The sequence below is a fragment of the Vombatus ursinus genome, unplaced genomic scaffold, assembly GCF_900497805.2.
Source record: "Vombatus ursinus unplaced genomic scaffold, bare-nosed wombat genome assembly UNPS02004704.1, whole genome shotgun sequence".
Classification (NCBI taxonomy): domain Eukaryota; kingdom Metazoa; phylum Chordata; class Mammalia; order Diprotodontia; family Vombatidae; genus Vombatus; species Vombatus ursinus.
This window is the reverse complement of record NW_020944482.1, coordinates 1,501,529-1,573,617: the sequence shown is the minus strand read 5'-3', so window position 1 is coordinate 1,573,617 and position 72,089 is coordinate 1,501,529. Positions and strand designations below refer to the sequence as shown.

Below are 72,089 nucleotides of genomic sequence, written 5' to 3'. Positions count from 1 at the left end.
ATTTCCAAGTTCTGTCTATATTTAAGAGGAAATTTCATCTAGAATTCTTATCAACCCTGTGCAAGAGTTTTCTGTGCTGTGGATGTGGACTTCCTACTGAGTAATGGGAAACCTTGCACAAAATAGGAGTGTGATTTTCAAGCCTGCTTCATCTAAGGACACACATACATACATACATGTGTATATGTGTGTGTATACAAATACATATATACACGTGTGTTAATTTGGAGGTTTGTGAACTACCACATTCACTATCTATATGAGATTCCATAATATAATTATTTTCTTAATTTCTAGTGATACATTTAAAGACAAAGGGAAGAAAAGATAATGAGAAAATTTTTATGGCATGGTAAACTTTGTTGTTGTATAAGACTCATTTAACTGGATATGTTCTTCTTGGCATATAAATATTGAATCCCCTCCGCCATTACAAACACCTTTTTGAGTAGAGGGAGGTGGTAACTAGGAATTTTGTGATAACTAGGAAATTAGTCTGTTATAATATTGTGGGGATTTATTTGTGTTACTTAAAGACATTTTATACAACTTAGTTTTGATAAATTCCAATTTTAAAGATTTATTTTTGCTTTCAGATTGAAAAGAGAAATATCTATCATTTGAGAGGTTTTCAATTAATTTACTTCATAAAAGCTTAGTGATTATTTCTTTTAACAACAGGATAAATTTTAAGTTGCTTTTAAGAAAGAAAATTCTTTTAAGAAGAAATGTTTTTAAAAAATCTTTTGTGTGATTTTTAGAAAGCCTACTAAATTTTCATTTGTCAGCTAATTTATTGCTAAATTACTGTAATGAGCTTTAAGTGGGAGAGATCTTACTGTTTGATCTGAATTTGTAGTCATTCCATGGCCTAAGTCAGAGTTAAATTAGCATTTGAATTTATATGTATAAGATTAAATTCTTGAAGTATCTCATTCTTTCAGAATGATGAGTATAATTATAGAAGGATAAACAAGTTTGTGAAACAGACATAAATCTATTAAAGTTGTGAGGGTAAAGTCAGCAACTTCTGTCTTTGTTTTAGGGAATAGGATTTCAGTACACACAGTTATGTTAGTTAAGAGTAGTAATTTATGAGCTATCTAGTGTTATCTTAATGGGAAATGTGATATTATGCATGTTTGTTATTTAATCTGGAATTAGAACATGTGTAGAAATGTATGTAAACTACTTAAAACTCACCTTAAAGATGTTCCCATTGTTTAAAGAGATTCTGAGAGCTGTAGTATTTTTCTGTGATGAATGTCTTACTGTGACCAATGTGAGATTATAGTCAATACTTATCTAGGATAGGTGATCCTTGAAAGCTGAACCCACCTGAAGCTCTGATTATTGGAACTTGCAATTCAAGACTTTATGGGACTATAATTTACTATTGTTTTGAGCTTTGATTACAGGGATAGTTGTCTGAATTGTCATGAAGCCAGTAGTAGGAAATAGCGTGTGCTGCAGGCTGGGAACTGCTAAAGGTGGATAATTGTGCCTGGTAAAAGTTTTGGGGATAACCTCAGATATGGCCTAAGTGGGATCCTCTTGATTCTATTTTCCCATTGTGCTATTTCCTTTCTGAAAAGGAAAAATTCAGGGCAGGTAGATGGCGCAGTGGATAGAGCACCAGTCCTGAGTTCAACTGTGACACTTACTAGCTGTGTGACCCTGGGCATGTCACTTAATCCCTATTGCCTAAAAAACCAAACAAACAAAAAAAACAATTTTCCATCTCAAATAAGTCATATGTTCAGGGCAGCTAGATGGCGCGGTGGATATAGCACTGGCCCTGGTGTCAGGAGGACCTGAGTTCAAATCCGGCCTCAGACACATGACACTTACTAGCTGTGTGACCGTGGGCAAGTCACTTAACCCCGATTGCCTCACCAAAAAGCAAAAGAAAAAACACAAAAACCAAAGGAAAAATTCCCCACCTGGTTAATCCTGAGCCCTGCTTTTAACATATTGTAACTACATGACTGGCTGTCAGACATGACTCATGCCTGTAATGAGACAAAGCTAAGGAAGTTTTGCCCCTCTATTATGATATATGACATTGTTATACATATGTCCCTCTTTTTCCTTTTATAGCAAATTCATATAACCATTAAGTTCTGTTAAGTACAATGATAAATCTATTAAATAATAGATTTATACTGGAACTTTTCTGAGTTACTATAATAGGAAGCAAGTATGACTATCTTACTATTTTAACCTATATTTGTGGTCAAATAATAATATAGGGATGATATCCTCCTCAGGTGGAAATGATTGGATAAAGTAAAAAGACAAAGATGTAATGTGATAGTTTTCTAATTAAATGGAATAGTAAATTTCGAGAAAAGCACAGCTTTCTCTAAGAAATATATACAGATGGGGGCAGCTAGGTGGCACAATGGATAAAGCACCAGCCGTGGAGTCAGGAGGACCTGAGTTCAAATATGACCTCAGACACATGATACTCACTAGCTGTGTGACCCTAGGCAAGTCACTTAACCCCAACTGTCTCACACACAAAAAAAGAAAAAGAAATCTATACAGATGGATATGATTGGCTTCCAAAATGTATTTGTCAAGGAAATTCAGACTTTGAACATGTTTTTGCAGTAAGTTCTCAAAATTGGGTTTTACACATAATTTGTATGGATAAAGGTAAAGAAAATTAATTTATTTTCCCATTATTAAAGTTTCTGTCTGATAATTTTAAAAGGCAGAAGAGATCATTTTATGGTTGGACCCTCAAAATAATAATAATAATAATAATAATAATAATAAAAAGATTCTTATATCAGGTACAGGATTAGAGTAAAGATAGAAACAGCAAATGAAATTTTCTGAAGTTTCAAAATTGGAGAACCAAATTCAAGTGATTATACTAAATTATACTAAGTCAGAATTATCTAGGAACTTCTGACTTTGGAGCCAGAGAAGCAAGATTCCTTTTAGAGCTGCCCTGAGAATAAAGTCTGTTGTCCATGTAAATATATCTAGGGAGCAGATAACCACATGGGACATCTGGACTCAAAAAGTACTGATTAAATGGACGTTGAGAATTGGTTACTGGAATACAAGGAGACTTAATGTCAGTTAACGTTGTTAATAATGATTATATTGCTTTGCCTGGCTTATGTTTAAGTTTTCCTGGTTACCTTGGTTACATGTGAATCTCCCTTCTCTAAACCAGTCCATTGTGAGACCCCTAAGCAGTTTAATCTGCACCTTACTTGATGTAATTATGCAATTATAGAAACTGTGAGAACAACTTCATTGTATTATTTGAACTTGCATGGCACACCTTTGACCAAAAGGAGGGGAGATGTGGGACCTCATGAGCCCCTTTAAAATGCTCCCTGAGTGAACCCCAAAATTAAGCTGACTGGGAACAGTCTTCTAATTATGACTGATAAGAACCAGGTGCCTTGAACTGGACACTATCTCAATTAATGGAATTTCACTTCTCTTGTTTTATGGACACCATCTTGTTATGATACTCTCATATTTATGACATCTCCTTGTTTACGGCTGACAGAAAACACACACCTGGGGGCACGTGGGAACTATAATTTTGGCTGACAAAAGAAACAGACATCCTGAGTAAGTTGGGAGAGAGCACTTCCTTGTTTTATGGGTATATAATCTGTGCACCTAGCCCCAAAGTGAGCTTATTTCCAAATGAACTCCCATGCATGTTGTGCATGCACGTCTGCTCACTTTGAGAAATAAAAATGTGCATATAGCCTAGCTCTGTTTGTCTTTCTTAGAATGAACTCTGCAAGTTGATAGCTATAAGGAGACATGCTCAGAAATTACACAGATCAGAAAACTGGAGTTAAAATCCGGTCTCAAAAATTTATTAACTGTGATCTTCAGCAAGTTACTTCACCTATTTGCCTCATGTGTACAATGGGATAATGATGGGTAATAATGGGTACCTATCTCCTGGGGGTGTTGTGAGGATTAAATGATGTAATAACTATGAAGTGCTTGACACAGTGCCTGGCACATGGAAAGCACTATACAAATGTTAACTATTATTATTATTTTTACTTGAATGCAATTGTTCCAAACTGGATTACTCCATCCTGGGTTTTAGATGTGATTAGTATAGAATCCCAAATTGATAGATGGTAAAACTGTATTAGAGGATTTGGAAGTGAATTCATATGAATTGATATTATTTAACTAGAAATGGTTTGTGTTATGCTTTTACAACCCGATTTTTTTTTTTTTAGGCAATTGGGGTTAAGTGATTTGCCCAGGGTCACACAACTAGTGAGTGTCAAGTGTTTGTCTGAGGCTGTATTTGAACTCAGGTCCTCCTGACTTCAGGGCCGGTGCTCTATCCACTGTGCCACCTAGCTATCCCCTGTGTTATGCTTTTAAAATCCACAATATTGTTTTGTTTACTGTTAGGCTTCTAATTTCTTATGCTGTAATTTTTGGGAAACCATTGTATAAGAAATGTTGTTACCTTGATTGATACCTAGAAAGAGTTTCACTTGTATCTTTGGGAAAGTAACTTCCTTTTTAATCTGGAGGCTGTTAGATTATGAATCGAGCATTGGAGATGTGGTCACAATGTTTGAAAACTGCTAAATATTTAATGGAGTGTACTTGTTTGTTTTTTTAAACTGGATAAAGTTTGAGACTTGTAGTTGGCCAGGGTCATAAGGTCTTATCAGTCCTTCTGTCAGGGCTTTCTAAAGTTCTGAAGTTTGAGAAATTGACTATTTCCAATTAAGACTACTCCCAAATTAAGACTACTACTACTAAATGGGGTACCTACAAGTTTGCTTATAGTAAAGAGTGGGTTTCATCTGGAATTTTACTTGGCTATGACTTTTTAAAAATTACTTTTATTAATTTTATTTAATTTGAATTTTATTAATTTTATTATTTAATTATTTAAAATTGTACCTGTTAATAGGTAGTATGTATTGAAGTTGCTTCTTTGAACCAACTTATTAACAGTAGCCCTTAGATTCAAAGACTTCATTTTGTCTTGGGGGGTTAATAGGCAGTACAAAATTGGAGGCTTGCTGTAGTCAACATTTTTCTGGGGTTTGGAATCAACTATTGTGTATTCACTGTATGTGTGAAAGTCCAGAATGTAATTATTCATATATTATAAATAAAGGGTAAATAAGATTTCCTTATACATGCTCATTGTTAACTATTCTTACAATCTGAAAAAAACAATACCTTAGCCCTAAGCTGTGATTAGTATAAATTTGCTATTTGAGACAAACTCTCATAGGATTGTAGTTTGATATTATTCTGAGTTTGAGTTCAGATATGATTGCCTGAATTGCTATTAAGCCAATTATATTCAAAGGGAATGCCATATGCTGCCCAAAGGGAATGTGGTCTGAGAACTGCTATAGGTGGATGTCTATGTCTAGGAAAGTTAAGGGGATTACCTTGCATAGGCAAAGGAAGGATCCTACTGACTGTTTCCTGTTGTGCTATTTCCTTTATGAACAGAATGTTTTCCCACGTGGTAAATTCTAAATCTGGCTATGATACCCTGTGAATAATGTGGAATTTGGCTATATGCCTGACTGGTAAATATGATTTGTTCCTGGAATCAAACAGAGCTAAGGGAATTTTTCCCCTGTTGTGGCTTGTGTGAGGTCAATCTGTGCTCTTGAAGGGACAGTCTTGATACTGTCTTAACCAGGGGTAGGGAACCTGTAGTCTCAAGGCCACCCGTGGCCTTCTAGGTCCTTGGGTGTAGCTTTTTGACTGAGTCCAAGTTTTACAGAATGAATTCTTTTATTAAGGGTATTTGTTCTATGAAGTTTGGATTTGGTCAGAGGGCTACACTTGAGGCCCTAAAGGGCCAAATATGGCCTCAAGGCCACAGATTCACCACCCCTGGCATAACCATATCCCTCTTTTTTCCTTTCATAGCAAATTTCTATAATCAGGGCAGGTGAACAGTGGAAGTTTTGTCATTGCAATGCTAAATCTACAAACAGATTAATTCTAAAACATCTGAGTTATAATTGGATGCAAATATGAAAGATTTTACTCCCTTAATCTGAATTTGTGGTCACCTCCATATCTTGAGCAAGTCAGTAAATGAATTCTTACACTTGTCATCCACTTGCCAATAGTTTTATATTAGTGTATGAGATTAAGCCCTTTTAAGATATGAGGTAATACATATGTACATACATATGTGTGTATATTTACATGTATACATATATATATATCTGTGTGTGTGCATACACACAAAAAATGAAAGATAAGATAAGGATATAAAAGTGTTTGGAGAAAAAAAAATTTACTGGAGTGGTAAACTGAGAAAGCAACAAGATTAACCTATTGGAAATCTAAGAACTAGTATATATGACAATTAGATTCCAAAATTTCCCAGTAGGAAATATAGGCTTTGAGTATGGTTAGGAATAAGCTCTAAAAAATGGATTGAAGGTTTTACATGAAAAATTGTATTAATAATTGTAAAATTTTTAAATCAATACATTTTCCTGATCAACGTCTCTCTCTAGCAATATTAAGAGACAGAAGTGCTCATTTTCATAGTCGGACCTCATGAATCCTTTTCAAGAACAGGATTAGATCTATGTGGTCTGAATGGGTTTTTACCCCATGAACTAATTATTGAAAGATCAATCTTATAAGATTTCATCACAGTTTTCTAAATTATGCAAAGTCTTGCCAATCACTCACTAGCAGGTTTTAGCAGCATTATTTGAAGAATCTCTGTAAGTGACCAAGAACCTGGAAATGGTTGAGGAAATGACTCCACAACTCTGCTCTGATCCACAGGCAGCTGTTTGAGAGAAGCCCAGGAAGTACTTGCCAGAGCCCTGAAGATCACAGATGCTGCAAAATGACTTGACATCACTGCTATATTAGATTTCTGTATTGTGAGACCCAAAGTGACTCCATTTTGAGACTTCAGTTTCATTTTCCCTTAAACCACCTGATTTCAGGGAATTCCACCTATTCATTCACCTCCTCCCAACTCAGAAAGTCCCCAATCTTTCCTCCAATAAGAAATCAGATCGCCCAATCCTACATCCTGTTTATTGTTTTCCTTTAATATTTAAACACCTGAGCAAAATCTGTAGTCAGGGTCTTTGTGCCTGCGGAGAGAGCTCTGACTCCATTTATTGTGCTTATCTTGCTAATAAATTGCATAGATTAGAATCTGTCTCCTCAGTTATTATAAATCCACCTGTGACGTTATTCACCTCTTATAACTTTGCTTATTATGTTAGGCCTGTAGCTATTAGGGACCTGTTAATTATTCTGTAAGCTGCTTATCATTTCTGCTTGGACTGATGCCAATGTAGGAACTAAGGCCCTTCTACTACACATTTGCTGGTCTTGGTTTCCCCATAATGTTTGTGTGGGTTCTAACTGCCTTTTTTATCAAGAGTCTAAATCCTTGTGGAAGAAAACTATGATAAAAGAGGGGATGTTGAAACTTGAATTTCATATAATTTTCATGTGTCATGAAACATTATTTTTGTTTAAAAATTTTTCAACCATTTAAAAATGTTCAAGCCATTAGTTTTCAGCCTGTACAAAAAGAGGCAGTGGGTCAGATTTGACTCATGGATTGTAGTTTGCTGACTCCTGTTCTAGGATAAAATACAAACTCCTTGGGCTGACATTTAAAATCTTCCACAGTCTGACTTCAGTTTACGTTTCTGGCCTTGTTTATTATTCCTCATAACCTAATCTGTATTCCAGCCACTCTATTCTATTAGCTGTTCCTCAAACTCAGCATAGCTCGACACTTCCCATAGGCAGTACGTCAGATCTGGAATGCATTCCTGCTTCATCTTTGCCTCTTAAAATTTTTAGGCTTAGCTCAGGTGTCATCTGTAATGAAGCCTTTCCTATTTTCCCTAGATGTTAGTGTTTTCTCCCTCCATAAATTATCTTATATTTACTTATCCATGGTGCGAGTTGTTTTGTCCCAGAAAAACATAAGCTTCTTGAGGGTGGTGATAGTTTCATTTTTGTCTTTGTATCCCCAGCACTAGCACAGTACCTTGCATGACACTTATCACAGTGATACGTCATGATACAAGTCTGTGTCACAATGTTCCACTTACATTTACAATTTTCTGTAATTTCCAAATAATTCTGATTCTTAGTATATCAGTATAGCTAACCAAATTAATTATTTCTTAAATGGGGACAACTCTAGGCTCACTGGATGTAAATAGTCCCTAACTGGGGTGGGGGGTGAGAGGTGTGGATATTTTACAATCTATGTGATTAACTGCTTAGATCTTAGGCCTATAAGATCTAGACTTCTTGTTAGACTTCTTCTAACAATGATTTGGTATAGATTTGAATGCAAAAGTGAGTTTTATTAGTCAAAATAACTTTTTTCTAATCTTTAGTTCTCTAGTCTTTGTATTGTCTTGTCCATGGTAAACATTTTTTTTTATCATAGCAATGGTTAGCTGTTTTGTTTTTTTTTTAAACTATTCTTCCCATTGCTTTTCTAGTCTCAAAAAGTCTACATTTTAGCTGAATTAAAAACAACTCCTCCAGATGCCAGACTCATTTGTTGCTTATTTTATAAGGATTAAGCTATTTTTTAGCAAGAGTCTGTCAGTTTTTTCAGGGTTTTTTGTTTGTTTTGACTTAATTTTTGTGTTTTGTCAATTGATCCTATTTCATTGTGGACTTGAATGATCCTTTAAACTCCGTCTTAACCACAACTCTGTAATCTCTATTGAAGCATGTTCTTTAAGAGCTACTATTTTTGCACATTTCTTTTGGAATAATATTCATTATTTAAAACCACAGAATTAAAACCGCAACAACCAAAGAGAGACAGAGAGAGAGAGAGAGAGAGAGAAAGAAAATGTTATGGGGCATGAACTCTAGGCCTCAAATGATAGAGAACTAACTAAAAGAGGGGAAGCTTGTTCAATCCAGTTTCATCTGATCTTGTTCTGACACAGTCTTGCATAGGTTCCCAAAGCAGGCAATACCACCTTCTAAGAAGGTGCTGGAACAATGGGGGGGGGGGCACAGTAGTAGCCTCAGGTGCAATTATGGGGCATTGAATAAAAATAAGGGGGTGGTGGAAGCATAAGGAAAAAAGAGAAGAGAATTTTGAAAAAAAATTTGTTTTATCTGTTGTGTAACAGAGTTAAAGTCATAGTGATTACATTATTTTCCAAATAAATACACAAAATGCAAGTTATAACTGATTAATGATCAAGTCCACTGACAGGTCTTAACAAGCAAGTGTTGGCAGGTGAGTATGATGCACATTGTAGGGAAGTCCAGCATGCATTGGCAAGAATATGTGCATGTAATGACTTGTTTACAATATGGTACTATATGGTTACATGAAGCAATATTGTGTTATCACAATTGCAATGCAGGAAAAAACCTACAAATTTACAATAATATATTAAATTTAAGATGCATCATTTAAAAATATATTTCATATTTTTTTCAAATGATGTAAATTTAAAAAACATTAAAGGGTTAAAGAAAGTAGATTTTGGGAGGGGTGCTGAATAATTTTTTTTGAAGGGGGCAGTAGGCCAAAGACATTTGGGAACCTATGGTCTAGAGTCAATAGAACACACATAACTATTGTCACAAAAGGAAACCATATCAAAATTATTGATTGTTCCAAGTAATTTACCCATTGCTATAAATACTGAGTTGAGACAGCAATGCAGTAATTTAGATGAGAAGAAATGAAAGCTTGAGCAAGGATTGAAATGATTGTGGGGAAAAGATGCAAGAGATAATCTGGCAAATGATTGAATATATACTATTTTGTGATTTCTACCCACAATATCAAAAGCAGAAGCAGAGGAAACCAATGGTAGGTGAGAAAGAGATTCAAAAATAGCACTGGGGTTTTGAGTCTGTTTGATTAGGATGGTGGTACCATCAATGGAAACAGAGAAGTAAGGAGAAATGATAAATTTTAGGAAGGAAATGACGACTTCAGTTTTGGACATGTTGAATTTGAGGTGCCTGTAGGGTATCCACACAGAAGACATTTAACATTATGAAACTGAAACTCTGGGTTGATCTTGGGTGTGGAAATATACTTTGTTTTTTTAAACTAATGTATTTGCAAGGTTGTGGTAGTGGGCAGCTGTAATTAAAAAATCAAGACACTGAATTCAGGTATGCTAATCCATTCAACACTTAATGTTATTTTCAATTTATGCCTCAATTTTCTATGAAAAGGAAAATAACATATTTCATTTGCTTCAATACTCATCCTTTATATCAGTTAATATTTTTCTTAGTTTTCTTTAAAACAGAGAATTTTTTATTCTTTTAGTTTACAATTTTTCCCAATGAGAAGGAGGAAAAACAAAATTTATTACAGATGTATATAGTTATGCAAAACACATTTCGGTATTAGCCATGTTAAAAAAAAAAGAAAATATTTTAATCTACACTCTGAGTCTATCAGTTCTCTATCTGGAGGTGAATAGTATGTTTCATCATGGAATTGTGGTGGGTCCTTGTGTTGATCACAGTTCCTAAATCTGTTAAAGTTGTTTATCTTTACAATATTATTGTTACTGTATAAATTGTTCTCCTGGTTCTGCTCATTTTACATCATTTCATACAGGTCTCCTGAGGTTTTTCTGTGAAACCATTGCATTCATCATCTCTTACAGTTAGATGGCATAATGGATACAATGCTGGGCCCACAGTCAGGAGTACCTGAGTTCAAACGTTCCAGTGGATTTGACATTTACTAGCTGTGTGACCCCTGGACAAGTCACTTAACATTTGTCTCAGTTTCCTCAGCTATAAAATGGGGATAATAATAGCACCTACCTCCCAGGGTTCTTGTCAGGATCAAATGAGATTATAATTGTAAAACACTTAGCATAGTGCCTAGAATATAGTAAGCACTATCACTTACCACATGATAAGCGCTATCACTTATAGTTAGTTATTGTTGTTGTTACAGCCAGTTCTTTTTTTTTTTTAATTTTTTTTTTATTTTGGTTAGGCAGTGGGTTTAAGTGACTTGCCCAGGGTCACACAGCTAGTAAGTGTTATGTGTCTGAGGCTGGATTTGAACTCAGGTCCTCTTGAATCCAGGGCCAGTGCTCTATCTACTGTGCCACCTAGCTGCCCCAACAGCCAGTTCTTGATTAACGTAAGTGGACCCTGAATCTTCTCCTCCCCTTGAAGGGCTCTGCAGGTCCTGTAACCCTATCAACTTCAGTATCTGGGAGCCCCTTAGCTGAAGTGGCTTCAGTACCTGGAGCAGAGGACCCCTGGGGCAAGACTTCAATGGTGCCACAGCCACTTGCTGGAGGCAGGAACAAATTTGCATAATGTAACTTTATGTAAAGTAAGAACTGTCTGTATTACTACAGCATAATGATATTTCATCATATTCATGTGCCATAACTTATCCAACCATTTCCTAATTGATGGACATCACCTCAATTTCCAATTCTTTGCCACCACAAAAATAGCTGCTATAAATATTTTGTACATATCCTACTTTTCTTCTTTCTTAGTTCTCTTTAGGGTATAACCCGAGTAGTGGTATTTCTGGGTCAAAGTTTAATAGTGTTTTGGACATAGTTTCAGATTACTTTCCAGAATGGTTGGACCAGTTCACAGCTCCACCAATAGCACATTAAAGTACTTGTTTTCTCACATCTCCTCCAGCATGTCATTTTCCTTTTTTGTCATTTTACCCAATCTGAAGGGTATGAGGTTGTTTTAATTTGGATTTCTCTAATTATTAGTGACTCAGAGGATATTTCATATAGCTACTGATAGCTTTGATTTCTTCTTCTGAAAATTGTCTATTCATCTTCTGTGACTATTTATCAATTTGACTTAATTTCCCATGCATCTTAGAAATGAGACCTTTATCAGAAAAGCTTGCTGTAAAATCACAACCCCCACCCAGTTTCCTGATTTTCTTCTAATTTTAGCTGCATTGGTTTTGTTTGTACAAAAACATTGTAATTTTATATAATAAAAAATGACCATTTTACCTCCTGTAAACATCTCTGTCTCTTATTTGGTCATGAACTCTTCCCTTATTCATAGATCTGACAGGTAATCTCTTCCCTGCTCCACTAATCTGTTCATATCACTTTTTATGTCTTTCTAAATCATGCACCCACTTGGAGCTCATCTTGGTATACAGTATAAGAGATTGAGCTTTGCCTAGTTTCTTGCAGACTACTTTTCAGGTTTTCTAAGTTTTTGTCAAATAATGAGTTCTTGCCCAAATAGCTGAGATCTTTGGGTTTATCAAACACTAGGTTACTGTGTTCATTTGCTTCTGTATGTTGTGTACCTATTCTGTTCTACTAATTAAACTATTTCTTACCCAGTACCAAATTTTTTTTTTAATGATTATAGCTTTGTAGTATAGTTTGAGATCTGGTACTGCTAGGTCCCCTTCCTTTCCATTTTTTTCATTGATTCTTTTGATGTTTTCTTCTTCCAGATGAATTTTATCATTATTTTTGTAGTTCTATAAAGTATTTTTTTCATGATTTGATTATTATGGCATTGAATAGGTAAATTAATTTAGGTAGTATTGTCGTTTTTATTATATTGGCTTAGGCTATTCATGAGCAATTAATATTTCTCCAATTCTTTAGATCTGCATTTGTGTGAAGAGTATTTTATAACTGTGTTCATATAGTTCCTGTGTCTATTTTGGCAGGTAAACACCCTGCCAAGGGGTATTTTATACCATCTGTAGTTGTTTTAAATGGAAATTCTCCATCTCTTCCTGCTGGGTTTTATTGATAATACAAAGAAATGCTGGTGATTTGTGTGAGTTCATTTCATATTTTGCAGCTTTTCTGAAGTTGTTGTTTCAACTAGTTTTTTAGTTGACTTTCTAGGGTTCACTAAATAACCCATTATATCATCTGCAAAAAGTGATGGTTCTATTTCCTCATGGCATATACTTATTCCTTTGATTTTTTTTCTCTCTTATTGCTAGAGCTAGCATTCCTACTCTAGTTCTGAAATTGATAATCAATTAATTCAGTCACTGGAAGGACAAATACTGAAGCTGACGCCTAAATACTTTGGTCACATGAGAAGATAAGACTCATTGAAAAAGACCCTAGTGTTGAAAAAGACTGAAGGCAAAAGGAGAAAGGGAAAGAAGAAGATGAGATGGATAGTGTCATAGAAGCAATGAACATGAGTTTGGACAGACTTTGTAAGATAGTGGAGGATAGAAGAGTCTGTGGGGTCACAAAGAATTGGACATGAATGAACAAATGAACAACAGTATTTCTAGTACAATATCGAATAGTAATGTTGATAATGGATATCCTTGCTTCACCTGTGATCTTACTGGAAAGGTTTCTAGCTAATCCCTATTAGAGATCATACTTTCTTTTGGTTTTAGATAGACACTAATCATTTTAAGGAAAGTTCCATTTATTCTTGTGCTTCCTAGTATTACTGCACTTTTTTTTTTTTTTACAGAAATGGGTGTTGTATTTTATCAAAAGTTTTTTCTGCATCTGTTGAAAAAATCATGTGTTTTTTTGTTGTGAGAGAACATGATTATTGTGATCACAATAATAAAGAGTTGGATATAACTGAAAAATGACTGAACAAGAACAAATGTTTTAAATGACTCTATTATTCAATGTCCATCTTTTTTTCATAAGCTCAGATTTGCAAAGTCATTCACGTGGCTGTGTCCTAAACTCCACTGCTCTTCAGAACACCTTATTCTATTTCCTCCTGCATTTTCTGGTGGGTACAAAAAAAGTCTAATGTTATTTGAATTTCCTTTTCTTTGTATTTGAAGGTCTTTCTCCTGATTACTTTTGGAACTTGTTTTTGTCTGAATTAAATTTGATCACTCTGTGTCTTGGGGTTTACAACGTTGGATTTTTTTCTGGAACCAATCTATGAATTCTTTCAATTGGTATTTCATTTTCTATGTTCAGAAGTTCTGGGCAGTTCCCTTCTATTATTTCTTCCATTATGGTGTTCAGGTTTTTTATCTTGTCATTTTTCTGGGAGATTGTTCCTTCTATGATTGCTATATGATCTTCTACTGGTTTTTCTATAATTGTTTATATGCATCCTGTCTTTGAGATCAGTATGTTTCACTTAGATGGTAAGCATATTTCCTTTTACTGTTGTTTTTTGTTTCTTTTTGCTGATTGTTCTTCACTTTTGTGTATTTGTATTCCCATTTCATTATTCTCTTATTTGTTTCTTTGGTGAGGCTTGGCATCATGATTTAAGTTTTTCTCTTCTGCTCCATTATCTTTGCTGTGCAGGCCATGAATTCTGTTATCATAATTCTCATTTCTCTTTTAAACTACTCAGGGACAATGTGTTGTGGTTCCATGTTCTCCTTATATTCCATAGGGTCCTCTATCTCATCAAATATTGGATCATTTTTCTTTGTTTTGCAATATTTATTTATAGATGCCTGAACTCTTTTATGAGATCTGGAGGCCAGATTTCCTACTGCTCTTAATGTTTTCTCCTGTTGACTTATCTGCTTACCATCAAGATCTTTGAGTTTTCTGCCTTCTGAGATCTTTGATAATTTCAGCCTCTTCCCTCTTATTTTCCCCTAATGCTCAGTTCCTGACTCCCTCCCCTCTGGTAATGGTTTCTCTAAGAGCTAGATCTCAAAACATCTCAGGCTGCTCCCATGCTGGGCAATTCACTGTTGACCAGTGTAGGTTTCTGCTCCAAGAGACTTTCTAGAGAATAGAACTGGTCCCAGCTGACCTGAACTTTTCCTCTCAGGCTTAAGGGAGTGCTGCACAGCCCTTACTTCACTCCTAGGATCCCAGGAGGGTCATATATTTTTTGGTGGGTGAAGCTTGCCTGTTTGGGACTCTAGTTTGTATGCCTGAACACTTAGAACATGGTTCATAAATACTGTTTCAAATTAATCTCCTTCTTCCTAACTTATAACTATCCAGAACAGAAACTGGAAATATCCTAGCATCAATCTAGTTCTCTATTGTCAGTGAGATGGTAGAAACATGAAGAAGCAGATTCATTGCAGTAGCACATAAAAGAGTGTGGAAATGCAAACCAACCTCTATTAGGGAGATTACTGTCACCCTCTGAGATACCATAACCATCGACCCTCTTGTTATATAAACCTGAGCCAGAGCCTCCTGGGAGATGAGATTGACAAGAGGCACCATTATATCAACATTTTAATGAGGACCTTGGGGAAGGTAAAATCTACAAATTTCTGCATATTTGATACTACTGCATGTATCCTTTGGCTAGCAAATCATAACTTCTTGCCCCTTTAATTTCTATCATTAAAAACTATTATATAAAATTCCTTTCTCTATGTTGCCTAATATATTGTTGTCCAGGAATGTACTTTACAGGATAGTTGGGTGTTTTAAGAGTCTGTTATGTCAAAACATAATATATCAATACATTTGATACTTTTAGCTGCATGTTCATATCTACTTTCTCCTATTTCCGAGCTTCCTCTTTCTGCCACTTGTACACAGTTACTAAGGCATGCTGAACAAGTCCATCCCAATTTCGTTATTTCTGACCACTAGTACGCTAATTTTTTTTAACACATTTTATACTCTCCACAGTAGCTGCTCAAAAATTTTTCCTCTTCCCAGTCACCAATCCCTACCTCCAATCTTTTCTCAATAGACTACCCTAACTTCTACTTTACTGTGATTAAGCAATCTTGAGTTCCCTCATCCTTCATATCTCCAAACCTTTTTATGCTCTCATTCTTTATTCTCTGGGGGCCAGGAAGGCTATATCTCCTCTCAAGGAGATATCTAGAGGATATCCTGGGGGTTTTGAGGGGATCTCCTCTGTACTGCCATTGGCTTGAGCCCCTACCAGTTGTGTTACTCCCCCTCCTTCTCATCTGTTAGGGGCAGAGGAGCACAGTTACCAGCATTCCAGTTCCATTTAACCACTGAACATAGTCTAACTTTTACAAAGGGATTTTTGCTTCAAGGGTACAATAAGAACACACATACGTCCCCTACCCCCATACCTCTCCTGTACCACATCGGTTACTGGGGGCAATAGGCTCAAAACTGAGTTCAGTACCTATGTAGCACTGGTCTCACCAAGTTCATGTCCAAAGACAGCATTGCTGCTGGATAAGCCCCTGTCTCAGCTTTCTCTGGCATGGTTCCAGAAGGCTGCTCCTTCTTGAAGCATTGATGCTGAGCTGGCTTTAATACCTGACCTAGGTTTCTACTCCCAGATTCCTGTGGCTTGCTCTCCCTATCCAAGGTTAGAAACTTGACACTTCCTGACTAGTAGTGCCAAGATGGTGAAGTAGAGGGAGCATTCTAGCCAACATTACCTTCTAAACAACTTTTAATAATGGACAAATAATATTTTAATACTAACAAATAATGTTTCAAATCAAATACTGGAGTGGCATAGCCAACAAAAAGTCAAGGTGGGAGAATTTTCCAGCCCAAGACAACTAAGGAAGATGGAAGGGAGATCTGTGATATTGGGGTTGGAGCTGGCCAGGAGCACAGCATGAGTCAACACCAGCTGTGGACCTTGGAGGCAGCAGAGTTAGCGGCAGCAGTTTGGGGAGCTCTCAGTACCCTGGGACTGTAAAGGGTTTGTACAACTGGTTAGAAAGAGATTACAGAGGACCCCTGTGCCGGCACTGGATGTAAGACTGGGTGCTGTTCGGCACCTCCATTGCCCATTACCCAGTTCCAGGTCTGTGTTCTAGGGCAAACAGGTGTGCTTGAAGTCACAAAGGGTCAGGGGCCTTGTTGCAGTTCCAAGGGGGTAAGGAGTGCTTGTGGTTGTATGGGAGCATGGTCCCTACCTGGGTAAGGACAAGAGTAAAACCAGGAGAGCAGGAAATACCTTGGAAACACCAAAAATTTAGAGACCCCCAGAATTAGCTATGAAAACAGCAGGGTGGAAAAAGCCTGAAGCTTGGGATGGCGGTACCACCCTCCCAAGGCGAGCACAGCGTAACTCTAACATAAAATTCAAAATAAAAAAATTGGCTGGAAAAATAAGTAAACAACAGAAAAAGAACATGACCGTAAAAAGCTACTATAGTGACACAGAAGCTCAAGGTACAAAACTAAGAAGAAGACAACAATATGAAAACATCTACAAGCAAAGCCTCAAAAAAATGCAGTTAGGATACAAACTCAAGGTTAGAAACTCTTCACCAGATGCCATGAGGGAAGGAGTCACAGATATCTCATAGAAGCAACTGAGGCAAAGAGACAGTAGCTGAAGCTGAAAGACCTTTCTGAATGCCCCTGCAGATAATCAAAGAGCCTCTCCAACATATAGTTAGCCAACTGGAACCAATCATAGATTGTTTACATATGTTCCATAATCTTTAAGGCATTTTCCTCAATCATTGTAACTATTCTTCTAGAAGCAGGCTTCCCAGGTTCTCATATGGAAAGATGCTGCTATCCCAGGTGCTCTGTACATGTAAGGTTAACTATTTGTGCTTATCAACCCTATGCAACATGACTTCTGGCCCCCAAACTTTACTGGAACACTCTCTAAAGTCCCCATGAATTTTATTAGCACTTCTACATATACGACTATTAAATATGCATACAAACCTCCAATCCCTCCCATGAGCTCCTCTTCAACTGCCAACTAGAATCTCTACCTAGATATCCCACTAGCTCCTTAAATTCAACATGTCCCAAACTGTGAAGCCAAGTCAGTAAGCACCTCCTACGTACCAGGCACTCCACTAAGTAAGCACCACTGACAGACAAAAACAAAACCAGTCCCTTCTTTCAGGAAGCTCAAAGTCTAATGGGAGAGACAATATGCAAGTAATTATGTACAAAAAAAAAAGCTACATACAGTATAAATTGTAGATAATCACACAAGAAAGGCATTAAAGGGGATTGGGAAAGGCTTCTTGAGGAAGGTGAAATTTTAACTAGGACTTAAAGAAAGCTTAGAGAATCTGGAAGACAGAGATGAGGAGGGAGAGAATTTGTATGTAGAACAGCCAGTGAAAACCAACAGTTAGAAGATAAGATATCCTGTTGCATAGCAAGTAGGCCAGTGTCACAGGATCAGCAGAGTAAGTAGAGGAGATTCAAGTGTAAGAAGACTAAAAGGAGGGGGGAAAGGAAGGAACAGGTTATGAAGGGCCAAATAAGATTGTATATTTAATCCTGGAGGTAGTAGTGAACCATGCAGTTTATTGAGTATGAGAGTGGTATAGTCAGACCTTCACTTTTAGGAAGAACAATTTGACAACTGAATGGAGGATGGACTGGAGTAGGGAGAGACTTGAGGCAGGGAGACCTAACAGAAATCTATTGCAATAATTCAAGCATGAAGTGAAGAGGCCTGTACCAGACAGGTGACAGTGTCAGAGAAGAGAAGAGGACGTATATGAAAGATGTTACAAACGTAGATCTGATAACAGATTAGATATAGGGAGTGAGGCAGAGAATGAGATATCTACTATGATAACTATGTTTCTAGCTTAGGCGAGTAGGAGGATTGTGGTGGTCTTGACAGTAATAGGCAAGTTTTGTATGGGGAGGGTTTGAAGGCAAAGATAATGTGTTCAGTTTTGAGTATGTTGTGTTTGAGGTATCTATGGGACATCCAGTTTAAGACAAACAAGCAGCTGGAAAAAGGAGACTGGAGGTCAAGGGGGAGGTTAGGGCTACATAAATGGATCAGAGAATCATCTGCATAGAGATGATAATTAAATCCATGGGAGCTGATGAGATCACCAAGTGAAATAGTATAGATGGAAAAGAGAAAAGGGCCCAGGATAGAGCCTTGGGGAACACTGAAGTTTAGTATGATGTGAATGAAGCTCCAGCAGAAGAGACTGAAAAGAAGCAGTTAGACAGGTAGAAGAACTAGGGCAGAGAAGTGTCATAAAAACTTAGTGAGAAGAGGGAGACTGACAGCATTAAAGGCTGCACAGCATAACATCTAAAAGTCCTTCTCTGAAATGAATGAAGATTGAGGAAAGATTTGATAACTTTGGAGAGTGCAGTTTCAGCTGAATGATGCATTGCAGAGTTGTACTGCTGAGTTAGGGAACTGAACATCATCTGCCTAACCCCCCACAAATATGCTCCTCCTCTAAACTTCTCAAATTCTCTTAATGGATTCTCTATCCTCCCCAATCATTCAGACCTGTCTCAACAGACATCTTCCACATTTTGCTCCCTCATCCCATGTATCTTTTGCCAGTTCTCATCAATAATACTTCCATAATAACTCCCACATCCATTCTTTCTTTTTTTAAAAATCAATTCCCACAATCACTACTGTAGTTCACACCTCTCCTCTGGATTATTGTAGTAGTTTTCTACTGGTTGGTCTTCTCACCTTCATTCTCTCCCCTCTCTAATCTGCCAAAGTTTTCAGTTGACTTCCTATAACCTGACATTTACGGCCCTCCAAAATCAAGCTTATTTTCAGCTTTCACACTATTTCCCTGTATCCACTCCTTTCTCCAGGCAAGCTGTTCCCCCAAATTTGTCCTGAACTTGAAGGGCATTGCTACAAGCTCTTCCCTATGCCTTTTCTGGGAGCTTTCTCAGAGCCTGCTTCCAGCTAAAAATGCTTTCTCCCTTCTCAGCTTTTCCTAGAACATTTTTGGTTCTGCCTTTTACACACCCTCTTGCATTATACTTATTTGCGTACATGTATTAATTCCTATTGGATTGTAGTCTCCTTAAGTGCAGTGGTCGTATCCATTTTTGCATCCCCAGCTGCAGTTTCTCACACAGTGGGAGAACTAAAATGTTTAAATTTAATTCCCCGCCCCCATCTCTATGGCAAACATCGGAACCCACCCTAGTTCCAAGTTGACCTGGAAACGGAAGTAAAAAGTCACGGCTACTTCTGGGAGAACGTTTTCTGGAGGTCTTCCTACGTAGAAAAACTGAGCTGCCTCCTCCATAGGCCAGAGGTGAGAATGAGGAGTGGGTGTGGATGGTCTGCGGTGGGGCTGGGCCGGGGAAGCATCGTTCTTATTCTCTGTAGGTAGCGGGAGAGAATCCTCTGAGCCTGAAGTCAAAGGCTTCCAAGGAAAAGCTTTAGAAGGGGCGAGAAAGGACTAAATCTGTGTGCCTCTATGGCAGTCTAGACACACCTCCCCCCTTCTTTTTTTCTCTTTAAGAACTATCAGCTTCTTTGAGAACCTGGGCTTGCCGCTGAGGATTCTGGGTGTTGTTGGGGGGGGGTTGTAATTGGGGACTTCTGCGCGGGGACTTCTGGGACTTGTAGTCCAGATAGGGCGAGTGCATACTAGGGCTGCCGCTTCAAAGGGTCTTCTTGGAATAAGAGGTGAGTACGGGCCTAGGGACCCCAAAACCATTGGCACTCCTCACATATTACTCGTGGCACCAAAGGGTTTAGTCCGTCATCTTTTGCATCATCAAAGATTAGAAATCCCACAGTGTCCTGTTACCACAAGAAATGTTATTTTGGCATCCCAGCCCCTGCCTCCTTTCACCATTAGTCTTTTGGCTCTATGATCATTAACATATTTAGAGTTGTGGGGTTACAAGATTGTGAAGAATCCTAGAATCCAAATTTTAGGGCTGAATGGACTAAAAGATCATCTAGTCAGACACTCATTAACATCTAAAAGAGGAAAGGAAAACAAGGAAAAGGGGAAGTATTTCCTGAAAAAAGTGTTAGAACAAGAACCCACCTTCTGGAAACCTTGGGGTCTGACAGGGTTAGGTATCAGAATTAGGAATGGGGAATATGGTTTCTAGACCTTCTGCTGACAAGGCTCTTGTGGTTTGTTCCCATGCCTTATTGGAGCTTGAGGAAGTTTTAGAAACTCATAATAATTATGGATCACAGATCAGTCAATCAACAAGGATTCATTAATCTCCGGTTAACATGCACTTTGCTAAGCCCTGTGGATATAAACACAAGAAGTGAAATAGTTTCTGCACTCAAAAATCTTACATTCTAATGGAGAATAGTGTTATATAAAATATATACAGAATATGTACAAAATTAATACAAGATAGTTTTGTGAGGGCTAGCACTAGCAGTTGGGCTTCATGTAAAAGATTGAGATGAATTTTGAAGGAGATGAGGGATTCTGGGGATTCCAAGAAACAGAGAATGTATTGCAGGGATGGGAGACAGCCAATTTAAAGGCGTCTGGAGATGGAGTGAAATGTGGTAATAACCTGTATCACAGAGTATGGAGTCAAGTCTAAGAAATCTGAGAAGGTAGGAAAGGATCAGGTTGTAAAGAACCTTAATTGTCAAACAAAGGATTTTACATTTGATCATGGAGGCAATAGGTAACCACTGGAATAAATTGAGGGAAGTGTTAGGTGGCATTATCAGACCTGCACTTTAGTAAAATCATTATGGCAACTGTGCAGAGGGTGAATTGGAATAGGGAAAGACTTGAGTCAAAGAAGCTAAATAAATGGTAGGCTGTTGCAGAAACCAAGATGAGAGATGAGGAAGACCTGAACTAGGGTGGTAACTGTAAGTGGAGGGTACGATATGTTGTTGAGGTAAAAACCGCAGCATCTGACTAGTTGCATATATGGGGTGAGAGAGAGAGAGGATTCAAGAGTGAAGCTAAGGTGGGAAACTTGGTTGTTTGGAAGGATAGTAATGCCCTTAACATTAATAGGGCAATTAGAGAAAGGGTGGGGCCTTTCTGGGGGGTAACAGTGAGAGAAGATAGTGGGTTCTGTATTGGACAAATTGAGTTTGAGTTGCTTATGGGATATCCAGGTGGAAATGTCCAATAGGCAGATGTGTAACTGGAGCTCAGGAGAGCTATATATTGGATATATAGATCTGAGAATCATCTGCATAGAAATAGTCATTAAACACACGGGCAGTAGTGAGAGTACCAAGATCATTTCCCACCCAGGTACTTTCCTTGCCTTCATCATCTCTCCAGAAACTCATCATTCTACAAGATAAAATCAATTCAGAAACTCATACCTCCTAAGATAATTTCCCACTCTTACATTCCAATAGAGATAGTATCATATAAAGTATATGCAGAATATGTACAAAATTAATACAAGATAGTTTTTGTGAGGGAGTACACTTGCAGTTGGGCTTCATGTAAAATGTTGAGATGAATCTTGAAGGACATCAGGAATTCCAAGAGGCAGAGGGGAGAAGAAAGTACATTACAGACACGAGAGACAGCCAATTTAAAGCCCTTGTGGTCTAAAGATGGAGGGAAGTGTGATGAACTTGCATGACTTCATGAAGTTGCATGACTTCATCATTCGCTACCATCCTCCCCCTTCAGCTTCTTTTTATGTGTTGTCTCCCACGTTAAATTTTGAGCTCCTTGAGGGCAAGGACTATCTTATACCTTTCTTTGTATTCCCAGCATAGGCACTACATATACATATATGTGTGTGTGTATGTGTATATGTGTATATATGTAGGTATATGTATGTATACATACATGTGTATTCTAACTGCTGTGTGCCCAAGACAGAAAGTGTAGAGAGAGAGAAGAGGGCCTAGGCCTTGGGGTATACCCACAGTCAGTGACAGGGATAATAAATTAGCAAAAGAAACTGAAGAGAGGTCAGGAAGGTAAAAGAATTAAGACATGCCATGAAAAATCAGAGAGTAGAGAGTATCCAGAAGAGATTAGTCAGTGATGTCAAATATTGCAGAGGTCAAGGAGGATGCAAATTGAGAAAAAGGCATTAGATTTGGCAATTAGAAGATTGTTCATTAGTAACTTTGGAGAGAGCAGTTTCAATTGAGTTTGGAAGCCTGATCACAAAGAGTTAAGAATAAAGGAAGAAGTAAGGGCACCAGGTGAATAGATGGTCCTTAATAGAGCAAAATATACTCTAATGCCTTCCCTAAGATTTCTCACATTTTTATGGTTTAAATAAAGCAAGTCTAAAGTACAAAAGGCAATTATAGGGCGTACAAAAAGTAAGAGTAGAGTACTACACTAATTAAAACTTGGTCAATGATTGTCATTTGAATTTAAACATCACCACCCATTTCACTATGAAATTATTTTATAATGATAATCCTATATATGTATATATCCTAGAAGTTTTCATACATATTCTGTAATTTGATCTTACAACAATTCTGTAAGGAAGGGAACATTAAATATCAATATAGCTATTTTAATAGATGAGAAAACTGAGGATACAAAGAGTGCAATTATTTTCTCTTATCCCCTTCCAAGGGACTTCATAAATCTCTAGTGACATTGATTAGATACAGATATATTCTGCATAATGTTGCCCTGATAAACATTTTTACAATATTATCATTAGTGCATTTTAACCAAACCTCAGCCAATGCTAACCCTTCTACTTAGATTCTTGAACCCATTCCTTTCCATCTCCTCTATGAACTTACTCCATCAATCATCCCTTTTCTCTCCCTAATTTTCACCCTCTCCTTGTTATTCATCCTTGGACTTTAGGATAGAGAAACTTGTTGTTCATCCTTTGTTTTTCAAAGCAAACCTATGACATCACCATGATATCTTGACTTGCACATGAATTGTATTTAAGTGAGGCAGAGTTGCACAGAGTTGTCATCCTGACTCTGTCTTCCTGAATCATTGAAGTCTAGTGTCAGGACAAAAGTCAAGATGACTGATAATGACCCAAAATGCAATGGATGACTTTGGTGTCTTTGATGTCTGACTGAGCTCTAAATATTCCATACTGCCTGTTTCAGCCCCCTTCATGGCCATTAGAACAAACTGTTCTCATCTGCCCATTCTGGTAGGGCATGTCTTCGCATGCGTGAGGGTAGACATTCCCCCTAACTCACCAACAGGTTTGAGGCTGTTGGTTACCCTCAACTTGGTTTAGCCTGTCTGCTGAGACAGTTTACCAGGGTATGAACAACTTGTTTGGCCATTCCCCAATTGATGAGCTTCCCCTCAACTTCTAATTCTTTACCGCCAGAAAAGAGCTGCTATAAATTTTTGTACATAAAGGTCCTTTTCCTTTTTGTTATCTCTTTTGGGATACGAACTTAGTACTACTATTGCTAGGTGAAAGGGTATGCATGGTTTTATAGCCCTTTGGGCTATAACATTCCAAATTGTTCTCCAGAATGATTGAATCAGTTCACAACTCCACCAACAGTACATTAAAGTTTTATTTTTTCCACACACCCTCCAATAGTTGTCATTTATTTTTTCTGTCCTATTAGCCAATCTAATAGGTATGAGGTAGTACCTCAGAATTGTTTTAATTTGCATTTCTCCAATCAATAGTAAGTTAGAGTATCTTTTCATATGGCTATAGATAGCTTTGATTACTTCATCTGAAAACTGGTCGTATCTTTTGATCATTTATCAATTGGAGAATGGTTCTTATTTTTATAACTTGCACTCAGTTCTCTATATGTTTGAGAAACTTGCTTCAAAATTTTTTTCACGATTACTATTGCTATTTCCCTCCATCCTATTGCCCTCTTTTATTCTATTCTTTCTCTCCTTTCACCTTGTCCCTCCTCAAAAGTGTTTTGTTTCTAACTACTCCCTCCCCCAATCTGCCCTCCCTTCTATCACCCCCTCCCCTTCTCTTTTCTCTTTTCCCTCCTACTTTTCTGTAGGGTAAATAAGATAGATTTCTGTATCCAATTGAGTGTGTACATTATTCCCTCTTTTAGCCAGTTCTCATGAGAGTAAGGTTCACTCACTTTTCCTCACCTCCCCCCTCTTCCTTTCCTCTGTAAAAGCTTTTTCTGCGAGATAATTTTTCTGCGAGATAATTTACCCCATTCTACCTCTCCCTTTCTCTTTATCCAAGAACGTTCTTCTCTCGCCCTTTAATTTTGTTTTTTAGATATTATCCCTTCATATTCAACTCACACCTATACCCTTTGTCTATATATACGCCTAACTACCCTAATAATGAGAAAGGTCATATGAGTTACAAATGTCATCTTCCCATGTAGGAATGTAAACAGTTTAACCTTATTAAGTCCCTTATGATTTCCCTTACTGTTTACCTTTTTATACTTCTCTTAAGTCTTATATTTGAAAGTTTGATTTTTCCATTCAGCTTGGGTCTTCTCATCGACAATGCTTGAAAGTCCTCTATCTCATTGAATATCCATTTTTTCCTCTGAAGGATTATACTCAGTTTTGCTGGGTAGGTGATTCTTGGTTTTAATCCTAGCTCCTTTGACCTCTGGAATGTCATTTTCCAAGCCCTTCAGTCCTTTAATGTATAAGCTGCTAAATTTTGTATTCTCTTGACTATGACTCTACCATACTTGAATTGTTTCTTTCTGGCTGCCTGCAATATTTTCTCCTTGACTTGGAAACTCTGGAATTTGGCTATAATATTTCTGGGAGTTTTCATTTAGGGATCTTTTTCAGGATCAGTGGATTCTTTCAATTTCTATTTTACCCTCTGGTTCTAGAATATCAGAGCAGTTTTCCTTGATGATTTCTTGAAACATGATGTCTAGGCTCTTTTTTTGATTATGGCTTTCAGGTAGTCCAATAATTCTTTAATCATCTCTCCTGCATCTATTTTCCAGGTCAGTTGTTTTTCGATAGTTCACGTTGTCTTCCATTTTTTCATTCTTTTGGTTTTGTTTGATTGTTTCTTGATTTCTCATAAAGTCATTAGCTTCCATTTGCTCCATTCAATTTTTAAGGAATTATTTTCTTCAGTGAGCTTTTGGATCTCCTTTTCCATTTGGCCAATTCTGCTTTTTAAGGCATTCTTCTCCTCATTGGCTTTTTGGACCTCTTTTGCCATTTGTTAGTCTATGTTTTAAGGTGTTATTTTCTTCAGTATTTTTTTGAGTCTCCTTTAGCAACTTGTTGACTTGTTTTTCATGATTTTCTTGCATCATTCTCATTTCTCTTAGTAGTTTTTCCCCCACTTCTCTTACTTGCTTCTCAAAATCCTTTTTGAGCTCTTCCATGGCATGGAACTGATTCATATTTTTCTTAGAGGCTTTGGATATAGGAGCTTTTGACTTTGTTGTCTTCTTTTGGGTATGTTTTGATTTTCTTTGTCAACGTAATAACTTTTAATAGAGTTTTTTTTTCCCTTTTTTTGCTCATGTTCCCAGCCAATTATTTGACTTTTAATTCTTTGTTAAAGTAGGGCTCTGCTTCCAATGTGAAGGGTGCACTGTCCCAAGCTTCAGAGATTTTGTGTAGCTGTTTTCAGAGATACCTCTAGGAACCTGTAAGTTTTCAGTTCTTCTAAGGTAGTATGACCTAAGGAAGGGTGTTTACTACTCTTCTGGCCTGTGCTCTGGTCTGTGAGTGACCACAAGCACTCTTTTCTCCCCTAGAACTATGAGGAGGGTCCTCCCTCCACAGTGGCTTCAAGCTCTGTTATGCTAGTGTCCTCTTTACCCTAGTGCTCACTCCTGCCACCCAGGACTGCAACCCAGATCCAAGTATGGGCAAAGCAACAGAGGCCTGCCTCAGTGCTAGCAAAAAGATCCCTATAATCTTCTGACTAGTTGTTTGACCCCATTACTGTTTGTGGGCTGAGAGCTCTGGAAGCAGTTTCTGCTGCTGCCCCTGCTGATTCAGTCACTCCCAAGGCCTGTTTCTGATTTACTGGGGCAAGGGCTGTGCTCTGTGGCCTACTCTGGTCTGAGCTCCACTCTCACCCAGCTGCAGTAGACCTTTCCTGCTGACCTTCTAAATTGTCTGTGGTGTCTGTAGGCTGACAGGTCTGGAGACCACCACTGCTGCCAGCATTTCAGTCGCCCTGAGGCCTGCTCCAGGTTTGCTGGGGCCCAGTCTGTGCTGATGCAGCCTGTGGTGGTCTCCCTGGTGCATCAGACCTTTCCTGCTGACCTTCCAAGTTGTCTTGGGCTAGAAATTTGTTTCACTCCATCTTTTTGTGGGTTCTGCTGCTCCAGAATTTGTTTAGTCATTTTTAAAAGGTATTTGGAGGGGTTTGGGGAAGAGTTCAGGTGAGTCTCTGCCATCTTGGCTCTGCCTCCTCCTTAGAGTGCTTGAGGCCTGGTAGGCTTGTGTACTTTGGGTAACTTCCTGGCTGAATGGGGAGCAACAGTTTTCGGAGACCCAGAAAACACCATTTAGTGATCTTATATGTATCACAGATATTTATCAGGTAGCTTTGACGGGAAGAATGAACTTACTGTAGTGGGCTCAGGTATAGGCTTGGATCCCTTAGTTCCTTGGAATTCTCTGGAAATTACTGTAGTTCTAAATATATAAGGATCTTAGGAACTGCTTAGAAATGTTGCCTAGACATTTCAATGTTAGGAATTCCCCCTGCCAGATGAAGGAAGAAGAAATTAATGAGTTATATTGTTGGGAGGAAAGTAAAAGAGTTGAAAAGAGTGAAAAGAAGGACATTTGAAACCATCCTCAATATATAGTAGAAAGAATGTTGGACTGGGAGTTTGGTGACTTCTATTTAGGAGAACTGCTACTGTTACTAACTACCAAGTCCTTTTACATCCCTGTGTTTCTGCTTCTTCATCTGTAAAATGAAGAGGTTGGTCACTAAAATCCCTTCCAGCTTCATCTTTGTAGGCATTCCAGTTGTCATATAGTTATCAATGTAATTAAATTCCATTCAACAAACATTTATTAAGTGTTTCAGGCCCTCTACTAGTCACAACAAAAATGAAATAGTCCATGCCCTTAAGGATTTTACATTGGATTTGGGTTGGTTGGGGGGGAACTGGAATATTAATAATTACAAAATATATTTTTAAAAAACAATTGCGGAGGGACCAGAGTGTTGAGCAGATTAGCAAAGGCCTCTTTATAGGTTGTGGCATGCATGCAGAGCTTGAAGGGGAACTCAGAATTCTAGGATGTGTGGAGGTAAGGACAAAAAACATTCCAGGCTTCAAAGACAACTTATACAGAAACACAGATCAAGAGGTAGAATGGCATATTTAATGAGCAATTTTTTTTTTTACATTTAATTTTTATTTTATCCTCAGTTACACATAAACAAGAATTTTTAACTTTTTTTCTTTTCTTTTTTTTTTTTGGAGGCAATCAGAGTTAAGTGACTTGCCCAGGGTCACACAGCTAATACATGTCTGAGGCTGGATTTGAAATCCAGTCCTCTGGACCCCAGAGGTGATACTCTATCCACTGCCACCTTGCTGCCCCAGAATTTGGTTGTTTGTTTGTTTAGTTTTCTTTTTTTAAGGCAATTAGGGTTAAGTGAATTGCCCAGGGTCACACAGCTAGTAAGTGTCAAACGATCAGTCTGAGGCTGAATTTGAACTCAGGTTCTCCTGACTTCAGGGCTGATGCTCTATCCACTGTGCCACCTAGTTGCCCCTCCAGCATTTGTTTTTTAAAATTTTGAGTTCCAAATTCTCAGCCTCCCTTCCTCCCCCTTCCTTACTTGAGAAGGCAAGCAATTCGATGTAGATTATACATGTGCGGTCATGTAAAACATTTCCATATTAGCCTTATTGCAAAAGAAAAAGTAATAAAAACAACCCCAATAATAATAAAGTTTTAAAAGTATACTTCAATGTGCATTCAGACTCTACCAGTTTTTTTCTTTTTAGGTTATCTACCTAAAAAAACTGATGGAGTCTGAATTTTTCATCATAAATCCTTCAGAATTGTCTTGGAGATTAGCTAAATCATTCATAGTTGATTATCATACAATACTGCTGTTACTATGCACAGTATTCTCCTGGTTCTGCTTATTTTACTTTGCTCACATAAATCTTAAGTTTGTATTTTCCTCCATCTATCTCTAAAATTGTTTTTTCTTCCCCCCAAGTGATGATTTTTTCCTCTCAGTCAGTTAGATTCCCCTTCCTCTCCTCCCCTTTAGCTAGTCCTGTTCATTAGGGTTTGTTTTTTTGTTTTTTTTTTTTAGTTTAATTTTTTGTGCCCCTTTTGGAAAAGGATTTCTTTCACTCTTCATTATTGATCTTCCCTTTCTGTTTTCTCTAGACTGTAGTTCTTTCGTTCATGACTCCTAGTATCATATGGTCTCTTACTTTTCTCTATATTCTTTATATAATCAAAGTTTCTAAGTTATTTATATAATCTTTATATAATCAAAGTTTCTAAGGCATTTTTTCTAAGCTCTGCTCTCTTGGCACTTTTTTCTACCACCTTATAGGGCTTACCCCATTGATTCCCCTTTTCCATTGTACTTCTCTCAGAACAGTGCCAATTATTGCTGGTGTCAAAGAGGATACTGCCTCATGGTAAGGTACCTCCCTACCCACATTGATCTATTCCTTCTTTTTGTTTTTTTTTCTACATTTTTCTGGAATTCTTATTCTTGGGTCCAATGGTCTGCCACTCCTCCGGGTGCCACTTGTCCCCAGAAGTTCCAATTCCCCATTGCCTTCACAAATAGACTTTTCAGGCACCAAAACCCCTAGATCCAACGTAAAGTCTTCATTTCCCTTTACCTATGGGAACATTCATCAGTGGAACTCTCTCCCACTTCCAAAGTGCAACCTCCTTCCATTCCTCCCAATTTCAGTCTTTCTCTGCTCCTCCTCACCCACTCCCCTATAGGTTCTGTTCAAGGTCTTTGAGATTTCTTCTTCCTGGAATCTTTTGGATTTTTGGTCTTTTTTACTCTGTCTCATTTTTCTTATTGCTTACTTTTGACTTTCTCAGTTTTTGATCAGCATAACATAGTCCTTAGTTAAGATAAGGGTCTCTAAGCAACAGGTAGAGGTGGTCCAGCTTCCTGTCCATGCAAGGTGAGGTTCAAAAAAATGCACCAAAGTCCTCTTACAATTCCCACAACTGAATAAAATTTTCTCACAGGACAGAAATGGGACTAGACCTATAATTGAATAAAAAGAGAACTGATTTCAGTAAATTAGATCTATTCGCTCTCCCCCTCCCAACTTGGAAAATCTCTAATCTTTCCTCCAAGTAGAAATCAGATTACCTAATGTTGTATCCTAATTATTCCTTTTAATTAATTGGCCTTATTTGATTAATTGGTCTTTAATGTATAAAAATCTGTCTCCCTCTGTATTTGGAGTCCAGCCTTTAGTTGAGGAAGGGGCCTGGTCCCAATTTGTTAAGCAATTGGCATGTATTGTTTCATCAAGTTGATAAACTCAGAAGCTCAAACCTTTGTTTCCTCATTCATTTCTTTTACCAACCGTACCTCTGGCATCCTCCCTTCCCAAAAAGTTCTGCATCAGCTCCAGTATTGGCCTCTGGCTTCTGTCTTCACCTTAGGGTCTTTTCCAATGCTCTAGAAACTATGCTAAGCACTTTTATTTCTCTCCTTTGGTTTTTTGTTTTGTTTTGTTTTTTGGGAGGGGAGGCAAACAGGGTTAAATAACTTGCCCAGGGTCACACAGCTAATAAGTGTTTGAGGTCAGAGTTGAACTCGGTCCTCCTGACTCCAGGCCTGGTGCTCTATCCACTGTGCTACCTAGCTGCCCCACTAAGTGCTTTTCTCAATAGACTTCTGTTCCATCACTTATTATCTGTCTGGAATTATTCCTCAATTATTAGCATAATCGCATCCCATCATACTTTCTCCATCCCAGGGATTCTGAACCCTTGGGTGTCCTTGTTTTCCATCCCTGACTTCACCCTTCAATCCTGCATCCACATGTTCTTCTCCGTATCTAACTACCCCTGGGCTCTTTGGAATACCTGGAAGTTAACAAATTTGATTTCATCTTAAACCTTTTCCTTTCTTAACCTTTCCACCTTCTGGCACTCACTGAGACTTGGCTTCCTTATGATGACACTGTTAGCCCTGGCTACCCTTTCCAGCATTGGTTGTACTTTTCACTGATATTCCTCAATTCACTGGTATTGGGAAGGAGTCAGAATACTCCTTGTTTTCCATTGCCACTTCCAGACTTTTCCTCTCTAATCTGTTGCCAATGCCTATCGATTTTACCTTTGTAACATCTTTCCTAGAGGCCTCTTCTCTCTTCTGACAGTGCCATCATTCTGGTACAGGCTCTCTTAATCTCATGCTTAGCCTTTAGTTCTTCTTCCTGCCATTCCAATGTCAGATTGATCCTTCTAAAATACAGTTCTGACCATTGTTACTTCCATATTCAGTAAACTCTAGTACCTTCTTATAACCTCCAGAATCAAATATAAATGCCTCTATTTGACTTCTTTAAAAAATTTTTTTAGTAATTTATTTTAAATATAAATACTAAAACTTAAATACACAAGAAGAAAAGAAACATAAACTTAAAACTAAAACATAAATACAAAATAAGAAAAGAAAAAAAGCATTGTCATGTGCACAGCAGAACATGAGAGGATTCAAAATATACAGCAATAAATTTCCATTTCAAGAAAGCCTATATAATAAATACTACGTGTTCAGAACTGTCCATCTTTTCTTTGCTTCCTTGTAGGTTTTCTTTTGTTTTCTGTTGCTCACTTTTTACTTTGTTCTTTTTCCCCTCTTCCTCGCCCCCTCCCCCAAGTCTACAATTAAACACAGATATATAAGTGTGTGTGTACACACACATACATATATACATATATATACATATATACATACACACATATACATATATACACAAACATACATACATACATATACTTAAATAGCTGTAATCGTACTCATATATAGACATAGACATTCACATGTATCTGTGTAAAGCTGTACTATACTTTTGTCCTCTTTTTCTCTGAGGGTGGATAACATCTTTCTTGATAAGTGCAAGTCTTTCCATACTTTTCTAAGTCCAGCGGCTCATCATTTCCTACACCACAACAATATTCCAATCTTGTCCTGTCTAATTACTTTAAATAGCTTAAAATAATATTGATTAATATGACTGACATACAGTGTAGTTTCTGTTTTTCTCTTTTCCGTAAGTTTATTTTAGCTTTAACTTTGTCTGAGATCTTAATTATTACACCTGCTTTTTTTTCCTAATAAATTCTACTGCTGATCTTTATTTTTTGTTTGTGTATATGTCTTATTTTCTATCCCTCCTGACTCCTGTACTTTCCTTCTATTCTCTATCTTGTCCTCCTATTTACCCCCTTGAAAAATCCCTCCCATGGCCTCTCCCCCACACACCTTTTCCCTACCCTCTTGTTTCTATCCGAATTTGGAAGACTTTTATAGTCTTCCGTGTGTGTGTGTATATATATTCTCTCTTTATCCCATTCTTATTAATCTAGACACCCTGATATATTCCTTTACCCTATGCCCTCAACGTCTTATTTCTTTATAAATTTAGAAGACTTTTATTCCCTCCCAAATTATATATTGTTCTCTCTTTTACCCAGATCTGATGTGAGTAGAGTTTCTCCTAAAAAAGCCCTCCCTTATCCTCTACCCCTTCCCTATCCCCTTAGTTTTCTATTTCTTTCTGAATTTAGAAGACTTTTATACCCTTCCATACATACATACGTACATACATATACATATATACATATATGTGTGTGTTTACTTTTTAGAATCACATCATACTCAGGTCTACCCCAGTCTTTCTTTCAAACTACCCAGTTACTAATAACAATCTTAGATATGCGTTTTATACTTCCTCGTATAAAAATAAACAATCTGTCATTATTGAGTCCTTGTAAGTAGTCTTTGATGTGTACGTTATATTTCTCTTGGATCTTGTATGTCAGATTTTCTATTAAGTTCAGGTTTTTTTTGCAACAAAATCCTGAAAGTCTGACGATTCATTGAATGTCTGTTTTTTCATTCATTCATTCATGAATTTTTCATTCATTTTATTTCATTCATTAAGAATTATGCTTAACTTTGCTGAGTTCTGTTTGACTTTTAAAGCCCTTCATTACCTAACCCTTTCCTACCTTTCCAATCTTCTCACAGTTCATCTCTCTACCCAGTACCTTTTCACTGACTATCCCTTAATCCTGGAATTCCCTCCTTCTTCCTCTATTTCTCCTAGCTTCCCTCAGGACTCAACCCAAATCCCAACTTCTGCAGGAGATTTTTCCCTGTCCCTTAAACTCCTAGTGACTTCCCTCTGTAATTACCTTCCATCTATTTTGTATATATATTGAAATCCAAACTATCAATAGCCATATGAAAAAATATACTAAGCCACTAATAATTACAAATTCAAACTAAAACAGCTCTGAGGTTCCACCTCATACCATCAGATTGCAAAGATAACAAAAAAGGAAAATGACAGATGCTAAAGGGCATTGGGAACACAGGTACATTAATATACTGTTGATGGAGCTATGAACTTGCCCAACCATTCTGGAAAACAATTTGGAATCAAAAGCAATTCAATTGTGCACACCCTTTGACTCAATAATATCACAAAGAGATCAGAGAAAGAGAAAAGGAACCCATATATACAAAGATATTTATAGTAGCTTTTTTTTTTGTGGTGGCAAAGAATTGGAAACTGAGGAGGTGCCCCTCAATTGGGGAATGACTGAACAAGTTCTGATATGTGAATGTGATGGAATACTGTTGTGCTATTATTATATATTATAATTAAGGGAATGATTTCAGAAAAAAAGGAAGATACTAAGTACAAAGTGAGTATGTCCAAGAGAATAATCTGTACAATAAAAATAATTTATGCAGGTACCATGTTATAAAGACAACTTTGAAAGACTTTGAACTGTGATCAGCACAATGACCGACCACAATTTCAGAGGATTCATGAAGAAACATGTCACCTACTTTTAGACGGAGGGATATAGACTCTGATTAGAAGGGGTAGGGGTGGGAGTGGACGTGGTCAATGCAGGAATTTCTTTTACTTGGCTATACATATTTGTAGTAGATTTTTTTCTTGCTTTCTCAATGAGGGGGCACAAGGGGTAGAGGGAAGGTAGGAGGAAGAGAATTTGGATCTGAAAATTAAATAAACTTTAATTTAAAAAAAAGAACGTAAACGTCTTTAGAACAGAAACCATGTTGTTGTTTTCCATTATTTTTATATACCTAACACTTAGCACAGTGCCGGAAACATAGTAGGTAAACATTTATTGATGTATCTCAAAAATTTGATGCAAAGATTTTTTTTTCATTTGATTGCTTTTTTTCTTATCCTACATGAATTTTGTTTATGCAGAAGATTTTCTGTTTCATATAATCACATATAATCACGAAGGCCTCTGGCCTTTGGTTAAGAATACCTCTTCTACCAATAGCTATGAAAGGTATACAATCTGCTTCCCTTCTAACTTGTTATAGTATAGTCTTTAATATCGAAAATCTATTCATTTTGAATTTATTGTAGAAGGTAGTATAAGACAGAGGTGTCAGATACCAGAATCAGATTAAAATGTAATTGGGAAATATTTAACAGAATAAATAAAAGTACAATACAAGATAGGTAATGTTAATTTGTAGTTTCCAAATCAATATGCAGCTCTTTGAAGGATCATATTTGAGTCTGACAATCCTGGTGTAAAATATGAGTCTTAGCCTGATTTTTACCAGACTGCTTTCCCATTTTCCTAGCACTTCTTATCAAATAGTTCTTTGCTAAGTAATTTATGGTGGGTTCTGTTGTTTGTTTATGCATCATTGGATTATTGAGTTGCATTATTAAATTTTTTTTTTTGAGAATAGCAGAGACTTTGGTTTTTTTGTAGGCAGGATGAGGGAGGGAACCAGTTAGAGAAAGACAGTGAGAAAGATGAAAGTGGAAGTATTCTTCTGGAGAATATGGGAGGGGATGAGATCATGGTAGAGGGCTTGGCTTTGGAGGAAGGCAACTTTTTCATCAGTGACTACAGTGAAGGAGGAGGTAGTGTTTGAAATGAGGAGAAAAGGGAACTCTTGATAAATGGCTTCAATTTTGGGGTGAAATTAAAGTCAAGGTCCTTAGCTAAAAGGGTATCAGGAGGAAATGTTTTGTAGACAAAGAAGAGAAAATTTGGAACAGCTGCTGAGTTGAGTGGGATAAAGAATTGGTTAGGAAATGGTAAAAGGATTGTGGATTTCCTTACAGAAGTGAGGAACGAATTGAAATTAAATAACAAATTTGTAGTCTACTCAGGCAACATGGTTTTATGACTTCTTCTAGTTCCATTAAGTAGCATTCAAGTAGATGCAGAAGCATATGGTGATGGTAATTTAGATTTGGGATTTGGCAAAGGCATAAGCTACCATTGAACAAGGGAAAAGTGGATTCAACAGTAGAAGATAGAACTTATTTATTAACAAGGTATCATAATTGGGAAAGGAAAAAAAGGTTAGCCATTATGAAATGAGTCATAGCCTGAGAAAGAAGTGATGAGGAGTCAAGAGATTAGAGGTCATGGTGAGGAAAAACAATGAGGTTAGAGGTAGTATGATGCAAGGAAAGATAAAGCACTGAAAGATTATGGTCAGATAAGGGAATTTCAGAGTTTTTGAACATGGAAGTGAAACATTTATGGGTGATGGGTTCCAGGGTATGACGGTACAACTGAGATGACATAGTAGTTATGGGAGTTGTATAGATTGAGAAACTGGGAAGTTAGGGTATTTGAGACATTAGCATGTATGTTGAAGTCCCCTAGTATGACGGCAAGAGTTGAGGAGGAAAGACTATAAGCCAGGCACTAAACTCATTGAGACAGCTGGGAGAATGTCCTAGGAGCTGGTAGATAATGGCCACCATCATTTTGATTGGGATAGACTGAACTTTAAAAGAAAGAGGTTCCTGATTTATTATAGTAGAGGTGTATTGGTATAGAGGTATTGTCGGGAAATGACTGAAGAAGAAGGAGTATTCTGACTCCCTCACCAGGACCAGTGAGTTGAGGGGAATGAGTGAAAATGCAACTAGTACTGGAAAGAATAGCCAGAGAAGCAGTGTCATCTGGGGAGTGTGAGAACTGAGTGTCAGAAGATAGAAGGAGGAAGGAGAAAAAGTCCTAAAATGAAAGGAAGTTTCTTAAGTATGGAGAAGGAATTCAAGAGGGCACAGTACAAAAGGAGGACGGAAATGGAGTGTGACATGGTGGGGATAGGGTTGGGGTAAATGGGAATGATTTAATGATCAGTTGGGATTGGAAAGGACTGTTTGTCCTTTAGCAGTGGGGGATTTAGTGTCATTAGGGAAAATAAGAGTATTTGAACCATTGGGAAATAAGTCTACTATCAGTTTGGAAGAGAGGAGGTCTAAATCAAAACAACTCTGAGGTGCCACATCACACCTATCATATTAGCGAACGTGACAAAACAGGAAAATAATAAACGTTGGAGAAGATGTGGGAAAATTGGAACACGATTGTTGGTGGAGTTGTGAACTAATTCAACCATTCTGGGGAGCAATTTGGAACTATTCCTAAAGGGCTATAAAACTATGCATGCCCTTAGACCCAGCAATAGCCCTTCTGGAGCTGTATCCCAAAGAGATCATACAAATGGAAAAAACATCCACATGTATAAAAATATTTATAGCAGCTCTTTTTGTGGTAGCAAAAATTGAGGGGACACCCATCATTTGGTGAATGGGTGAGTATGTGGTATATGAATGTAATGGAATACTATTGTGCTATAAGAAATGATAAGCAGGCGGACTTCAGGAAAACCTAGAAAGACTTATATGAACTGATGCTGAGTGAAGTGAGCAGAATCAGGAGAACATTGTACATAGTAACAGCCACATCGTGTAATGACTAACTTTGATAGACTTGTCTCTTCTTAGCAATGCAAGGATCTAAGACATCTCCAAAAGACTCATGAGATGGAAAATGCTATCCACATCCAGAAAAAGAGCTATGGAGTGTGAATGCAGGTCAAAACATGTTATTTGCTCTCTCTCTCTCTTTTTTTTTTTTGTTTCTTCTTTCTTGTGGTTTCTCCCATTGGTTCTAATTCTTTACAACAGGACTAATTTGAAAATAGGTTTAAGATGAATGTATAAGTTGAGCCTGTATCAATTTACAGGCCCTCTTGGGGTGAGGGGAGGGGAGAGATGGGGAGAAAATTTGGAATTCAAAATCTTGTGGAGGTGAATGTTGAAAACTAAAAATAAACAAATAAATTTATTAAAGAGAGAGAGAGAGAGGTCTACTGCTGGATGCTGGGTCTACCCAGGGTGCAGGAAGGAGATACAGTGGGGCTAGAATTGATAGAATTTAACAACTGATTAGATATAGGAGGTTAAGTTGATGGAAGAGTCAAAGATTACTCCAAAGTCATGAACTTGAGTAACTGAGAAAGATGGTAGTATGGTCAATAGAATTAGGAAAGTTGAGAGAAATGGATAATTTTGAGGTAAATGATGAGGTCTAAGTAGAAATGGCCATCAGGTAATTTGACTTCCATTCCCACAACTCCAGGGAATAATTGTAGCTAGATAATTCCCCACCATCCAAGAAAGGAAAAATTACTAGAGAGAGAGAGAGAGAGTAAAGACTGTAAATTGAGGAAATTGAAATCAAGAGAAGGGTAATTGAATAGGCAGATAAAATGAAATTGAGAGCCTGGAGGCTGTCACAAGTTTAAATAGCAGTTTTGAAAAATCAGGCATTGGGGAAGTTAGAAGGTTGGTGATTGTGATCGGAGAGGGGAATTTTAAACTTCACTAATTATGCAAGTGGAATAATTTTGGGTAGTCGTACGTGATTTTATTCCTCCTAGGAGTACGTAAGGTAGAGTTGATGAAGTGGGACCAGGATGTTCGAAAGGTAGGTTATCATAAATATTGAAGTCATCAAGGATAATAGTAAATAATTTCAAAATTGGTGTGTGTATGTTTATGTGTATGTGTGTATATATACTTGTGTGGGACAGCTAAGTGGCACAGTGGATAGAGCACTAGAGTCAGGAAAACTTGAGTTCAAATCTGACCTCAGATACTTACTAGCTGTGTGACCCTGGGCAAGACACTTAACCCTGTTTCCCTCAGTTTCCTCATCTGTTAAATGAGCTGGAGAAGGAAATGGCAAACCATTGCAGTATCTTTGCCACGAAAACCCCAAAAGTGGTCACAAAGAGTCAGACATAACTGAAAACAATTAAACAACATACATGTGTGTCTTTAAAAATTTTAATTCTTTCTGCTTAGACAATGGAAAGGAAGCTTTTAAGCCAGATGCTGAAGTAATTGAGGAAGCTGGAAGGTGTTTTTAACATCAGCAGATGATAGGAACTTGACCAAATGATATAATTGCATGGTGTGAACTTCAGAGAAAGAGAGGTTGTTGAGTGAAAGAGGATCTCGTGAAAGAGTCAGAAAGAGGATCTAGATCTGGAAGTAGCAATGAGCAAGGAATGTGCTGACTTTCCCTGGCTGTGTGAACTAAAGGGTGTAAGAGGACTACTCAATAAGGGTATCACAGAAGGTGCTTTCTTACAGGAAAAAACCAGTTCAATTAGTATTTACTTGTACCTGTATTGAATTGTAGTTTGTCGGTGTTATAGATAACATTTTTGCCCTTTTAAGTCTTTTAAAATGAACTATGATCAATTTTATGAACCTTTATGTATATATGAGGGAGAAGTGTATATTTCTTTCCTTTTCATTAAGTTCTAATCATTCTGTTTACATTCATGTTTTTATTTATACTTTTCTCTTTGATTTATCTTTCTGATAAATCTACTATTATCAAATCTACTATTAATAATTTTCTATTTCTTCTGAAAGATCTTTCCTGTTATATGATTTGCTATATTATTTGGTATACACATATTCAAAATTGGTATTCCTTTATTATGATATCTCTTAATATGATATTATATCCTTGTTTATCTTTCAGTGATGTATTATTAGAATTTAATTTTGTCAAGTATCATCCTTGCAACTCCAGATTTTTTGAGTCATCATGAGCTGATCTTCATTTTATATTTTTGTATTTTTTTAATAAAATATCAGAGATGATGTTTTGGAATTCCATTAATCCTTTCCATTTTTTTCCCCACTTTTTTTTCTTTTTATGAGGGAATTCAGATCTCCTTTGGTGAAGTCTCCATGAATTTAAACCATCTCCAAAAATTGGATCAGAACATGGTGGACATTGTTGGTACCATACTGCCATAGTTAAGGCATATTATCTTCCTTCCTTTTAACAATTAGTAAATTTCAAAAGTGGACATTGACATTTATTGTCAATCAAAATTACACTATAAGGCAGTTTTGCTATTTTCGGAGACTGAACTTTGTTGAGGTGCTTGGGGAGGTATCTATTGTGTCAAAACAAAAAATTTTTTAAATGCATACAGTGGCTACTATACTTTTTGAGAGATGATGACAAGTTGCAACCCAGTCATGCTATAATTTTATAGCCAGGCCTCTTGAGGATCAGTTGAAAATACTGGGAATTTTTAACTACAAGAAGAAAAAATCTAGGGGAACTTAATTGCAGTCTTCAGATATTTTAAAGGCTCTGTGAAAGGGGAGAATTAAATTGATTCTCCGTGGATCCACAAGTTAGAACTAGGCATAGTGAGTGGGAGAAAAATTTCAGCTCAGTTATAAGGAAAAGTTTACTGATAATTAAAACTGTGTGGGGTCCAAAATTATCTAATCTGCAGGAAAAATCACTGAGGCAGAGCTCTAAGCCATTAACTATTTATTAAAGGGTCCAGACCCCTTCAATGAATGGGACCTCAGATCTTTCTCATGATCTGAGCCTTAATTTCATAGGACTTGGTATCCAGACACAGAGTTTCATTGGATGATAGACTTTCCTTTTGACCCTCCAGGAGGGCCAGAAATGATCCATCAGCCTAGGTGGTCACAGGATGGGCAAGGCAGGAAGGGTCATTTCCTCTAAGTAGTCATAAGATGGGTCCCTGCTGATATTAGATGAGAGAGTGGTCCAAAGGTATAAAAATAAATTGAGGGGCTTTCCATATCATGTCAAGACATCCCACATACACTAGGTTTGGTCATGTACTCTCCACCCAAAGGGTGAAGGTCCTATAGTCAGCATTCTTGTGGTTAAGAAAGTGAATTTCATAACAGGTTATTGAACCACTAGTTGAACTTAGAGCTTGTAGTTTGAAGTTTGGGGTTAGAATCTATCTAACCTTATCTAATTATTCCTATATCTAAGATATGTAAAATATGTATTAATATATGCAATTCCTGTATTCATGTTAGTTGACTAGACTAAATGTATATTACTAGATGAGTATATCACTAGTAATTGCTAACAATCACTACCCCATGGAATCACACTAAGCTGATTAATACTGATTAGAGCAAAATACGGTTCATTTTATATTTTTCAAATGCTTTCATTTTATATATTTCATCTTTGTCAGATGTCTTTGGAATGGATTCCCTCATGAGGTAGTGAATTTCCCATCACTGAATTCATTCAGGCAGAGAATGGATGACAAGTTGTTGGAGATACTGTAGATGGGGTTCATATTTAACTAGCTTCCATGGTTCCTTCTAACTCTTAAAATTTTATGATTCTGTAAGAATTCTTTCTCTTAGAGAAAACTGTGTGCTAGAATTTAACTATGTCAATTCTAGAAGCAATACTTAGTTTGGTATTCTTTGTTCTGTTCTTAGTTCTCAGCATTTGTCTACATTTCCAATTTCTTTCACAGTACCTGGGGGCTACCTACAAAGAGAAATTAATTTCTGTGAAGATTAAATCCCAGCAGATCTTGGCATCAGCTCTTCCAAATCAGAATGTCCACAAAAGTAAGGGAGGCTTCGATGCTGGTTTCACAAACGCCAGATGAACAAGATAGGATTCTAATAGTGAAGATGGAAGAGGAGGAAATCCACACCTGTGAGCAGGAACCCAGTCTCCACTGGAACAACTGCTATAGCCCAGAAACATTTCGGCAGCGTTTCAGGCAGTTTGGCTACCAGGATTCACCTGGCCCCCGTGAAGCCCTGAGTCAACTTAGGGAGTTTTGCCATCTATGGCTGAGGCCTGAAATGCACACAAAGGAGCAGATCTTGGAGCTGTTGGTGCTAGAGCAGTTCCTGGCAATTCTGCCCAAAGAGCTCCAGACCTTAGTACAAAAGCATCATCCAGAGAATGGCGAGGAGGCAGTAACTGTGCTGGAAGATTTGGAAAGGGAGATTGATGGACCAGGAGAGCAGGTTCATATGACAAGGGGTCATCTAGTAATGGGGGGAAATTTTCTGAGTTTCTATCTCCCCTTCACCTAGTTAGAAACATAGTTGTGTATGTCTTGTCTGTTTTCTCTTCTTGTCTGCCGTATTTGCCTATTGTTCTAGGAAAAGGAATGAAATTCTCATTCTTCCATCCTTTGTCCCTGAGATATTTTTCCATATAGTCTCTTCTTTCTGTGATTTGTGTTCTTATTATTACCATAATTGGCTCACAACCTAAACTAAATCCAAATGTTTCCAGGTCTCATTCCATCAACAAAATCAAGAAGAGATGGTACTTCAAGGAGCAGATCAGGAGTCACTAAGCCTCCAAGTCCAGCCCATGGTTAACCAGCTCAAGTGGGCATCTTGGGAACTCCACACCCTAAGACGAAGTGGTAAGGAATTAAACTCTGTGTGGGGTGGAGGGTGAAAGTGGGTGTCCCTTCCACCTCAGGTATGTATAACTGGTGCCTTTTTCCTTACCCATTCGCCTCTTAATGTTGGAAGTGTTATCGTTATTTGTTTCCCCAGGCTCTTAATATAGTAGAGCTCCTTTTACCCTTTTCATATCCTAAATGAAATTAGTCTTTATTTATAGATATCAACCATACCAGTCATTTCTTCTGTTATAACTTCTTCATTGACCATTCTCATATTGCTATCAAAATCATTTTCCTCACTCATCTTCTTGGCTTCTTTTCTAGCCACCTTTTCCTACTTTGATTTCCATTAGCTTTTACATCAAATTTTATATCTTTATGGTTTCATTCCTCATTGCTAGACCTGTAGCTTCAGACCAGCTTGCCTACCTTTCACATGAGAGGAATGTCTTTCCATTTTTCAGCAACTTCTCTCTACTTTAAAAAAAAAAAACCTATCCCAGAAGTTATCCATAGCTATTTCTAACTTTACACCTTCCTGTGTTTTTCTCCTGTTTTCATGGCTTTTTCCAGGGCCCTATTAAGATCACCACTGCACCTCTTCTGCAGAGGTTATACTGGTCGTCCTGTTTACTCTGAATGAACTGTGGAAAAAACGCTTTTTCTCTTACTTCAAAAAGCCACTGGAGCTTCTTAAACAGGGAAGAGACATAGGAACTATGTGTTAAAAGTATTAATTTAGCATCTGTATGTAAGATGGATTGGAGGAGGGAGAGACAGTAACAGTCTAGGCGAGAAGTGACGAAAGCCAGATGAAAGTGACTTTGTGAGTGGGGAGAATGGGATAGGTGCAAGAGATACTGTGGAAGTAAAACTGATAAGACTTGGCAACTAATTGAATGTGGCATTAAAGAGAAGATTCAGGGGTAGACTTTGTAGTTTTAAACCTGGGAAACTGGGAGGACTGAAGGACAGAAATAAGAAAATTTGAATGTGGGTAAGCTTAGAGGAAAGATAATGAGTTCTTTTTTAGACTTGAGCATGTTGAATTTGAGAAAATTCAGTAGAATGTAAGCTTCTTGAGGGCAGAGACCATTTTTCAGTTTTGTCTTTGTATATTCCTATCCCCTAGCACAGTTCTTTGCACATAGTAGTCTCTTCATAAATTCTTGTTTGTTGAATTAGACTAGATTGGATGGCACATCCCAGTGGAGATGTCTAGCAGGCAGTTGGTGATGGAGCACTGAAGCAAAGAACGGTTAGTTTGGAGTTTAAAAAAAAAACAAAACTTTAATGTAGAAACAAATTTACAGAATACAAATTTCTTATCCTAATTTAACTGATGACTAAACTCAAATTTGTTTGGTGTACACAACTCCAGTTCTTTCCTTTCTTCCACTCTATTTCATGTGAACTAAAGAAAAGAATTTTGTTTCTGTATTTCTGTCAGACTTGAATAAGGAGGCTGAGCCACTAGTGGTGACAGTGAGAGTTGTCTGTTTCTCAGGGCATGGGAAAGATCCAGAGAAGCTAGGGCTTATAGGTGAAAATAGCTGTGGATATTGATCTCTTTCATCCTATAGTTTTCCCTTACAAAAACTTCTTTCATTTTTATAGAAATGGGACTTTCTTGCTGTAATCCATAAATAGGTATGATTTTAATGCAGAAAATTTGAATGGAATGTTCATGACTGTTGTTACAATAAATTATTTATTTTTCATATTTGCTTAAAATTGAGACTCTCAACACTTGGAGAGTTGTGAGCCATAAATGTTGGCTTTAATACCAGCATTTCATGACTTCATGATTTCATTTGAAGGGTCATTTAGTCTTATCCTTACCCTAAACATGAATCTTCTCTAGAACATCCCCCATAAGTGAGAATTTGATATCTGCTTGAAGATCCCTCAATGACGGGTTATTTAATAACCCCTGAAGTAACTGATTGAATTTTGGTACATCTCTACTTGACAGGAAATTTTTCCTTATGTTGGGCCAAAAATTTACCTTCCTGCCTTCCTACGGTTCCCATTCTGACCTCAGGGAGCCAAGCAGAATAAGTGTAGCATCTTATCTACATGATCACACTTCACATGTTTGAAAATAGCTATCCTCTGTTCTCTGTCATCAGTTCACCAGTTCGTCTTTTTCTGTCATATCACCATCCTGATCACTTTCCTTAGGATAAGCCCCACCTGATCAATATCCCTTCTAAAAGATGGGTCTAAGAACTGGACACAAGGGGCAGCTAGGTGGCACAGTGAATAGAGCACCGGCCCTGAAGTCAGGAGGACCTGAGTTCAAATCCAGCCTCAAACCAAACACTTGACACTTAGTAGCTGTGTGACCCTGGGCAAGTCGCTTAACCCCAATTGCTTTAAAAAAAAAAAAAAAAACTGGACACAATATTTCAGATTGTGTATGACAAGGGGAGAGCACAGCTGAATGACCACTTCTCTGACCCTGACATTTGTCTTTCTCTGGCTCTATAGCGCTTTTATAGTTCCTCAGAGAGCATATATAGCAGCTTCACAATAATAAAGGAAAAACTCATATTTCATGTTTGCATAGTGCTTTACTCACAATAATTTTTTGGGGAAAGTAATATTGGCTATTTTAAAGATGGGGAAAGACGACTCAGAGTTTACATGATTTTTTTTCCAGGATCACATGGCTAATAATTGGCAGAGCCAGCACTTGAGCCCATCTAATGATTCTGAGTGTAGTGCTAGTTCCACTATACCTCACTGCCTCTTTAGTTTATATATATATATGATAGGTGCTTTTTATTAACTTCCTCTTTTATAGAGTTTCAATTCTCTGTTAACCATTTTTGTTCTGTCCTTCTAAGCTGAAAAATTTTGTTCTTCTTGGTAAACAAAACACAAGCAAAAAATATCATAATAAATTTAGAGCTAGAAGGAAATTAGCTGGAGGTCTGCTTGTCCAACCCCCTTATTTTACACTTATCCAAGTGGTAATGATGTATTGCAGATTCAGCATCAGATACTTCATCACTGAGCTTAATCTCCTGTTACTAGACTGTAGAAATTTTTAAAATAAATCATAACAAGGCAAGTTAACAAGTATTTTTGAAGTGCCTACTATGTATCAGGCATTCTGCTCAATGCAGGGAATAAAAATAAAAGCAAAAACAGTTCCTGCTATCAAGGAGCTCATATTCTAATCAGGGAGACAACATGCAAAAACTACGTATAAAGAAGATACATACAGAGTAAATTGTAGATAATCTCAGTGGGAAGGCACTAACATTTAAGGGAAATGAGGAAAGACTTCTTTCAGAATGTGGGATTTTTAGCTGAGACTTGAAGGAAGCCAGGAGGTCAAAATGAAGAGACAAAAGATGTAGTGTTTTGTGCAAGAAAAGAAAAGGAGGCCAGTATCACTGGATTATAGAGTTCCTGGAAGGGAGTAAGGTATAAGAAGGAAAGGAAGGAAAAAGAAGGAAACGTGTTATAAAGGGCTTATGATAATAAGAAACCACTTAGAGTTTATTGAGTAAGGGAGGACACAATCAGATCTGTGCGTTAGGAAAATCAATTTGGTAGCTGAGTGGAAAATGAACGAGAGGGAAAAAAGTCTTGAGGTAAGTAGACCAACTTATTGCAGTAGTCTAGGCACGACATGATAAGTGCCTGTGACAAGATAGTGGCAGTGTCAGAGGAGAGAAGGGGATATATGCAATAGATGTTACAAAGGTGAAATTGACAGGACCTGTCAGTCAAACAGATTTGATGGGTGATGGGGGACTCCCCAGTGAGAGAGAGGGTGAAGAATTAAGGCTGACACCTAGATTGTGAGCTTGGGTGACTCGAGGATGATGATGGCACCCTCAACAGTAATAGGGAAGATAAGAAAGAGGGGGATGCTTGGAGGAAAAATAAATGAGTTCAGTTTTAGATATGTTGAATTTTAGTTGTCTACAGGATGTCCAGTTTAAGATATCCAATAAGCAGTAAGAGATGTGAGTCTAAAGGTCAGGAGAGAGGTTAGGGCTAGATAAATAGATTTGAGAATCATATGCAGGATGATAATTGAATTCATGTGCACTGATGACATCACCAGAGGAAATCATGTATAGAGAGAAGAGAAAACAACCCAGGATAGAACTTTGGGGAACACTGGCACTTCCATTTTGGAGAGAGGACTAGACTTTGTCCATTCCTGTCCTGGCTCTGCTTCTGATTGGACTTCTGGACCCACAATTATTAATGAATGTGACCTGGATGTAGAGCCAGCAAAAGAAACTGAAAAGGAGCAGTCTACTGGTAGGAAGAAACCAGGAGAGAGCATTATTAGAAAAGTCTAGAGAGGAGAGTATTAAGAAGAAGGTGATTGATAGTGTCACAGACTCTATAGAGGTCAAGAAGGATAAAAATTGAGAAAAAGCCATTAAATTTGGCAATTAAAAAAATCATTGGTTACTTTGAACAGAGTAATTTTAACTGAATTATGACATCAGAAACCAGACTGTAGAGATTTTAGAAGAGAGAAAGAAAGGAAAGGAAGTAGAAATATAAGAAGTTTAGCTACAAAAGACAAGAGAGATATAGGGAGATGACTATTTGTTAGGAGGGTTTTGCAGAGATTTTAATTTAGATATTATGTTAGACTGGAATTCTGAGATTCCTTATATCCTTGAAATTTGGTCATGCAGAATTGGGATTCAAACTCAGATGCTAAGGTTTTAAAATCCAGTACTCTTTGTATTACAACATATATTGGCCTTCAGAAGTAGAATAGCAAGACATTCTTTCTAACAACTGTTGTTATCCTATTCATACCAAACAGGCCCTTTCCCTTTCTTAATCTTCCTCTTATTCCAGAACAGCAAAACATGTATACATAAAACTCTTTCTCTACTATTTGGTATTTATTGCCTCACCTCAGACTGGGTTTTAGTCTTCCTGACATTTTTCTTAAGATGGAACCTTGCCACTTTTTGTACTTGTCCTTATTTACCTTTTCTCATGTGTATAAGAAGTATTGTGTATATTGTGAAGCCTTAAAATGTAATACATAGTATGAGTTATTATTTTTAAATTAGTTTGTTATTGACTTGCCTTTTTAGCTACATATAGACACCTCTTTTTTTCTTCCTTATTTGAATCAACTGTGACCTCACTAGAATTTCTATTTTGAGTGCCTCCCATTCCTTTTTCCCTAACTTCTCTGTTTCTCAGGCTATAGGATCCTATCAATCCAATCTGAACTTTTTGAACTCTAAACTCCTAAAATCCAAGCTAGGTTTTCCACTTCTCATCTGTTATAAATTCTAAGCTGGCCATTCTCTCTCTTACTTTTGTCTTAGAAAAACATAATTACTCCCCAAACTTTTGTATTTAAGCTTTATTAATACAGATTTAAATTAATTGTGTTTACGGATTCTGTGAATTTTTAAATACCCCTTGAGGTAATTTGAGATAATTCTTGCGGAATACAAAGTAAGGTTCAAGAATCACCACTTTGGATAAGAAGCCTGTCATTTAACGGCCGCTATGAGTGAAACTCAAAATTTTGTTTTTTAATTTTTATATTTTTCCCAATTACACATAAAAACAATTTTTAACATTCATTTTTTAAAATACTGAGTTCCAAATCCTCTCCTTCCCACTCTCCCATACACCATCCTTGAGAAGGCAAGCAATGTGATATAGATTATACAAGTATAATCATGCAAAACATAATTCCATATTAGCCATGTTGCAAAAGAAAAAATACAGACCAAAGGAAAAATGCCAAGAAGATTTTTAAAAAGCCTATCTCTATCTGCATTCAAACTTCCATTATTTCTTTCTTTGGAGGTGGATAGCGGTTTTCATCATAAGTACTTTGGAATTGTCTTGGAACATTCTATTGCTGAGAACAGCAAAGTCATTCACAGTTGTTCATCATATAATATTGCTATTACTGTGTACAGAGTTCTACTTCTGCTCACTTCACTTTGTGTCAAATTATATAAGTCTTTCCAGGTTTTTTTGAAACCATCCTGCTTGTCATTTCTTATAGCACAATAGTATTCCATCACAATTATATACCACAACTTGTTCAGCCATTCCCCAGTTGATGGGCATCCCCTCAATTTCCAGTTCTTTACCATCACAAAAAGAGCTGCTACAAATATTTTTGTATATATCGGTTTTTTTTCCTTTTTTAAAAATCTCTTTGGGATACAGACGTAGTAGTGGTATTGCTGGGTCAAAGCGTATGCATGGTTTTATAGCACTTTGGGCATAGTTTCAAATTGCTCTCCAGAACAGTTGGATCAGTTCATAATTCTACCAATAGTGCATTAGTGTTTCAATTTTCCCATATCACCTCCAACATTTATCATTTTCCTTTTCTGTTATATTAGCCAGTCTGATAGGTGTGGGGTAGTATCTCAAAGTTGTTTTAATTTGAATTTTTCTAATCCATAGTAATTTAAAGCATTTTTTCGTATGACTATAGATAACTTTGTTTTCTTCTTTTGAAAACTGTCCATATCCTTTGACCATTTATCAGTTGGGGAATGACTTGTATTCTTATAAATTTGATTCAGATCTCTAAATATTTAAGAAATAAGACCTTTATCAGAGAAACTGTGTAAATTTTCCCCCCCAGTTTTCTGCTTTCCTTCCAATCTTGCCTGTATTGATTTTGTTGGTGCAAAACTTTTAATCTAATATAATCAAAATTATACATTTTACAACCTGTAATACTGTCTTATTCTTGTATGGTCATAAATTCTTTCTTTATGCATAAATCTGACAGGTGGAATTTTCCATGCTCCCCTAATTTGCTTATGGTATCACTATTTGTGTCTAAATCATGTGCCCATTTTGACCTTATCTTGGTATACAGTGTGAGGTGTTCTATACCTAGTTTCTGCCAAACTGCTTTCCGATTTTCCCAGCAATTTTTCTCAAATGATGGATTATTGTCCCAAAAGTTTGGATCTTTGGATTTAGCAAACACTACATTACTTTCTACTGTGTGTAGTGTACCTAATTTATTTCACTGGTCCACCACTCTATTTCTTCATCAGTACCGTATTGTTTTGATGATTACAGCTTTGAAATACAATTTGAGATATGGTACTCCTAGACCACTTTCCTTCACACTTTTTTTTCCCATTTATTTCTTTGATATTCTTGACCTTTTGTTCTATCAGATGAATTTTGGTTATTATTTTTTGTCATATATAGTTTGTTGGTAGTTTGATTGGCATGGCACTGAATAAATAAATTAATTTAGGTAGAATTGTCATTTTTATTATATTGACAAAGCCTACCCATGAGCAACTGATTTTTTTTATTTGTTTAGATCTGACTTTATCTGCATGAAAAGTGTTTTGTAATTACATTCATATGGTTTCTGGGCTTGTCTTGGCAGGTAGACTCCCAATTATTTCACATTGTCTGCAGCTGTTTTAAATGGAATTCTTCTTTCCATCTCTTGCTGCTTGACTTTGTTGGTACTATATAGAAATGCTGATGAATTTATGTGGGTTTATTTTGTATCTTGCAATTTTGCTGAAGTTGTTAATTATTTCAATTAGTTTTTTAGTTGACTCTCTGGGAAGGCTTCTATCCACATTACAGAAATAATGCTTGCTGATGGTTTTAGATAGATGATATTAATCATTTTAAGGAAAGTTCCATTTATTTCTGTGCTCTCTAGTGTTTTTAATAGTAATGGGTGTTATTTTGTCAAAAGTTATTTTTGCATCCATTGAGATAATCTCATGATTTCTGTTAGTATTGTTATTGATAGTGTCAATTTTACTGATAGTTTTCCTAATATTGAACCAGCCCAGCATTTCTAGTATAAATCCCACATGGTGATAGTATATTGCTATAATCTCCTTGCTAGTATTTTATTAAAAATTTTGCATCAATATTCATTAAGGAAATTGGTCTGTGGTTTTCTTTCTCAGTTTTAATCATTCCTGGTTTAGGTATCAGCATCATATTTGTGTCACAAAAGAAATTTGGAAGGACTCCTTCTTTGCCTATTTTTCCAAATAATTTATATAGTATTGGAATTAATTGTTCTTTAAATGTTTGGTAGAATTCACTTGTGAGTCATTTGGACCTGGGGATTTTTTTCTTAGGCAGCTAATTTGTGGCTTGTTCAATTTCTTTTTCTAATATAGGGGCATTTAAGTATTCTATTTGCCCTTTTGTGAATCTGGGTAATTTATATTTTTGTAAATATTCATCCTTTTCACTTAGATTGTTAGATGTATTGGCATATAGTTGAGCAAAATAGCTCCTAATAATTGCTTTAATTTCATCTTCATTGGTGGTGAATTAACCCTTTTCATTTTTGATAACTAGCGATTTGATTTTCTTTCTTTTTTCAATCAGATTAACCAGTGTATCTATTATATTGTTGTTGCTGTTTTTCGTAAAACCAGCTCCAGCTTTATTTCAATGGTCAGTGGTTTTTAAATCTCTCACCTCTCCCATTTGTCCTTTGCCATCTTATTTTTTTAGTTGTTAGTCATTTTTCAGTTGTGCCTGACCCCATTTGGGGTTTTCTTGGTAAAGATGCTAGAGTGGTTTGCCATTTTCTTCTCCAGCTCATTTTACAGATAAGGAAACTGAGGCAAACAAGGCTAAGTGACTTGGCCAGGGCTGCACAGATGGTAAGTGTCTGAGGACAGATTTGAACACAGGAAGAGGAGACTTTCTGATCCCAGGTGCTGACACTCTATCTTGCCATCTTTTTTACTACCCACTTACTACTCTACCTATTCCCATGTTTATTTCATTGTCTGGATCAGCTATCCCTGCGCTCTGTTACCTTTCCTTCCCCAAAGTCTGCTGCTTTATTCTCCCTGTCTCTCATACTGTGCTGCCATTTTACAGGTATTTACAAGCCATTAATTCCTAGCACATTTGTATTTCATTTAGATCATCTTGTCTCCCTTGCAGCACAAAGAACAGATGATATTGCATTTTCTTTTTGTTGTTTCAGGTGATGACACCAGAATGGAGAAGGTAGAACTGGCTCCAAAGCAGATTTCTTCTGATATAGCATCTCATGGTAGTAATATTCCTGGCACCCTCAATATGAATGTTCCCCAGGTTTTAAAATTTAGAGAAACCTGTGAAAGTGATGGCAGATTCAAAAGAAGGCAGGGCAATCCCTCTCGCAAAAAACAGTATAAATGTGATGAATGTGGTAAAAATTTCAGTCAAAGCTCAGCCCTTATTCTTCATCAGAGAATCCACAGTGGAGAGAAACCCTATGAATGTGATGAATGTGCAAAAGCTTTCAGCAGAAGCTCAATTCTTATTCAACATCGGAGAATCCACACTGGGGAGAAACCTTATATATGTCATGAATGTGGGAAAGCATTCAGCCAAAGTTCCAATCTTTTTAGACATAAGAGAAGGCACAATAAAGAAAAAATCCTAACAGTGTCATGAGTGTTTGAAAGCAATCAAAATCTTTTCATCAGAAGAGAAGACTCAATAGACAAAGATCCTTTTGATGAAATCAGTATAGTTTTAGTGGGCATAAATTCCCTGTTGAAGATCAGAAAAGCCACTGTGGAGAATGTGAAACGTTAATCACCATTTCTTCCTTATATAGTAGTACAGTACCATCCCTATCAGACATTTGAGAATCCTAGCTCTACTTCAGGCAGTCACCCTTAAGTCCCACTTGTTGGGGATAATCTATTAATTTATTCTGTTTCCATTGCCATGTCAGCTAGATGGCTGTTTGCCCCCTTCTCTAAAAATGTCCTTCCTAGATAATTTCCCCCTATTTAGAGTAAATGTAAAAGTTTTATAAGGTAATTCGTTGAAAAGATGGGCACTTTTTATTTTTAAAAATGCAGCATAGGAATTCTGGCGACAAGTCAGAAGACATCTTTTTCAGCTCTTCTATTAGGCCTATTGATTTTGGCCTGGATCTAGAATTTCATTGGTATAGAGAATATTTTCCACTGTACATCCACAATTCACACTATGGTCACACAGCTTGTATATATGAGAGATAGGACTTGAACTCATATCTACCAGATTCCAAAGCCAACACTCTTATGTACAACACCATGTAGTCTCTCTTGTTATCACACTTTAATATAAAGATTCAGGCTTATAGGAAGAGTAGCCAGAGAGTTATAGGCCCCAAAATACATGGTTACCATTATCTAGGATGAGAGATTATTGAGGTCAAGAAATGGACAAGACTCCCAGGTTAGAAAACAGGCATACTATGATTGAGGCTAGTAAGAATGTAAATAGTCTGTAGTTTAGAGCCAGCTCATTGACAAGAACAAGATGTTTCCCTGTGTTTGTAGGAAGCCTCTAGCTTTAAAAAATGTGTATATAAAATAAGCTACCAAATCAGATTATCACATGATATGAAAGTATATTGTAACAAATTGATGTTATGCTAAGTGGTCGTAGCATCATCATCATCTAGGAAATGGAAAGTTGTAGAGTAAGGCTTTTTCAGTGTATCTGCAGCATTGTCTAAAAGGATCCCCTTTATTAGCTGAGTTGTATATCTAATTATATTGGCAAGCATATCTTTATAATGAAGTAGTACGATTGATTGGGCTATTGCATCTTATTGCAAGTATCACTTAAAATTGAGGCAAAGGGAACTTTAGATAATTTTGTTACAAAATTTCAGAAGTCTCAGTACCTGAGAGGCTATTTAGTCTAACCCATAACTTAACAGTATACACCAGATAGCTCAATACCAGAAAAAGATAACTAGCTAACACAACTATATAATTTAGTTAATGGATATATTTCCTCAACATAAATTAAAAATTGACTTGCTAATACAAATAAATCTTGAGATTTGGGGTAAGCTTAACCACTGTTTCCAAACATAGAGTTGAGATTTGAGTCTGGACTCATGAGGATACCACAAAAATGTAGAAATTGGTAATACCTGATTTAAAGAACTTGCCAAAATCTTTTGTATACATTCTTCAAAATTGAAGTTAAAAACATGTCCGCTATAGTTTATAAGTTTTAAAGATTTATTATATTTTTCAGCAGCTAATCAATACATATTGGGCACATATAGTAGCACAGAAATTGTACCTACATGTTTAATGGAAACAAGTGTTCTATTTGAAAATAAAGTAACTGGTTTATTTATTTAAATTACTTTGACAGAAACTGATAAACTAATTTTCCCTTTTGAGGGATTCATTATGCGTATTATAATAATACACATTTTGTTAGTGATAATGCCTGTGTAACATACTCCATTGACTATATTCTTCTGTTATGCTTCAATTACACTACTGGGTAGAAAAACATCAGATATAAAGATGAGACATGAGAAAGAAGAAGGAACAGAAGGTACCTGTAAGTGGCCCTTTGGTCTACTTGTAACTGCCACAAAGTATAATCATTTCACACTTCTCCCAAGATTATTAATATATCTAGTGCTTTGGATGATTCCAAAAGGTTGGAATTCGTGTGGGCCAGTTAACAATATATGTGACAAATACATAGCAACTAGTCATTAAAAAAAGCCAGTAGGGAGAAATGAATGCACAATGGAGCTTGTTTATAAATATGCCGATAGTAATTATGTCATGTGGACTATAGAGTTAAGTATGTATATATGACTATGTATTGATATAATGTATTATTTTATGTTATAGAAAATGAAAAGGTCTTTTGTTTGGGACTCATTCTCCTTGTGGCTGAAAGGAACAAACCAATGACCAATAAAGCAGTGACCTTCCCATAGATAATCATTGTTGTGTGTTATTCCCCCAATAATTAGATGATAAGTCATTGCTTTAGGACTTAGATACCTTTCATATGAAACTGAACAGTCTAAATCAGGTAAACTGAGGGGTACACCTACCCTCATTTGGTTAAGCATTCATTCAGCAAGCATTTATTAAGTGCTCAAAACATACCAGGCTCTGGGGATCCAAAACAAAAACAACCCCTGCGCTGATGTTCTGCTGGGGGAAACAATGATTATGTGGATAAGTAAGTACAAAAAATATTCAAAATAATATGGGATAGGGGAGACGTTCTGAACAATTGGAGGAATCAGGAAAGAACTTGGGTAGAAGATGACACTTGTACTAAGCCTAGTTGAAAAATAGGAATTCAAAAAAACAAGTGAGGAGGGGAGTATATTCTAGGTATGGGAGATGACCTACGGCAAGGCTCAAAGATGGGAAATGAATGTCACGTACAGCAAGTTACGCCAATCTGTATACAGTGTGTGTAAAGGGTACGACATATGATAAGCCTCAAAAGATAGGGCATACCCAGATTATGAAGAGCTTATAAACACCAAGCAACAAAGGAGTTTGTATTTTATTCTAGCAATTTAGTATGACATGATCAAAACTTCCCCTGGGGACATCTGATCACAGTATTCTTCCTTTTTTTTTTTTTTTTTGCCTTATGGTAAGGCGATCGGGGTTTATTGACTTGCCCAGGGTCACACAGCTAGTAAGTGTTAAGTGTCTGAGGCTGGATTTGAACTCAGGACCTCCTGACTCCAAGGCCAGAGCTCTATTCACTGCGCCATCTAGCTGCCCCAGTATTCTTCCTTTCTCAACAGTTGTTTTGTTTTTTGTTTTGTTTTTTAGTGAGGCAATTGGGGTTAAATGACTTGCCCAGAGCCACACAGCTAGTTAGTGTTGTGTGTCTGAGACCACATTTGAATTCAGGTCTTACTGACTCTGCCCCCCTAACAGTTGAACAGGCCCTTCAAAGTTTTAGAAAACATGAGGTCGCTATCTGGCAAATGTAGACAATTTCTAGGCACAATCAAGATATTTAGTACCTGCTATTAGTTAAATGAAATAACCTCCAAACACAGAAGATTTAGGGAGGATGTGATAGTTGTCTTCAAATATTTTAAGTCTCATCATGGAAGATATATTAGACTTGTTTGGCTTAGACCTAGAGGGTAGACCATATAGCAATGGATATTTTTGCAGAGAAACAAACTTTGGCTTCAAATAAGGAAAATATTCCTAACAGCTATCTAAAAAATAGAATGGGCTGTTTCAGTTCAACAAACATTAAGTGACAACGATGTGAAATACATTGCCCTGAGAGCTGGGGGTACAAAAACGAAACTAAATAAGTTTCTGCCTTCAAAGAATATACATTCTATGGTGGAAAGGTAGTGGGTTCCCCTTAACTGAAGGTGTTCCAGCAGAAGCTGGAATCACAGAGTGGATTAGGATTGAATTTAAATGGCCTCTGAGGCCCAAATTCAGATTCTGAGATTCTGTGATTTTACAAGTCTTTAATGCTTTTGATTGCAAGAACTAAAACTTCGAATTAGTTGTAGTAGAAGAATATTAGCCAATGTACCTTACTTGTTGAGGTTTAGGGGTCCTGGGACTGCGATAGCAACACGTGGGTCCTGCCCGAATGAATTTGACCCAAGCCTTTTTGCAGCCAAAGACAAGGTTTATTAAAACACAGATAGAGGGTGGGTTTGATTCTAATAATCTGCTCTGGGTAGATGAGATTGACTCTTTATAGAAAAAGGATCTGGATGAAAGTGGCCAGTAGGCTGGGGTGATTGTGAGGTAACAGAGAACCCCAGGGACCTGGACCATGTGGCCAAGAGAGAATGGGGTCTAGATAGAATGAACGGTGGGAAGTAGCCAGGGGCTACTGGAGAGAACAGACAATGGAGGACTGGGCAACAGAGAATTGGGAGATTGGGTTTAGGCTAGAATGGGTCAGTGCCTCTGGCAAATGCCAGAGACTTGGATCAGGTGGGAAAATTCAAGGAGAGTTCAAGGTGGGGTTTCCAGGGCCGATAGATACATGGGACCCAAATTCTTTTGGGGTAAGGGGTGAAGGTTTCAGCTTGGGCCAGTACTCGGTCATACTGACTTAAGAAAAATTTGCCCAGTGAGTTGTCTATTCTGGCTCAAGCTTTTTGTTAGAACTAATAAAGCAGAAATCAAAATTTTTGACCAAAAGGACCAAATTTTCAATTTCCCCAGCCATTTAACCAAAAGAAATTTAGCTCTGCATTTGTTTTCAAGCATTCCTGAAATTCTATATCATCTGACCCAGTTTTCCTCCCTCCTTTCATAAAAAAAAAAAAAATCTTGTAAGAAGTGTATATACAGTTCTGGTCTTTTTTATTTCTTTGTGTATTTCATATTTATAATTTTTATGGTATAATATCCCATTACATTGATATACCATAATGTATGCATTCTCCAAATAAACAGCAAGCATCTATTAAGTGCCTACTATGTACCAAGCATTGTGGTAGGTGGTGGACTCCAAAAACAAAAGTGAAACAGTCTCTACCCTTAAAGAGCTTACATTCTAAAGGTAATTTGAGGGATGTGGGTGCAGGTGCAGAAAGACACTAGGAAAGTCTTCATGTGATGCTTGCGCAGTCTTAAATGATTTAGGATATGAGTAGTTTCAATTTTTTTGTCCTTTCCAAATCTTCCTTCCTTGCCCCCCCATATGTGTGTGTGTGTGTGTATTTTCCCATTCTGACATTTTAAATGACTTATTTTAAAGTCTTTGCCATCCTAGCAGGTACAAAGTGGCATCCTGACATTATGTAACCTTCTAATGAATGCATTACTGGAAAGCTATTGGAGAAATTGTTTCAGACACCTAGCTTAACAATTGTTATCTGTGGAAAAGTAGGTTATTGGTAGGTTATAGAGGGTTTTAAAGACCAAATCGTTTATAAGTTTCAAAAGTCTTAGTGCAGGTTTCAATTTTAGTATCCAAACTGCACTGACTTTTGCAATGCCTTGTATTTTATTCTAGAGTCATTAGGAAGCCAGTGGAGTTTAATTAACAAGGGAACGTCATGGTCAGTCCTGTACTTTAGGAAAATCACTCTCTCAGCCGTGCGGAGGGCGGATTGGAAAAGGGAAAGACTCGAGATAACGAAGACCTGGTGGTGACTTCAGTGGCTTCGTGCACAGTGAGATGCCAGATGATGCTAGAGATCCTGTGGAGGTGGAAAGGCAAGACTGGGCAACTGATTGTAAATGTTGGGCAGGACAGGATGAGGACAGTCGCCAAGGTTATGAATAGAGCTTACTGCCCTAAACTGTTCCAAATCTATGGTCATGTGCTTCCAGGGCTCCCCACTCCGGTTTGAGTCACTTCTCTCCTTGCCCGAGCAGGAGAGGACCGGAAGCAGCTCCGCCAGGAGGCTTCTGGGAGAACGTTTTCCTAACATCCTTTCACGACAGCCCGGAAAGGCGAGCCGCCTCCTTCCAAGGCTGGGGGCGAGAACGAGGGGTCTGCGAGGGAAGCCGAGTCAGGCAATCAGAAGTGGGGGGAGCCAGGAGGCTTCATCCTTGTGTCCGCAGGGCTACACGTGGAGGAACCGCCGCACAGCCAGAGATTTGCGAGGAAGGACAGGGAAGGGGGGAGAGGAGAACTTGCGCTTCTCCATGGCAACCCTCTTGTGACGTTTTAAACCCCTTCTCCATTCCCGGCTGCAGAGCCGTTGAGAGTTGAGTATTCCAAGGGAGGTTCCTGTCTGGAGAAAGTAGGGGCCGTGCGCGAGGGTTTCTGGGAAGAGTAGTCCGGGCTGGGTGTGTGCGGAAGTCTTCAAAGGGTCTTCTTGGAATTAGGTGAGTGCTGGGTGGAGGGACTGAAGGAGCTCTGGCCCTCCGCACGCCGCCTCCGCGGCTCTTCTGGGATGGCCCCGGGGGTGCTCGGAGGCTCCGGACCCTGCAGCCGAAGCAGGACCGTTGTTTGTAGAGCGTAGGCCTGCCCTGTCCGTGTCCTCTACTCCTCGCTGGCCCTTCCCAGCCCCACTCCTTCCTTACTGAGCTGAAGGGGAAATTTTTCTCAGAAAATAGGCCAAAAAAAGGGAGTGTTTTCTTAAGTAGCTTTCGATTAATCGTTGCTCTTTCTGGCCAATAAATGAACAAACATTTTTTAAAAATACATACTAAGTGCCAAGCACTATACTAAGCCCTGGAAAAACACCAACTAAATAATGATGCATTCTGTCAAGGAGCTTACATTATATTGAGGAAAACGACGTTTACGTAATTAAGGATACACAAAATAAAAACAAGATAATTTAGGAGAGAGCACTACCATCTCGGGAAAGGTTTCGTGCAGAAAGTGTTGCTTGAGTTGTTTTGAAGGAAACAGATTAAGAGGCAGAGATGAGGGAGTGCATTCCAGGCATAGGATGCAGCCAGTGCAAAGTCGAGAAGATGGGGAGATGGAGTGTCCTTTGTGAAGACCAGCAAGGTCAGTCTGACTGGACTGGAAGAGTGTGGGGAAAAACGAGTGGATATATAAGGGAGTGTGGAAAGGCAGGTTGGGAAAAGGTTGTGAAGGGTTTAAAATGTTAAAACCTTTTTGTATGTGATATTTGTTTGAATATTTGTTTGAATAAAGTATTAAGGAACCACTGGAGTTCATTGAGTAAGAGAGTTATATGGTCACACCTGTGCTTTAGGAAAACCATTCTAGTAACTTTGTGGTGAATGGATTGGAGTGGAGAGAAATAAGGCAAGAAGAGAGAATGGGAGACTATTGCAGTAGTCTGTGCAGTAGGTGATATAGGCCTGAACGAGGGTGGTGAGTGTGTGAGAAGATGGGTGACATTTGAGATGTTAGAGAGATAGAAAGATAAATATTTGGCAACTCAGTAAATGTGTGGAGTAAGGAAAGGAGGTTTCCAAAAACAAACAAAAACTTTGAGCCCAGTCTGGATTAAGAATGAAAGAGCAGACTACTAGACCCTGTTGCTGATAAGGGGCTTATCTCTGACTCCTAGGGTTGATTGGAGTCCCTTTCTCCTGGTTAGTACATTATGATCTTTTTGAAGAGGAATAATGAATCCTTGATCATAGTTACTGAGTAGTCTTGATTCTTGTTCAGTTTATTTAAATAAATAAAGAAATGAACAGGGCCTAAGGTGAAGGTAGAAGTGGGTAAAATTTTTCCATCACTTATTTTTGGTTCACCGGAGGGAAAAAATGGTGCCCTGGCCACCCACAACCAAAAAGCAGTAAAGACCCATATAAGATTTAAGCAGATGTTGCCATAGCATTAAAGATTTTACTCTACCACCTATTTCATCATGCTTAATGCTTTTATAGACTGTATGTATTGTAAATTATTTGAAGACAAAATTAGGGGAGCTGCTTTAAATTTTTGAGAACCACTTTCTGGACATCAATGAATACATTATCCACAGTTCTTAGGTAGTTATTTCCCTAGAATCTGACCCATACACTGGAGGTTTCTCACAGATTTTTAGTTCATTCTTTGTCATTCTAGTTAATCTTCTATTTGTTGTTTTCACAATCATCTCTGTGACTATGTGAATAATAACATTGGTGGTAATTTCTCATATTCATTTAAATTACTCTTTAAAATTTACAGAAGCTTTTTACAATTTTAGAGGCAGTTGGTGACACAGTGGGTAGAGCACTGGGCCTGGAGTCAGTGAGACCTGAGTTCAAATCCAGCCTTAGACACACACTAGCCTTGTGACCCTGGGCAATTCTCTTAAACTGTCAGCCTCAATTTCCTCAACTGTAAAATAGGGATAGCGCCAGGCATAGTGCCAGGTACATGGTAGTTGCAATATGAATGCTTATTCCTTCTCAGTTTGTCATAACACATCTGTGAGGGAAGAAGTACAAGTGTCATTCTCCTTTTACAGATAAGGAAATTGAAGCTCAGGGAAATTTAAAGTTACAGAGCCAATAAGTAGTAAAGCAAAGACTAGCATTACAACCAGAATAGTTAGAGTGCTTTGGCTCTTCTGACCAGATTTTGCTTTCCTTTCATAAAGTTGTGGTTTACATAAGGAATAAATACCAATGTTTCTTTATTCAGTCTTATTTTTCCATCTCATAGAAAAGCAAATATCCTTACTAAATGACTAGGTCTTGACTAGCATTCATTATCATATGTAGTTATTTGTTAGGGTTAGTTATTTGTTGCTGCTGATTTTTTTTTGTTCGATATTCCAGAAGTGGCTTTGAAGAGAAGCTGAAGGTAACTAAGACTGTACACCAGCTGAAGTAAGTTTCCTTCCGAGATAGTCTCATTCAGAATGTCTGCAGAATTGAGTGAGGATTCAATATTGATTTCTCCTACTCTAACTGAAAAAGAAAGTATTTTGAGAGTGAAGATAGAAGAGGACCGCTCCTATGAACAGGGATCTAGCGTCCACTGGAACAGCTGCCATGGTCCAGAGATCTTTCGCCAACAGTTCAGGCAGTTTGGGTACCAAGATTCACCAGGGCCCCGGGAAGCCCTAAGCCAACTCCGTCAGCTTTGCCGTCTCTGGCTTAGACCAGAGAGGCACACAAAGGAACAGATCCTAGAGCTGCTGGTCCTGGAGCAGTTCCTGACCATCTTGCCCAAGGAACTCCAGACCTGGGTTCGAGAACATCATCCAGAAAATGGGGAAGAGGCAGTGACCATTCTAGAAGATTTGGAGAGAGAGCTTGATGAACCAGGACATCAGGTAGGAAGGGGGAAAGGTTATCTAAAATAACTTCTTGATACTCTTTTCTTTCTATATTTTGAGGACACCACTCTCTCCTGGTTTTCCTCCTACCTATCTGACCTCGATTTCTCTTACTCACTTTCTGGATCTTCCTCTAGATCACACCCTCTAACCATAAGTGTCCCCAGGGACACCTATTCTTGGCCCACTTCTCTTCTATACTACTTCACTTGGTGATCTCATCAACTCCCATGGATTTAATTACCATCTCTATACTGATGATTCTTAAATCTACCAATTCTGCCCCATTCTCCTAACTTCCCATTTTGCATCTCCAGCTGCCCTTAAGACATCTCTAGCTGCATGTTCAGTAGAAATCTGAAACTCAATATGTCCAAAATAGAACTCATCTTCCCCTCTAAACCCTTCCCCACTCCTGCCTTCCCTATTACTGTAGAAGGCAACACCATCTTCCCATCCCTCAGGCTCACAGCCTAGGAGTCATCCTGGATTTTTTACTATCTCACACCCCCACCCATCACCCCCTGTCCAATCTGTTGCCAGGGCCTACTGATTTCACTTTTGCAGCATCTCTCCAATATGCCCACTTCTCTCCTCTGACACTGCCACCACTCTAGTGCAAGCTTTCATTGCCTCATACCTGGAATATTTCAGTAGCCTGCCCCATTCCAATCCATCCTCCATTTAGCCACTAAAGTGACTTTCCCAAAGTGCAGGTCCTGTCATGCCACACACACAAACACACCTCTGCTCGATAAACTCCAGTGACTTCCTGCTGCCTCCAGGAGCAAATACAAAAATGCTGTTTGGCATTCAAAACCCTTCATAATCTAGCCCCACTCCTACCTTTCCATTCCTCTTATACCTTATTCCCTGACACATGCACTTCAGTCTAGTAACACTGACTTCCTGGCAGTTCCACACAAGACACTCCATGTCTTACGTCTAGGCCTTTTCTCTGGTTGTTCCCCATTTCTGGAAAGTTCTCCATTCTCCTCTATGACTGCTGACCTACCTGGATTCCTTTAAATTCTAACCAAAATCCCACCTTCTACAGCCATCCCTAATCCCTAACTTCAGTACCTTCTTTCTGTTATTTCCTGTTTATTCTGTAATATAATTTGAGATATATAGATATTTGTGTGTTTGCATGCTGTCTTTCCCATTAAATTGTAAGCTCCTTGAGAACAGGGACTGTCTTTTGCCTCTTTTTGTATAGATTACTAAATGTGTGGGTGTGGACCTTTGGACTTGTCTTGGGGCATCTATTGGAATAGTGAGAAAATAACTTATTTCATTTTGGAGAATGAACCGGTTTGGAATTAGAAGTCCCTATGTGTATCTGTTTTCTCCTGTTATCTGATCCATTTCTAGGTGATAGAATGAAACTATCTTTGCCTTGTTGATTTTTCCTGGAATGTTCTTTTTTCTCTGCTTTATTTCCGATTCTAGTTGTGATTCCCTTCCAACCACCTATCCTCCCCCAATAACTAAATTGATTCCAGGTCTCATTCAGTGGTCGAGCACAAGAAGACCTTATAGAGGAGATGGAACCTCAGGAAACAGCTGAGGAGTCATCAAATATACAGCCCTTGCCCATGGAAAATGAGCTTAAGTGGGAAGCCTGGGAATTCCACCCGCTAAGACACAGTGGTAAGGAGCTGACTTCTGTCTGGTTTAGAATATGTAGCACAAAGATTTTGGTGCCTTTATCAATAGTGTCCTAGAAAACTTTTCTTGCTCATTTACCTTTCATTAGGAAATGCCCCTCTCCAAGCAAGAAAACTGCCTCCCTGTATATGTAGTATGCTCCCTAGTATAATTTTAGCATAACTTCTTGTTATCAGATTGTCATGAACTTCTAGGAATTTTTACTCCCACATGTCAGTTGCATCAGTTATTTCTCCCCTTGTAAAAATTTCCATGATAATTTATTTACCCAAAAAGAGTAAGTTTTCAAATTACCAAGATCTCTTCTAAATACTGAAGTAATTAATTTGATTTATTTTTAATGTGAGATATCACAAGCTTATCTCATTAGAGTTGTCATTACTGTGCTGTTACCCTGTGCACTGTACTTCACCCTAATATTCTATGACATTCTGTATTTTATTTTAAATCTCAATAATAATTTTGTTTAGCTGATATTAGTGTGTCCCTCCTCCCTTTACCTTCCTCCCTCCTGCCTTCCAGCTCCTTAGCCTATACATTTCAGGAATATTTTCTGACTGATCACCATTCATCTGATGGCTAAACCCTTACTCCCTTAAAAAGAAGGAATGTTGCAGCAGCTCAGAATCATCAAAGCTTAGTATTGGAAAGGGCCTCAGAGGTCATATTTCATCCAAATACCTGAAGGATGATTTCATGTTTGAACACTTCAAGTAACATTGAATTCTCACTACGTTTTTAAACTTTCTTAAATGTGTTAATTACATTTTTATTTTCCTCTCCAATAATAACTTTCAAATTCTATCAACTCGTGTAGGTCAGAATTCAAAGAAAAAATACAAAATTCCATGATTCCTATGTTGTTACTTCTCTGACCATATCCTTTTATCTATATTTTCCAATCCTATATTCGGCTTGATCTTCTCACTCTCTGTTTGCTTCTGGTTTTGATCCCTTCATTTAATAGGTCCTTGACTGCTTTTCTACTCATTATGAAAGGCTTTTTTTACTGCCCATAATAATGATTACCTCATTTTTCTCATATTTTCTCACTTCTCACTAATGGTAATTTTGTTTTACCCTCTCTTTCACACTCACCCTTATTATTATTATGATAACATTTCACAGAAATATACAAACCATTAATGTTAATGTGTTTATATTTTATTTATCTGTCTCCAGTACGTTCCCTTCTCGAAACACAGGGAGTAAGTAACATTTGTGTTTTCTATTGTTTCAGATGGTGATACTCAGACTGAGAATGGGGAGTCCCCTCCAGATCAAGAGATTTCTTCAGGCATAGAACCACAGGATGATATTTCTGGCACCCTTAATATAGACGTGGCTCAGATTTTCAAATACGGAGAAATCTGTCAGCGTGAGGGCAGATTTGAAAGAAAGCAGGGAAATCCCTCTCGTAAAAAACAGCATAAATGTGATGAATGTGGTAAACTCTTCAGTCAGAGCTCGGCCCTGATTTTACACCAGAGAATCCACAGTGGGGAGAAACCCTATGAATGTGATGAGTGTGGGAAAGCCTTCAGCAGGAGTTCAATCCTTATTCAACATCAGAGAATCCACACTGGAGAAAAACCATATAAATGTCATGAATGTGGGAAAGCTTTCAGTCAGAATTCTGGGCTTATTAATCATCAGAGAATCCATACTGGGGAAAAACCCTATGAATGTAGTGAGTGTGGGAAAGCTTATAGTCAAAGCTCAAATCTTTTTAGGCACCAGCGAAGACACAGTGAAGAAAAAATCCTATCAATGTCATGAATGTGTAAAAATATTCTCATAGAGCTTGGGCCTTTTTCATCAGAAAAGAAGGTGTAATGGGGGAAGGAGGGAATCAGTTTAGTTTTAGTGGACTAAGTAGTTCCCTCTTAACATCATCCATGTGGAAAATGAGGGAGATCTGTAGTCATTATTTCTACTTTATCTTTATGTTGTCACATCTTTCTATAGACTCTCAGAATCTTAACCTTATTTTTGATATTTATTTCTAAATTTCCTGTTTGTAAACTCCTCTGCCTGCCCTATTTCAAAGCTTTCGTGTTAAGACAAGTAAATTGTTTCTGTATTTAGAATATGAGTCCCTTCAAAGACAGATTTTATGTCCTATTAAAAATGCAACACCAGAATTCTAAAGACCAAATCCCAAAAGCACCATTTCTGACTTTTAAATTATATCGTCTTTTGTTAAAATCTTTTTTGCAAATCAGGTCCTAGGAATTTGATACATAGCTCAAAAGAAAGAGGTAGACCTTTTAATGTAAAACAAAAGGAAATTAATCTATATACATTAAGTGCCTACTGTGTGCTAGGCACTGTGCTAAGCTCTGGGCATAGAAAAAGTCAAAAAACTACCTGCTCTCACGGAGCTCACACTCCAGTAAAGGAGACCACAAACATGTACAAACAAGCTATCTACAGGTAAAGGCATAGAGGCATTAAGAGGGATTGAGAAAGGTTTCTTGGAGAAGATGGATTTTTGTTGGGACTTGAAGGAAGCCAGTAGGCAGAGATGAGAGGGAGAGTATTTCAGGCAAGGGGGACCAGGCCAGTGTCACAGGATTGAAGAGTATATAGCAAGGAGTAAGGTATAAGAAGAATGAAAATGGGTGGGGAACAAGGGTGTGTTGCCCCTTATAGTGCCAAACATAGGATTATGTATTTGATCCTGGAGGTATTAAGGAGCCACTAGAATTTATTGAGTAGGGAGAGGACAGGTCAGAGTCAAACGTTGAAAAGTAGACATGGCACTTAAATCAGAAAAGGGATAAAAAGTAGACATGGCACTTAAATCAGAAAAGGGATAAACTCTTTTATTGAATAAGGATTGATTGATAGTAAGAGTCCATGCATTATGAGCACAATTATCTATCTTTTAAAAAAATGTCCAAAGCTGTCTAATTTGTAGATAGTTTACTGATGAAGTTACAGTACCAACATATATCTTATCAGGAAACAGTCAATTAAAATATAGTTTTAAGATGGGAAGTTTTAGGATATGAGAATGTGTTGTAATGGCACATGTTGACAGGATAGTGGTGTCATCCAGGTCAAATTGGAGTCTAGGAAAAGGATAGTTGGAGAATAAAATTTATCAGCCTGTCCCTAGCATTGTCTATTTGATAATTAAATACCTACTATGTGCTTAGCCCTGTGCTAATCAGTGGGTTTACAAATAACTAATTCCAACTTTCAAGGGGCTTATATTCTAATGTGGAAGGTAAGAAGTTCACTGAGAGCGCCAGATGCCGGCATAAGTATCTAGTCAATCCAGCCAATACATTGCTATGGATGAGAACCACTGAGATTGAAAAAGAAGTAGTGAGCACTTACTGTGTATAAAGCACTGCAAGTTCCTCAATGTTGCTGTAGCTTGGTACCTACCACTATGGATTATAAACTAGTTTTCTGCTGTAAATCAGTGTCTTGAGAATGTAGGGGAGTATAGACTTTTTCTTCCCTAGGGTGTAATTATTGCTGAGTAAGCTGATCCCTTAGAGCTAATGCCACCACCAGAAATCTAAGAGTTTTAGATTAAAGAGTTTGCAAGCAGCCCTTGTTAGCATTCTTCATCTCCAAGTTGAAGCTGCTCTCTATTGTGAGTTCTAAAGCTTTTCAAAAGATCTTGTCTTAATAGCTAACCACTCAGACACCAGGTACCCTTAAAGTTATACCTTTATGTTTAATTGATCACGTGTTCTGTTTAAAAATAAAGTTTTTGGTTTGTTCATGTCTAAAATACCTATCAGACTTCACAAAACTAATTTTCAGTGTTACCAGGTTTCTTAACTTGTCTATAGGGTCATTATAATAATACACATATTATTAGTCACTAGACTATGTACTCCATAGCTCTGTATCCCAGGTTCATTGCTTGGTGGAAATCACCAGTAGCAAAATAAGGCTCTGGGAAAGAGATGGGGAAAAAAAACATGTTTATAGTGACCCTTTGATGCTGACCCTTAGGAATTTTAATCATTTTAGTCTCAAAAATAATTAACTATCTAATGCTTGGAGTGCCTTCAAAGTAAAATGGGATTGTCATTGGCCAGTTAAAAATAGTGGTAAATGAAAGGGCAGCAGGATGCAGAAAGGAGCCTGTTAATAGATATACTGATCACGATTAACCAAGAAATGTGCTTTATAGATTTAGCAGTGTACAAATATGTCTTGATACTGTGTATTTTAAGTTAGGAAAAGGTCTTTTGCTTGGGACTCATTCTACTTGTAGCTACTGAGAGAGAACAAGTGATGTCTAATAAAGCTATGAGCTGTCCCTGAAATAAATATATCTTGCATTATTCCTGACTGCTAATATGAAAGAATAGGGTTGGAACTAGTACGTGAGATTGCAGATTTAAGAAAGATTATATAAAGGAAGCAGTCACCCACACCTTAAATTGCAAGCTGTGCAAGGAATTAGAAAATCCAAAGGCTTCCTTTAAATGGGAGGGTGTTTTCAGAGGAGTTAGGTTAGCTGTTAAGACCATGATATCTAAGCACAAATCAGCCCTGAACATCTGAAAGGATTTATCTTTGTGGAATGCATTGCTAACATCCTCTTTTTGCTGCACTGGCTTATCCCAACTGGAGGCACTGTAGCTTAGAATACAAAGACCCCTTTCTGAGGCCATAATCCTTTGGCATTGCTCTAGCTGATCTTGACAGGATAATGGCACCTCTTAGTAATTAAGGTAGGTAACCTCAGACTTGGATTATGTACATTTAAAAGTTGGAAGTTCCAACTTTCCTCAAATGTTCTTATCCTTTTACCTCATAAGCTGTTTTTCCTGGATACACCATATCCCCCAAAATCTAAAAGGATTTTGGACTCCCTCTACATGAGAATCCTTTCTTACTCCTCTCTACTAATTTGTAGGGCCAAAAGAAAGGAATCAGTATGTGCCTTATACATTGTTAAATCTATAACAAACCACATACCAGTATGGGCACCATCACCTGGAATGGCACCAACTCCAAAAACATTGGTCACAACTTCCTATCACAGGATCATAGATTTAGAACTAGAAAAGGTCCAGTCCTTTCATTTTACAAATGAGAAAACAGGCCTAGAGATTTAAAGTGATTTGCCCAGTATCACATAGCAAGTAGCAGATCTCTTATTTGTGAGACACTTTGATTCCAGATCTACCATTTAAAAAAAAATTCTAATGATAAAGTCTTGTTTTTACACCTGTTTTTTCCTGATACGTAGCACATGCACGAAAATATACACATAATTGAAAATTTATAGAGCCCAATTTGAACCCTTTGGAAAAAAAAATAGTCAACTGAGAGAAACTGTCTGCCACCATATACAACATTCTGTAGATGTCCCCCACTTCTACTGAGAGTATATAGGTGTATTTGATAACTGTTCCCTTGGACAGAGATTGGTCTTTACATGTAACCAGACCCCAGTTGCTTTTTAGTGGTGTTTTTATTTTTGTTATTGTAATTGTTTATCATTTTCTTAGTTCTATTTACTGTGAATGCGTTCATACAAATCTTTTCATGTACTCAGAATTCCACATATTAATAGTTCCTTACCATGCAATTCCATTACATTAGTGTATATACCACAGAGACAAAGAAGAATAATTTCCCTTATACTAATTTAGTCCTTTATTCTTAGTATTCTTCATGGCATTAAAATTTTTAAGGTATCTATTTTAGGTTAACTCTTTTAAGTTTCTGTTATTGCCTTGTAGAACTTGCCCCTGGTCCCCTTTCTTCTATTGTGCCTCACCATTAGGAAAATATAAGTTTCCGCAGGAGATCAAGACAATATTGTCCAATGGTAGGATTATGCAGTTTGTTATTGAGCTGTTTCTTCCATTTATTCATTTTTACCCTCTATTTACCTCAAAATCCATGCCCTCCCACTCTTCTGGATATCAGTTGCCCTCAGGAGCACTGAGGTATGATGAGTGGTCTTTCTGTGCACCAAATCTCTGCAGATAATATTGTAAGGTTCCCATCTCTCTTTATAGACTCTATCTCTCCTCCCATTGGAGCAATCATCGGTAGCATCCCCTCCCACCATTGAAACAAGATTTTCCCCTTCCCCTTTTTCAATCCTTCTCTTTTTACCTCCATGCCCATTCTCCAGTAGGCTGTCTTCTTCCTGAGAGACTGTAGGAGTTATTTTCCTCTCATTGTTAACCTTTGACTTGATTAGGTTACTTCATATATTCCCCTCTTATCATCTTCCTCTCATCCCACTTTTTTATGCATCCTCCCATTTTATAATTTAGTCCTCAAAAACATCGATTCACCTGTAGGTTGGTTGTTGGGAGTTTTATTCCATGAGATTTTAGGCCTACTTCATCTTTGCTTTCATTCTTTTCTCCTATTTATTTAGAAAGAAGTCTTATAATGGTTTCTCTTGTTAATTTGTTGTTGTCCTTTGTTGCTATATTTGTTTATCCTTGTATTTCTTGTTGTCTGGGTTGTTTGAGAAGCAAATAATTTCTCAAGTCTAGTTTCCTTTTTAAGAATGTTTCAAAATCCTTTTTATTATTGATGTCCCAAACCTTTTGTTCTTTCCCCATACCACCTCAATCAATCTCAACATATACTAAGAAAAGAAGTCACTCAGGGTGAAAACTCATCTTTTAACTCTTTAATCTACATCACAAACTCCTTGACATAAGCTCTGATTTTTTCAGTCTCTAAAGAAGTAGCCCTTCTCAACTAAGAATATATATATATTCTTATATCTGGGTGTACAGGTATTCAGGGAAAACTAGTACCTCAGGGCTGTTTTCTACCTTTGGTGTCCACCTGCCACCCAACTTTCACCTGTGGTCCCAAAAAGCTGTATCATGTGCAGCAACCGTATCCCATTAAGCCATTTTGGCAGACAGGCTAAACCAGGTTTGAGAGTAACCAATGGGCCTCAAGACCATCGGTGAGTTAGTGAGGTATCTACTCCAAGCATGTGGAGACTTGGAGGAATAGGCTGATGTGAGCAATTTCTTCCATTGGCCACATAGGTGGTAGAATCAGACACTGTGGAGTGCTTAGAGCTTGGTTAGACATCAAAAATGCCAAGGTCATCCACTGCACCTCTAGCCATTGCCAGTTGTCTTGACTTTTGTCTTGCCACTAGATTTCAATGACTCGGGAAGAGAAAGTGAAGCCAACTACTTCAGCAATTCTGCCTCACTTAAATTCAATTCATGCGTGAGTCAAAAGACATCATTATAAACATTTTTATCTATCTTAAAGTCCTGTGGTGATGGACAAGGGACAAAATAGCAGGTACAGATACACTGGAGGCTGTAGTCACAACCCTGCACATAGACAGTCAGGGCCATAGGGTCATCTTCTTACTGGACTGAAGCAGGGGTGGGATTTGGCAGCCCCTGGGTGTCTGAGCAGCCTTTTTTTAAGGACTATTTTGCTCACCTCCTGGCATGAGGAAGGGGCTAAAAAAGGTACCCTAAAAGTTGTCTGCTTCACCTAACCTAATCCTGTTTACTGTAGTAGGTAGGGATCCCACCCTGTGTTTGAAAAACCAAAAAAGTACAAAAACTTTTGCAAAGATGATTCCACTCATCATTGGTACATAGAATGTTTACATGCTTATAGACAACAAGAAATTCAGTAGACCTGAAAGACAAACAGCTCTCATGAGAGATCTCAGCAAGTATTGCATCCAAATAGAAGCCCTAAGTGAAACAAGACTGGCAAATGAAAACCAGCTTGCTGAAGTTGGAGCTTTTTCTAGAGTGACGATAGTGATGGTGAGTTCTGTGAAGCTGGCATAGGTTTCTCAGTCAAAACTAATCTACTCAACATGCTTGTATGCCTTCCAAAAGGAGTGAATGACAGATTCATAACAATGCAATAACCACTTTCAGGAAAGCTCCATGACACCATCAGCATGTATACTCCTACCATGACAAACCCTGATGAGGTCAAAAAAAAAATTTCATGAAAACCTGGAGATCCTCATCATCGATGTGCAGCAAACATTGGCATTTAATACATTGTGTTGTAAGGAGAAGAGACAGAATGTGAAAATAATGAACACAATGTGTGGTGCATTCACATTCAACAAAAGTAGCAGCCCCACGGCAACACTAGTAGAAGTCTTAATGTAAGAAGATTAGAGAGTTTCTCTAAGTGTGAACAGTTTGTTGCTAACTTGGAGGGAAAGCTCAGCCAGCACACAGTTGGCAGCAGCAGAGCAGAAAAGGAGTGGGCAGTTTTCAGAGATTTGGGCAATCACCAAAACAATAAGTCATACTCTGACTTGTAGCATTTGCCAATTTCCATAGTATAAATGCTCACACTGAAGATTTAGTAATAGGTTCTATGCCAATTTGAGCTCACTCAAGTATACCCCTGGCTGTATTAAAAAGTAAAGTCTCTATCCCCATCTTAAGGTCTTTGTGTATTGGAAGATTATTTCCCCATCCCTTATGGAATCTGATTTTGCATTTTACTATAAGGTGGTGGGATGGAGTGCTGTTTTGTTCTACTCATGTAGGTTATGTGTGCCCACATGAGTCTGTCCAAATGTTGCTTACACATGAGTCTGTCCAAATGTTGCTTACAGGGAGGTAAGAACAGATAGTTCTACTGTCTTTGATTCCTGCCTGGAAGGAAAGCAGGAAGTTGCAGCCAGATGCTTGGCCATTCTGATATAGTGGTCCTGGGCTGGAATTTTATCTATCTGCTTCTTTAAATAGTCTAGGGAAAGTAATATTTAGCTTCAAGCAACATTCTTGATTACTACTCATTAACAGGAAAGGAAGACCCCCAAGTTATATATCCATGGCTTGACTCCCATCCCACCTAATGCCAGTTTCACTGGTCTGGGGGATATAATTTTAAGGTTCAAGCTAAACTCTTGATCACTGTTCCTTAATGAGGATAGGAGGATCCAGAGTTCTATATCTAAGGCAACAGGTTGTGGTGTTTTGTTCTCTTGTTTAATCTGTCCAAATTTCATTTTATGAGATTGTTTAATCCATTTAGGTTTTTATTTGCCTAGAGGTTTGTCTCTTTGTTGTTATTGTTAAGCTTCCTTTTTTAAGGCAGTACCCTATAGTTTTGCTTCTTCTCATTTAGACAACCCTATTACCACAGGCTCTCTTCCCTTTACCCTTTACCCTTTCCAGCCCTTCTTTTTTGTCAGCTCTTTCCCTTTTTTTGTGGCTTGCTTTTGATTGCTTTTTCCTTCTTCCTTTTATTTAGTTATATAATTTTATTATTTTATTATAGTTATATATATACATAGTTATTCAGTTATATAGTTCTTTCCCTCTTTTTTTCATCTTAAATGGCTAATTCAGCATTAAAACAATAAAAATCTTACAATTTTCATAAGTGATAGCCAAATTGTTTTAGCTGTAAGACAAACAATAAACTTCAGATGACATCAATTGCATTTCCAGATTACTTTACACAGAGAATTGGCATCTCATCACTAACATGTTAAAACTACAACTTTTAAAAGAGTAGGCTTACCCAAGTTCAAAGGCTGGCTGGCTTCTTACCTCCTACTGCCTTGACCCATGGATGCAGATGAACCTGGGTGATACTTCCACGCTTTCTGGACAGGTTACAGGTTGCCCTGAGGCCCAGAGACATTGTCAGTGGGGCCCATGCTGTAGCTGCTGTTCCTCCCAGCTCCTTCCTTTTGCCAGGTGGGAAAGGGTGAGTTCGAAGGTGGGAGAGAGTGATGCAAATTCCCTACGTTTCTCCAGCACTCCCTTCTCTTAGTCTGATCTGGGATGACAGTGATTAACAGGAAAACACAGGGCTGTTTGCAGTCCCTACACAGAGATACCCTCTTAACTCAAGGGAAGGGAGTGACCAGTGTTGTAAGGAGGTGTTTCAAAATTCTTAAATGATCAATCTCAAAACCTCCAGAATCTGCTAAAATGTTTTCATTTGTTTTAACTTTTCACTGTAGTCTTAGGCTGGTCAGAGCCGGGACTACAGGAAGAAGAATCTTAAGAACTTTTTTTTGAACTTTTACAATTTATCTTGGTCTTCTAGATCATATTGAGGCAGGCACAACAATTTTCTTGGGCCTCTATATCATACTGAGGCCAGGCACAAAGCTTTCCTTTTCAAGGTCTTAGAGACCTAGTTTTTCCAGATCTAACCTAGGGGCAAATCTCTGGGAAGTCCTGCTGAATCTGTCTGCAAGATACAGTGGCCAAGAGGCCAGAAGAGAAGTGGGATCCTGCAGGCAAGCATGGGGACAGAGAGTCCCTCCATGAGGGAGGGTCCCAGGGTATACAGGGATTGAGTATGCTTCAGGAAACCAAAAAGTGCTAGCAGTTTTCCCAATTCCCTAGCATCCTAGAGAATTGAAAGCATATGCTTCCAGATAGGGCATTCATCCTCTATGCTGTGGAAGGTGTGCCTTGGACCAAGACAGCCTCAGCTGTCTAACCCAAATGGAGCCTGAGAGCATCAGGCCAGAAAAGCCCCTCCAAGCCTTCCTAGGTGCTGGGAGAGTGACCCCCACTGCAGAGTGAGATAGGGATAGAGACAGAAGGGAGGCTTACTGTAACTTCTGGTCTTGACTGGAGAAAGGCTTGAGG

At 37.8% G+C, this 72,089-nt stretch overlaps 2 protein-coding genes across 5 annotated transcripts; both read left to right on the top strand.

Annotated features, from left to right (window-relative positions):
- The first annotated feature begins 19,871 nt into the window (after positions 1-19,871).
- On the top strand, positions 19,872-53,096 carry LOC114027180 (zinc finger protein 396-like). 4 transcript variants are annotated; one of them, XM_027841136.1, is made up of 5 exons: positions 19,872-19,945; positions 40,446-40,953; positions 41,228-41,363; positions 50,335-50,403; positions 53,003-53,096. In XM_027841136.1, the coding sequence occupies exons 2-5, from the start codon at positions 40,531-40,533 to the stop codon at positions 53,089-53,091; spliced, it is 717 nt and encodes a 238-aa protein (XP_027696937.1). In that variant the 5' UTR covers positions 19,872-19,945; positions 40,446-40,530; the 3' UTR covers positions 53,092-53,096. The 4 variants fall into 4 exon arrangements, with proteins under 4 accessions (XP_027696937.1, XP_027696943.1, XP_027696926.1 ...); XM_027841142.1 differs by having other exon boundaries at positions 40,446-40,542; positions 50,335-53,083; XM_027841125.1 differs by having other exon boundaries at positions 50,335-53,083.
- Positions 53,097-56,549: 3,453 nt separating this feature from the next.
- On the top strand, positions 56,550-63,988 carry LOC114027172 (zinc finger protein 24-like). Its single transcript, XM_027841111.1, has 4 exons — positions 56,550-56,956; positions 59,330-59,829; positions 61,338-61,485; positions 62,744-63,988. The coding sequence occupies exons 2-4, from the start codon at positions 59,413-59,415 to the stop codon at positions 63,280-63,282; spliced, it is 1,104 nt and encodes a 367-aa protein (XP_027696912.1). The 5' UTR covers positions 56,550-56,956; positions 59,330-59,412; the 3' UTR covers positions 63,283-63,988.
- The last annotated feature ends 8,101 nt before the right edge of the window (positions 63,989-72,089 follow it).

Excerpts from the sequence above, each read along its gene's own strand:
- LOC114027180 (XM_027841125.1), top strand. The coding sequence starts at position 40,531 with ATGTCCACAAAAGTAAGGGAGGCTTCGATGCTGGTTTCACAAACGCCA. Across the intron at positions 40,954-41,227 it reads TTGATGGACCAGGAGAGCAG|GTCTCATTCCATCAACAAAA; the intron begins GTTCATATGACA and ends AAATGTTTCCAG. Across the intron at positions 41,364-50,334 it reads CCACACCCTAAGACGAAGTG|GTGATGACACCAGAATGGAG; the intron begins GTAAGGAATTAA and ends TTGTTGTTTCAG.
- LOC114027172 (XM_027841111.1), top strand. The coding sequence starts at position 59,413 with ATGTCTGCAGAATTGAGTGAGGATTCAATATTGATTTCTCCTACTCTA. Across the intron at positions 59,830-61,337 it reads TTGATGAACCAGGACATCAG|GTCTCATTCAGTGGTCGAGC; the intron begins GTAGGAAGGGGG and ends AATTGATTCCAG. Across the intron at positions 61,486-62,743 it reads CCACCCGCTAAGACACAGTG|ATGGTGATACTCAGACTGAG; the intron begins GTAAGGAGCTGA and ends CTATTGTTTCAG.